We start from the raw sequence: 72,089 nt of genomic DNA on the forward strand, positions 1-72,089 counted from the left end.
TACATACATACATATACATATACATACATACATACATATACATATACATACATACATATATATACATATACATATACATATACATATATATATATATATATATATATATATATATATATATATTAGCCAAAAGACTAATGGCAAAAGGCAGTTTCATGTAAGAGTATTTCAACATGGTTTGAGAAAGGTTTTGTAATGAATCTCTAACTGATGGTGGCTACTAGTAGGGCTCGTTGCACCAACTCTTTTGGTCATATCTGTTTGCGAGATTATTGGCAGCACCCAGTAGCAGAAATAAAAACCAAACAAAAAAAATTAAGTAGGAACAGTGGGAAAATGAACACTGATTTAAAATATGTACTATCAGAAACCAAAAGGAGATAACAGGCTTGTTCAGGAAACTACACCTTATGCCTATCTAGTTTTGTATTTTAGGAGATTGAGGGGAGTGTGAGGCTCGGTTTTCTGTTTTTTCTGCTCCTCCATTTTCGCTTCATTATCCCAATAGAAAGCTGCCACCTCCAAAAAACTACATCTTCATGTGACTGGCCATTCATGACAAACCGAATACCAAAGAGAGCCTTATAAAGAAGGGTTAAAATGTCACTGGCAACTGTTGCCTTTGAGATAGTCATATAGATAATAGCTTCACCTTTTTGTGAGCTGCCTTTTTTTGCTTCCTTATGGCTCAAGATTCTGATTGTCTCAAATATACCAAGTTTCCTTGGAGAATTTGCTCTGATTAAGCCGGAGGAAAAAAAAAGTACCAAATGTTCAGAGCCTAGATTGGGATCGGATTATAATCGCAATTTCTTGTAACATCTGGAAGGAAAGGAATTGCAACATTTTTTTAAACAAAAAATGCACTGACTCTGATGATATTCCCGTCGCAGAAAGAATCAGCAAATTTCTGGCTTCTATGGAGCTCTTTGCAACCTCTCTACACTCCAAATATCGTGGTTCCTTCCATACCCTTTTTGTTGTTTTACTCACAATCTGGATAATATGCAGTAATTGGTTCTTAAGAAATTGGTAGGTCTCCCACCACCGTGGCATGAAACCTTCCTTTCCCTCAGAAGGAAAAAAGGAATCTGGTTACACACTTCATGCCTAATCCTTCCTCCAAAAAAAAAACAAAGCAAAAAAAAAAAAAGATTCATAAGGAGGATGCTGTAAAACCTGAAAAAGAAGAGAGAAAATGTTTTGCATTCTTCAATTAGACTTTTATATGAACGTAGGTTTGCCCCTTCAGAAGCAAGAGAAAGCAGAATGGGTTGAGGGTTTATGGGGTTAGGTCAGTTTTAAAAAGACTCCCCTCTTTTCTCTGTAGACAGCCTCCTGGTAGTCCCCCACAACTTGAAAATTTGCTTATATGAACCCAAATTACCCAACTTACGAACTATTTTTAACCTTTCAAACTGATACTTAGTCAAGATTTGATGTACCAGTCGGTACCACACCATACCAGGTGTACTGTATTATACCAGTACCGAGTCAATACATGGTACCATACCATACCGATACTTGATATGGCGAACCTTGTATACAATTAACTTTTAATCTCTGTCACTAGATATTAAACTTTTCTACCTCTATAGCTAAAGATCATAGCACTAGCAAAATCTCCGGCGTAAATGCGAGGAAAAGTACTGATATAAGATTTTGGGGAACAAGATTTGATTTTGCAAAGAGTTCAGTATGAGAACCATAGACAAATCAATATCCTAGAACTATAAATCACAATTAACTTATAAATCAGCAGTTAAATTTTCTACTAACCTCCATGCATCACTTTCTTAGTAATCATGATCCAACATAAAAGACAATCACATCTAATCCCTTAAATCCTTCTTTACAACTTCTATTTATCAATTTGTTGGCAATTACTTTGTTTCTTTTTTCGGTATCTGTCAATAATATTTAAATTGACTCCAGAATATTTTGTTTCCAAGAAGATCAAATCGTAAGCATCCTTCTTTTCTTATATCTACATTTATTCTAGATAGTTTCACTACAGCTTTCTCTCTCTCCCATTTTAAGGGTATGCACCCTCATGATGGCCAAGTATTCATGATCATATCCATGCAGCACCTTCAACTTTATTTCTGTCTGGAAGAATTCAACATAACTATGTGGCAATCACACAACACTTTTGATATATGTCTTCAACTTATCTCCATTTTAATTTATTAGCAGTATGTGACCTTCCTTTTCTTACGAACGCAGAGTACATGCTCTATGTTATCTAACTCTCATTTCGACCAAGAAACTCATTTCCATGTTCACCTCCCTGTTTAAATTATTGAAAATACGATACCTTTCTCAAACTTCGAAACATTAAATTTTTTAATTTTTCAAGCATTTGTTCATGTTGTTAATTGCAGATAAAATGGGTGTTGGTGCTTTGGAATTCTACGGTCACTGAACGCTTCACATGAGTGGGAAATAATGGGAAAACAAAAAAACAGTATAAATACAACAACAGAAATACCAAAAAGTTAGTTAGAAGATGACTGCCATTAAATAGAATTAAAAACAAAGTTTTGAATTAAGCAATTCTCAGCCGATTATTCTGAAAAATTTTGCGACTCCAAGCAAGAATTCACCCATTACATGAACAACAAATCACATACACCAAGGAGCATTCTTGCAAGTGACAAGAATGATTTTGACTACGAGAAATGTACAGAAAGAAATGGTGCTGGTCCCTGGTATATGCACACTATAACCACAACTGACAAGCCATATGCCAATTAGGCATATGCATCATTCCTGCATCTGCAACCACTATGAACAGACATTTTAAAAAAAACACATCTTCAAAGTTGTCTTTCTTTTGGAAAAAAATGGAAAATGGAGAAGAAAGCAGTTCTGCTTAAATGTATGGCAATACAAATTCTAATCTCTGTTCTACATGTAAGGCTGATAAAAGGAAATGCGTCACATAAGGTAAAGCTCTCTGCAAGGTAAAATTTCTGATCGCTTATCTATATATTCAAAAACATCCAAACCAAAACAATATATATATATATCTACCCTTTTCGCCTCCACGCACCTCTGCCAAAGGAATGACCACCTCCTCTCACATTAAGCTTTCTTCCACGAACAGATGAACTCCCAAAATTATATTGCAGTGGAGGCAGCATCCCAGCATGAAGAATAGTTGGTGAATGTTGTTGGTGACTCTGTCCATTACTTAGCCCTGCACCTCCTTGTGCAGATATATTGCCTTGCCCAGATGATGCTTGACTAATGCCAACTGGCCCCGCCAGCAAAGGAGCCACAGGACCAGCTAAGACATTTAGTGGCCTGAATGGCCATGGCATGTTGGTAGGAGCTCCAAATAGAGGAACAAACTGCTGCTGCTGAGATGGCATCATATTCATATTACTATTAGAAACCTGATTTTGATGCTGCTGATGATGAACATGGTTTCCCAACTGCTGGCTAGGTGAGGCATTCATCTGAAATCCTCGGATAGCAGCATCCAGCTGCTGCTGTGGTGGCATTCCAGAAGCCTGAACAGCATTTGGCTGCTGTTGCAGTGGAAGTGGCTTTCCATAGGGCCAGAAAGCATTTGGCTGCTGCTGAGGTGGCAAACTATGAGCCCAAATAGAATTTGGTTGCTGCTGTAAAAACTGGTGAGATACATTAGGAGGACAACCACCTGAATTCATTGCTTGTGGAACTGCTGGTACCATTGGAGGAGCACTTCCACATGCACTCCCAGCTCCCAAATAATATGTACCCCTTCCATAAGCAGAATTGTTTGCACCTAAAGATGCCAGAGGGCCTGAAACTCCAGGTGGCACCTGGTTCATGGCCACTGGACCACGAGGGAGTAGAGGTCTCAAGCCTTTCCGAGGCTCAGTGCCCTTAGATTTGGTCTTTTTCCTTCTGGATGCATTCTGACAATTCCCCTCTCTCTTATCATCAGCTCCTCTCTTTTCTTGGTGCAGATATCTCTTATATTCAGCTTCCTTCTCATCATCTGAGAATTCCACCTGCTCAGTGATCTCCTCATCATTCTCACCTGATGCATCATAACCTTTCTTATACAGATCCTTCACACTCAGAATGTTATTGGCAAATTCCATGACGAACGAGACAGCAGTTCCTTCGCTGATTCCAACTGGGACATCTTTGTCAGAATTATATCTGACAACATAGTAAGGGCATTTTACAGGTCCAAATATTTCATCCACGAGCCCTAATGGAGACCTAGTATCTGTTTTCCATATAATAGAACCCTCATTAAGAGGGTTGTGATTCACTGAACCCTCAACAATAACTTTGGTGCCCAAAATCTGAAAAACAACGGAAAACAAAAACTTTAAATCAGAATGGGTGTCAAGAATTCAGTGGAGTGCCAAGACTAAGTAGAATTAACTTTCACTGACTTGAAAGTCAATCAACATCAAGAACAAAGAAAATAATAATAACAAAAGCATAAGCTAAGTTATACAGAAACCAAAAAGTGCAAAAGAGTGATGAATATTTGGAACAGAAAAAGAAACAAGATGCTTAAAACCAATGACTCCAGGTACCCATTCTGCCATGCCATGCCAACAGGGTGCCAGCAATATGCATACCTATGACACAATACCCTGTGTATTGCAAAGTATCAATACAGCTTGATACCACTCTTGATATGTTGCTTTTTTCTCTAACGTCCAATATGTGGTGGCACAGCATGGCGTATCAGGCACACCCATTGGCACCTGCACTTGATACTTGAACTAAGCCAAAATTTCCATTAAATTCTTAGACAAGTGAAGATTGGTCACAGTTTTCAGCAAGGAAACTGCTCTGACATATTTGATCTACTTATCCAATAAGTGCAGGGCCTAAAAGATATTTGCACTTCATAAATTCTTAGATCAGTGAAGATATGGTTCTGAAAAAAAGTTTTTCCAGATTGAAAGTAAGACAAGGCATTACAATTTTCGCATTATCTTACAGATGAAATTGTCCCCAATGGCGACAATTGATGGTGCGGTTCCAAGGTTACTTCAACTGGAGGAACTGGAGGTAGCACCTGCAAAGGTGGAATTTCATAACTTATTAAACTCAAAACAAACGTAAATTACAATTGCATAATTGTACCAAAATAAACTCAGTAGGCGATGAGCCAGTACCAAAATTCAAACATGGAAGTGAAATTAGCAAAGCAGATAACATCTCGACATCACAACTCACCTCGGGCTCGTGTTTTGACCTGATTGCTCTCTTCGCAGCCTCTTCTTCACCATCACTACCAGCAACAAGTTCTTCCTCTTGATCTTCTTTATCTTCACTATGCAGACTATCACCATCCTCATCCTCCTCCTCGCTGCTTGAAGAAGAGGATTCTTCACTTGAAGAATCATCACCCCCCGACTCCTCCGATTTTGTCTCACTACTATCCGCACCATCCTCACTGCTATCAGCACCATCGTCTTCTCCCTCCAATCTCGAGTCAGTAGCCAAAGAAACCCCACTGCTTCCTTCCCCCTTCGATGTTTGGGCACTTCCATCGACAGGGGGTTCCACAGGAACGCCATTGACGGCCATGGGGACTCCACTACGATCCTCTTTCGAATCCGCAGGATCAGAAGGACCTATCAAGCTAACCTTTTCCATCTTCCGATCGATGGGAGAGCCCAACTCGAGACTTTTCGACCCCGACCCATCTGGATTCACGGCGCTGGCGCCGAATCCTTCTCTGGCCAGCTCCAAATCGGCACTTTTTCGATCGGAGCCATCTTGGTTGGACCCATTGGCTTCATCCCCCAGCATTGGAGCGCGATCGGGCTCGACGGCGAGGGATTCAGGGGAAGGGTCGGGTTCTCCGGCGCCGGCGCCAGCATCATCGCCGATCGAGCTAGGGTTTCTACTCGGTTCGGGATTGGAAAAGGAGTCCATTTGAGAGAGAGAGAGAGTGAGGGGGGAGGGTTTGGTGTTTTAGCTGTGGAGACCACACGTGAAGGAATCCACGTGGAGCCACTGGGGCCTTGCGTGGCGGCATCCTGCGAAGCCACGTACGTGTGGCAGGATATTGCGGGAACGCACGCACCTAGGTGGGTTGGGCCAGGCTGAAGCTCAATTTGGTCCCACATGTGGTCCAGAGTCAGCTTTGGCTGTCCTCAACTCAAACAGACGTATCCCCAGCTTAACCCAATAGGCATCCAGTTAGGCTGAACCGTGGTGGTCCAAAGTTAAATTTTGATCCTATTTTTTCTTAGGACTCCTTTGGTTTGTGGGACAATAAGGGAAGCTTAATTCATTAGTTTTGCTTGCGAGGTCTCAAACTAACAGAGGCACAGATGCAAAGGCCGCAGGAAAACGTCCAATAGGGATCCGCTCTACCATAAAGTTTTCACTTCACTTTCTCACCATCAGAATCAACGGTTTTAGTTCCGTAAATGCTTTCGTATGAAGCTTGAGTCAAGTCTAGTCTCATGCAGTGAAGATCGTCAAGCAATCATTGCTCGTCTCTCCGAAACCTATTGATAAGGAACGCGTTGAAGTGTATTGAATACAAAAGTGTGGTCAACGAAAAAAAATAAAGAAAGACTTCTTATTTAGTTGGAGTTTTTAAAAAAGAGAGATGTGAAAATAGTATTTCTATGGAAATAAGATTTCCATGATTCATAAAAAAAAAAAATCGATAAGTGATATGGAAAAGCTACTATCCCACCGGTTGGAAATTGGAATCTTTTTTTTCCAAAACTACCATTAGGCTATCAAATCCTGAATAAGGTATTTCTCTTTATTAAGGGTATAATAGATATTCCATATACTTTTCCAAAAAAGTAGATGCTTAACCAAGCATAAACCACTCTAAATTGCATCATTTTTTTCATTGTCAACCAAACATGCTAAAATCATTTTTTTAGACATTATTTTTCAAAAAATAACTTTTCAGAAAAAATATTTCGGTGATGAAAAAAAAATTTGTGAACCAAACAAGTCCTAAATTTTTGTAACAAATCAATGCTAAGAAGTTTGCCTTTTTGTTTGCATAAATATGCAATGTTTATGTTTACAAGTTAAATTTTATTTTTTCATCATTATATATACATATATTTTTGGCAAGTGCATGTTTTATGTTTTCAAGAGAACCATGTAAAGGGATCATTCGCAATAACTTTCATGATATTCTTAGAATATTTTTTATATACAACGCCACTATTGTGGTTTGAAACATCAATCTCTCCTTTCTGATGCTTGCTTGCATGGTATCACTCTTGGCCATTTGGGTCGGGGGTAGGAATTAGATTGCTGTCGAAGTCGGTCCTCGATGGTTGGGGTGGGTATCAGGTTGAAGGGTGAGATTAGCCCTTCTAATTGGGAGCCAAATCTTCTATAAGGAGGGATGTGCTAACTAAACGATTAAATGTTTGTTGTTAGATTTTTTTTCCTTTTAGATTACATTAATTGAAATATCAATCATAATAATATCAAAATATAATTATTATTTGATAAAAGCTTCCTATTATATATAATAGATGAAAGGTTTCTATATTGTAAAATGAACCATATTCGGACATTTTTCATTTGCAAATTATTATACAAAATTATCTTTTTAAAATATATAATGCGAATGCCATCATCAAGGTTTGAAATATCAAACTCTTATATCCCGTGTGAAGAGATACGCCAACTAATGGAGCCATGCTAGATGGTTAAATTCTTTTGATTATTGTGAATATATGAATTATGATAGATATAAAAATAATTTAAGAACAAATTTCTTATTCAATAAAAGCTTCCTATTACAATAGATGGAAGGTTCATTCATTGTGGAATGAATACTGCTTGACTATTTCATTAGCAAATAAGTAATTCTAGCGAAAAATTATGAAAGTAACAAGTTATCCTGTTTAATTATCAATTTTTCTTTAAAATTCTTCTATCATGCTTTATAGCAAGAATTTAGATTCCCCATCACCTTCAAACTAGTGCTTGAATCTTGGATTATATGGCATAAGATCCTTATGCTCATTTTTGAATATTTTACACACAATTCAGGTTTTTTCAACTATACTCTAGTTAAATATTTCTTTAGAATTTTATTGATTACATGTATTGTAAGTACTATGATAGACATGTGATTCATATGAGTAAAAGTATGGATGGCTGTGATCAAGTAAGAGAAAGTATCGAAGGTTGTGATCCCTACTTAATTGATGCATCTTATCTTCAACTATTGCTCATCCTTTAATTTCACTTCCTTGATTAAAAGCTAAACTCACATATATTTCTTTTATCGTACACATACACACACACATGGATGCATGTATGTATGTAGATATGAATGTACATACACACATACATAAATAGATATGGCAATTCTTCAGCATCACAAAGTCTTGACAATTACAAGCATATAGTTAAATAATTTGTATTATAATAAGAAATGAAGATATAATGTATAGTATCATGTCCAATGAACACGAGAGAAGCCATGAATCGTTAAGATCTATTAGATTAAGAATCTCTCATCGCAATTTGTACAGTCCATTTTTTTCTTTTAAGATATTAATGAATTACAATATATGTTTTTATTAGAAGTGGGTATTAATAAAATAGATGGATTGCTAGCAATATTTGCAACTATATTTGTCTCAAAGGCCAATATGAAGGATAAATCTATTTGTATTTGCAATTTAACAAATCAAACAAATAAGATGCATTTAATTGAGCAAAAAAAGAAGATGTGGGGATTTTATTTTAAAAAATAAAATCAGTTGTCATATATGGAGTGTCAAGATGAAAGTGCTTTAAAATTTAAAAAGTTAGAACTATAATATGAGTCCTACCACATAAAGGCAAGTAATAGCATTTTTGGTATTGCTTCTGATCTAGAAAAAGAAAAATAGAAGATAGAAGCTAGATTTTGTAGCTTCTTCTAAATGTGTTATTTTAGCTTTTTCTTCTTGTATAAGCAATTTTTTAGATAATAATACAAAACTCTTATTTTTAAGTATTTTTGCTTTTAGTTTACAAAAGTACTTATTTTAGGCAACATCCACACATTAAAAAAGTTCATGTAGGATTCAAGATGGTGAAAATTAACTTGACTTAAAAACACAACTTGAATAAATCTTGTTCGGCCTAGGTTTAGGTTAGTTTTTATTTTTTTTTTCTTTTGCAAGCTGGATTAGATAGAGGAAGTGAAAGTAGGTTTTTTTTTTTTATTTGGAAAAGCTAGGGAGCATTTTTTGTCCTTGATTTTAAGTAAATTAAATATGGGTCAAAATTCTGACCCAAACTTGGGTCATATAAACTAGAATTCTATCTGGATCAAGATAATTTAGATCAAGTTAATTCATGACCTCGACTAAGTATTTCAAGAGAAATTAGTCTATTTTTCTAAAACTAAATGTTCAATTTATTTTACAAATGAGTTATGAAAAGTTATTTGATCATATTGATCGGGTTAGATCGATCAAAGATTAAGCCTTAAAAATTAGATTAGATTATCGGACAAATAGGTTAGATCGGGTTACAAAGTTCAACTTGTTTATATAGTTCAACAAGACTTGATCTAATATTAGTAACTTGGTCCAACTTGAATTGAACCTTGCCTAACTACGGTAAAAAAAAAAGTAATGATAATGGTAATAATAAAGATTTGTATTATGTATTCTACTATATAACGTCAACTCCATCTAATATGATCATGAATGAGATGAATCTGACCATCCATGTTTCACATTTTGCTTTTTCCCATCCCAGGCATTTTGTCACTCTGCTCCTCCCTATCTCACATTGTACTCATACATTTTCCCTCACTATCAAGCACAAGATCAAGATCGAAATCCTTCTTGTGCCGTTTATTATTTATTTGCATATATTTTATTTTATCAAAAATAGAATAATATGCGCATCGCATGCGCCACATTTCAATGCATCAAAATGAATAGCCTACATGTAAACTGAAGCCTAGTCTCTTCTCTCCGGCTAATTTATAATTTGCCTCATAAACCGGCTCGGTTGGGCCACGAGCAATAAAACCGACGGACCATGCATGTGCTCGCATCTTAAAGCAGCCACAGGTCCACACTTCAACACAGGAATGGGAGCAGGGGAGGGAGGTGAAGGGACCGGCTGGTGATGAAACCCGACGAGGAGTGTTGAATGTGGTAACTGTGCAACGGAGTGAATCCATGAAGGAGAATTTTGTGGGGGCGAGTTTGCTTTCCGCCGGTCTGCCCCATAGACCCGGGCTCATTTTGTTTAAACAAAAAGATAAAGAAAAATTAATATAAAAAAGATTAACAAATGAATAAAAAGTAAACAAAAAATATATCCTCTTTTAATCTTCTCTAAAATATATTGTCTTATCTTACAAAAACCAGTTTCAGTTTCAGAAAAGAAGTTTGAGAGTTTTTTTTTCTCTGTCATAAAATTCTTTTGTTGCCACCAACCTCTTCTTCTGAAAAAAAAAAGTTCTTCCTCTTTTGTATGTGGGAAGTGTAGAAATTGGGAATCACAAGCGAGACTCCCTCTTTCTGCATCTCATCATTCTGTTCTCCATTTTTATATTGCTAACAGGAGTATTAGGACTCTCTAAAGGACACACACACAGACACACACAGAGAGAGAGAGAGAGATGGCAACCATGGAGCTGGGATCCAAAGCAGATTCTTTCCAACTTGAAGGCCAAACATGGTATGCTACATAATTTCATGTACCTAAATTTTCCTCATAGAATTTGACGTCTTTCATGATCACTAATGGTTTTTTCTTTCTGCCTCTGCTTGTTTGTAATTCAATGCTAAAACAGAAATCTATTTTTTTGGCCACTAGATGTGCTTTTATATGGATTTATGTATGCATGCTTTTCTTCTTTTTTTTGCCTAATAATATGTCCTGCTATTTATTTTTATTCTTTGCTGGTGATCTCACAATGTATATCCATGTGGGCAATGAAAATGAAAATTTGATGTTTCTTTTTGAGCAAAATTTGATGTTTTATATCCTCGCCTTAAGGGTTTATGGCCATGTTGCCAACATGAATTATGTGCTTCCATACGTGTCTTATTGTTGACCTCTATGTGGGCATCTGAATTATAATGCACTGACTTTTCCCCCTCAAGAATAAAAAGAAAGAATGTACCAATATTTTGGCATACCCTTAAAGTGTGTATTTATTTATTTGAAATTAGCTAGCGAAATGAGGCAAGGATTAATCTTAGTTATTATATTTACATACGACCAGTCAGATTGATGTGTCTATGGCTCCATGAATGCTGAAAGTGAGTTAGTCATTGATCTGCTTCGTTTAGGAGTTCTCTTGGTGCACTCGAAACTGATTATTTGCGACAATTGTTATAAGAAACAATATTTTTGGTGAGATTAATTACTAGTTCTACTGATATATTTTGCAAGATTAGAGTGTGCCAATTAGTATAGTCCGTAAAGCTATTGGGAGTTGTTACCGATGACCTAGGTTCGAGTCCTAGTGCACCTTGCCTTCGCCATTGCGGGGTATGAGAAGGGCCAGTTATATACAACCTTATCTCTATGTGCGAAGAGGCTAGCTCCCATTCTAGTTCTAAAAAAAATATTTTAAAAATTAAAAGATACTTAGAGAGAATGATGCATACCACTTCTATTGTGTAATTAGGGAGCAATTTTTTCAGATATCATGTTCATGCGAAAGCCAAGACCGATAAAAGCTGCTTTACTAGGACATTGCGGACTGAAAATTTCAGTCAGGTCATTACATTTTGGTGACGAAGAGTCAACTTATCATTCAACTCAGAACAACTGTATTGACAGCATAAGTTTAACATGATCTATAAAAAAAACAATTCTTAGCACACCACCTTGCTCTAAGAACCATCAAATATATCTTGTGGGGTTGGAAGGATTGAATGGCCTTGTGCAGTTACATCAGTAGTTTTAACTTCTGAAATTTAATTCTCCTGCATCTCTGTGCTATAGAGTCTATGGTAGAAGAGAAAGGTCCAATCTGATACACTGTAACTTATCAATACTGTGCTCAGTGAGGATCCTTGCGGGCATGTGTTTAGTCCAACATCGGTTATTTGCTGGATCGATCTTAGGTACCTATACAGGATCAAGAAATCCGAATAATATCTTCTGGCTAGCCTTTTTCGATGAGGTCTTGGATTGTTACAAATGGTATCAGAGTGGACTCAACCCACGACCTATGTGGACTAGGGGACATTGCAACATGGGTATATTTAAGTTGACCACAAGTTGATCCTGATGTCTGTGATTGAATTTTAATAGATTTGGATCCTTAGCCTCGCGAGGATGCCAGGGTTTAAACAGGAAGAGTATGTGAGGATCCGTGCGGACATTTGTTTAGTTTCACATTGATTATTCGCTGGACAGATCTTGGCTACTTATATAGGATCAAGAAAACCAAATAATATCTTTCAGCTAGTCTTTTGAGGTGAGGTCCTAGGCTGTAGGTTGGCTCATCCTCAACCTATTTATTGTCTATACCATGTATTGCAATTGCCAACTGCATAGTTGCAAAATTGGTCATTCTTTCGAACCCTCATTTCTTCTTAATTATACAAATCATAGGATAATCTTAAAGAATGCTGGAGAGAAAATTTCTATTTAATGAACTCTCCACTGGATAATATTGCTAGCATAATTTGCTTGATAATTGGTAGATCCAATCTCACCTCCAGTCCAAGAAGCATAGCATCCAAGCCATCTTGATTTCATGAGTAACAGCACCATCAATCTGGTCTAATCATGTACAGTGTTCCATAGATAGGGTCATCTTCACACAGTTGGCCTGCTAGGATGCAGTTCCCTCTTTTTGAGACGAAAGCTATGGTGCTGTTGTACTGAAAGATATTCCTTATCACATTTTTCAGGCATGTTGCTTCTTGTATTTGCCACCAAATTAAAGATCCTTTACATTAAAATGATCGTCCAACTTCCTTGATTAAGCTATCAAGCAATCATAAAGAGAGTTTGTATTCTGCTCAAGTTAAAAAGAGAGGAAAAAAAGAGGAGCAAAGAATAGATTTTGCAACTATTAGAACTGAGTCTCCTTGTGCCAACCTCAGGAGCTTTTGGAAACAAAAGAATGAAACAAGGTGGACCAATCTGAAGATCGTAAGTCAGTAAATCAATGTTTTTGACAGAAGTAGAAACTATAGTTTTTCCATGACAGGCTTTTACGAACATGGTGTCCTCTTCATCTTTTTTTGATTGTATGCATCCTCTTGATCTGGGATTTTAAGTTTGTTACTTTTGTGAGATTCAACTCTGATCACCTACATATCTGTTTTGGATTCATAGAAGTAATCATTGATGGGTTCATATGCTTGAATGCGGTTTCATGTTTTCAAAAATTTCCACAACCTACAAAGTTGGGTTGGGGGCCTTAGGCAAATGTTAAGTCCTTCCCAACAAAGTATGGAATCTTTGTAATCCATTTAGACAAGTACCTTTTGTTAATTTATATTTTATTTAACAGATTCCGGTGATATTAGATGCAAGTTTTTTATGGAAATTGAAATTGTCCGTGCATGGATTCACTTTTATATATATGCCTCTTGCACCTCCCAGATAATAATTCATATCTGTAGATGTACTTATTTTCCTTTGTTCTCAAATTAATACATGATCTTCTAATGGTCTCCAATTATGTTAATTATAAGCTCCTATGGTGCTAGACTGACTGACTACTGGAAATGAAGATTGTCATGAGACTATCATGATGGTATTCACAGCCAACGAGCATCTGACTCTTTGTTTCATAAAAATTTTCTCAATTTCTCGAAAAAAATAAAAAAGCTTTTTATACTTCGTAGAAAAATTCGAATGTGAGGTTCAATTGACATGTTCAAACACCTTCTTTCAGGATTTGTAAGAGTGAACTTGCAAGTGATGTTATCATAGAGATAAGAGAAGTCTCCTTTCACCTCCACAAGGTATGTTTATCCTTCTGCTTTATATTTTTGATTGCTGTATATCTCCTTCCTTCCATTGTATATATATGAGCATGATTCTGTAGATAATACATATGGCTGGAAACAACAAGATTTAAGGTGAAAAAATCACAAGCCTGTGCAAGTAAAACCAGAAAATTTGCATATTTACACTTAAAAACAACATTTGTTTGGCCGCCTATATTGAGAATGTCATAGAATCATTACTGCACGGCTGTGCTAAAAAAAAAAATTCCAATAAGCAAATGATATAGACTTTTCATTATGTAAGAAAAGAAAGAAAAAGAAAGAATATTTTACTAGTGTGACTAGGTTTTGATTACCTGAATAAGTAGGATTCATATTGCAGTAGTAGTCATGGTTAGTTGGTTACCATTTAATCCAGTCTTCTACTGATAGATCAGCAAATTAGATTCAATGACCACAAAACATTTAGTTTGACTGCATAAACACTAGCAACAATATATAATTAGATCTTCTTCAAACAAATAGTTACATCGATCACCTTTTTCTATACAAGTACTTGGAACTTCCGATGATGTTTGAGGCCATTGGTCAAAATTTTATAAGACACGCTACTGAGTAAATCATCTTGCTAAGATTTCCTTTCAAAAAGTTTTAAAAATGATGACTGGTTTCTAAAACAAAGCATATGAAATACCATTATGGCCAAAAGTGATCAGATTAAGTATACATATGAAAGTTGCACAATGAAGCTGCTAAAATTTTGGTTCATCTTCTGCATCACCTTCTTTATCTTTTGTTTCTCCCCCTTTATCTTTTGTATGTTTTGCTTAATAGGATGGGGGCTTTTTAACTTGATTTGTTACTCTTATTTTGTTTAAACCTGCATTCGTATTGTGTCATCTAATGTAAAGCCTTCTTCCTTGTAGAATATAGTAAGCATCTTTCTATAAGCCTTATGGCATAATAGGTTCATAACATGGCCTATCAACCAATTCAACATCTTCTAGAAGAACATATTTGTGTACATCAAGATATCATTGCAACTACATGAGATTCTTACATGATTAAGCTGCTTATAAGATCCTTCTGGGTTTTTGAGGGTAAATTATTCATAATCCAATCTGTTCGCTCAAGTTGAGAACCTTGGTATTGGAGGGTTCTTTAAAATTTAAAAATATCTGAGCTGGAGGTACTTATTGTCTATAGAACTCAAACTGTTACTCTAAAGATCAATGCTTTTGACTTAATAATGGTTTGTGAATACTTGCTATACATTTCATGTAAGTACAAAAAATAAGGTTATTTGTTATCTTTACTCAAAACAAGAGTAATTGTTATCTGCAATTTCATGCCTGTTTTGCTTATCTATCCTACAGGACTTGTGATTGAGCTTGCGATGAAACGATTAATTCAATAATTTTCTCTCTATAAATGCAAAACTCAAACAGCATGAAGCTCACAAGCTTAATAATACCTTTCATCAATTCCTGCAGTTCCCATTAATTAATAGGAGCGGCCTGCTGCAAAAGATGATTAGCGAATTCCATAGTGAGGATGGAAAAGATTGTGTTCTTCAGCTACATGACATTCCTGGTGGTGCTAAAGCTTTCGATCTGGCTGCAAAATTCTGTTACGATGTAAAGCTCGAGTTGAATGCTCTCAACATCGTCACTCTGCGATGTGCTGCTGAGCATCTCTGCATGACTGAAGAATATGGAGAAGGAAATCTGATTGTACAAACTGAAAACTTCCTTGATGAAGTCTTTGTTAACTGGAGCGATTCGATGAAAGCTCTTCAGACATGTGAGGATGTTCTTCCCCATGCAGAAGAGCTTCAGATTGTCGCGAGATGCATCGATTCACTCGCAACGAAGGCTTGTGCTGATCCAACTCTGTTTGGTTGGCCCATGTCTGGCCAACCTACATTGAAGAGTCTGGGAAGCACTGTTCTGTGGAATGGAATCAGTACAGGGGCAAAGCCAAGATCCCCAGGAACAGATTGGTGGTATAGGGATGTTTCTCACATCAAGTGGCCTTTATATAAGAGGCTGATATTGGCAATGGAATCAAAGGGAATGAAGCCAGAAAACATCTCTGGATCTCTCATGCATTATGCAAAGAGGTACCTGCCAGGACTGAGTAGGCACTCAAATTTCCATGATAGCATCAATCATGCCACCTCCACCGGATCTGGTTCGGCACTGTCGGAAAGCGGCCAGAAGGCTCTCCTTGAAGAGATAGTTGAAGTGCTCCCAATAGAAAAGGGAGCCACCTCAAGCAAGTTTCTGCTTAGCCTGCTCCGAACAGCCATGATCTTGCATGCTAGCCCATCTTGCAGGGAGAATTTGGAGAGAAGAGTAGGAGCCCAGTTCGATGATGCTGCTCTAGAAGATCTTCTGATACCAAACTTGGGCTACTCTGTTGAGACTCTCTATGACATAGATTGTGTACAGCGAATTCTTGATCACTTTGTGTCGATGAATCGATCGGTGTTTGATGCTTCTCCTTGTATTGTAGACGAGGGGCAGCTGATAGCCTCTTCTGTGACATTGACACCCATCAGCATGGCGGCGAAGCTCGTGGATGGGTACCTTGCAGAAGTTGCACCCGATGTCAATCTGAAGTTCTCTAAGTTCCAGTCGCTGGCTGCTATGGTCCCTGATTATGCTAGAGTTTCATATGATGGGCTCTACCGTGCTGTCGATATCTATCTAAAGGTAACATGACGACCTGATTTTCTGAACATGCAATAGTGTTCTAAATTGTTTTTGCATAAAACTGCATTTAAACATAGCAGAAACACAATTATAAGTGACTATCATCTCCTAGAATATACAAATCACCATTTGGCATCCTTCATGCAAATGAGACTTTGTGCTAAACCAGATTATGGCATCTTGTGCATTTTAATTATGCCAAAATGAATTAAGATTGTTTGTAGGAGTAGATCTTCGCATACCATCAATTTAGATCTTTACGTGACATTTCTTCTTCTTCTTTTTTTTTGGCAATATGCAAAGTTGGCATACTTAAGGTTGTTTAGAGAGAATGATTGCTCCTGATAGATGATTGAGGTCTGTTTGTTGGACCTTATCATCATCATTCCTTGTCAAGTTTCAAACCCACCTCCCCTGCCGTCTTTTTCCTGTGTGTGAGTGCATGCAGTTAGTGGAATCTTTTTCCTCGGTGTACGAGTTTATGGACATCAAGTAGATTTACTTTATCTTACCATGTCACAACCTAGGATCTCACCTAAAAAGGCTAGCCAGCTCTAACGTCTTAATCAGGTTAAGAATTCAAATCCATTCAAATCTAATCACAAGTACTACGATCGACCCGTGGTCAGCCCCAATAGATTCATGTTGCAGTATCCCCTAGTCTACATAAATTATAGGGATCCGCTCTGATACTATTTATCACAACTCAGGACCTCACTCAAAAAGACTAGCCGGAAGATATTTTTTGAATTTTTTGGTCCTGTATAAGTACCCAAGATCTCTTCGACGAATAACTGATGTGAGACTAAATATATGCTTGCACGGGTATCGGGTAATGTAGTTCATATATTTACCTGTGCTTCATCAAGTTATACCTGCTATTCTAAAATCGAACACGATCATCTCAAGCGCACAAGCACATGCATGCAGAGTGTAATTCTTCTAATTTATCTGCGATCGTTATATTGTTTATGATCGTCCATTTCAGTAATGCTGTTTTTTTTCTTCTAGCCAGTAGTTCTTCTGAACAAGTTAATGATCATCACCTATAATCTCCATTTCAGTCCCACCCATGGCTCACTGACTCCGAGCGAGAGCAGCTTTGTCGACTCATGAACTGCCAGAAGCTCTCTCTGGAGGCCTGCATGCATGCTGCCCATAATGAGAGGTTGCCCATCCGAGTAATCGTCCAAGTTCTTTTCTTTGAGCAGCTCCGTCTGAGAAATACAATTGCCGGTTGGTTCTTTGCCCCTGACAGCATGGGCGATTCTCATGCTTCTCATGCACTCCAAAAGAGCACTGATGGATTCATCGAAACAGAGATCATTCAGGAAAACGAGCAGCAGTCTATGAGCACTGATGAGATGAGAATGAGGGTCTCTGAACTTGAAAAGGAGTGTTCAACCATGAGGCAAGAGATGGAGAAGCTTGGGAGGTCAAAGAGTGCATGGAACTTCTTCTCTAGGAAGCTTGGATTTGGGACGAAGTGGCAACATCATTCTGATGTAAAACAATTTCCTATTCATCGTTATTGCTGAAAACAATATTTATCTTGTTCTTGTTTTCTTACTTATTGATATAAATAACGGTCTTTTTCTTCTTTCCTCCAAGGGGATTGGTAGGAGTATTTAGTAGTCAACAAGATGATCATAGTTTTCATAATTATGCAGATTGTAATTCCACAAATGGCATTTCAAGTTTTATTGATTAAAAAGAGAAACTTGAGCCTGTCTCCGCACTCTTTAACCAAATTATTAAAAATTTCACATGTTGGGCTCACCGATTAAAGGAAAAGAAAAGTTTGGCCCATATGTGAGGGGGAGTGTAAGAAAATATAAAATACATAAATAGATCTATCTCATCCTATAAGCTTAACCTTTTGGGACAAGTGATGATTTTAATATGGTATCAGGACAAGTGATGATTTTATGCAAATATGGGAGGCGGGGTGCATTTTGGTGAGATTTTCTCCCGTTTTCCAAGGAAACCATGCTGCAGGCCTATTTGGTATTGTTGTTAATTTTTTTTTCCTCCTCTACAAATTAGTAAAATAACACATGAAGATTGGTGTTGAGCTTAGCAATTGCACAAAACTTCTCTAATTTTGTGGTTTTATTTTCACCTTTAGCAAAAGTTTTGCAAATAAATTATAAAAAACAAAAAGGTTACATTATATATATTGTTCAGTCTAGTTCATTTTTCATCTTGAGATTTTGAAAACAAAACATAAAACAAAAGCGATATCAAATGGGCCATTAGTTTCCTGTTTCGACAGAAGGAAACTTGGCTAATGATAGATTGCCGATCAAAGAAAGAAAATCTTTAAATGGATTTCAAACTAGCAAAATTTCCCAATATGATTCCACCACATAAATGTTACATAAAATTGCATGACATATATTGGACGGAAGGTTTGATCTGGAAAGGAAGAAAGCAATGGTTATTCACAACCACTCAGATTCGAACATAGGACAGCTATTGGTTAAAGCAGTATTGCTATTTTAAGATTTTAAGATTTCTCAACTAGCAAGGAAAACAGGAAGTCTTCAATTATTCAATATAAGTTCATGATAATAGAAAGATTGAAAAATTTAAATATCATTTTAGCAAACAGCTTATTCACTCACGTAAAATAGCTTCTAGCATACACATTAACTAATTAAGCAAACATAGGGAAGTATCAACAAATCTTACATGAATTAGAGTTGATGAAGCTTGAGATGGGAGGCAAAAGAGGTCGGCAGTGAATGTCAAATGGCGAAGAGGATCAAAAAGATGAAGGTTGTAGAGCTTTGGTCTTTCTACCATCGAGGTTTTAGTGTCATCATGTTCTAATCTTATATAAACTACATATGTTTACTTCATGATAGTACCATGGCTTGCAATTATGAATAGAGCTGATAATAGGCCTGGTGGCTTGCCCAACCTGCCCACTCTAGCCTGAAATTTACTGGTTGGGCTTGCAATTATGAAAAATAAACCCATCACCCGAGCTTGGGCAAAAAAGTAGGCCCGATCTAGAAATCAGCCCGGATCTATATCTATAGATATAGATAATTAGATATATAGCGCGAGATTGGCTTTTCAAGATTGGGTCAGGCTTAGGCAAAAATGTAAGCCTGATATTTGGGCTGGGCCTGGCGGATCTGAGCATAGGCATCAGAATTACATTCTACTATAGGGCCTGGCCGAGCCCAGTGTTTGATTAACTCATAAATAAGGACCATCAAGTTGTGTTATATCATCATGGATCAATGTCTACAGGCATGTTAAATTTTATTGGGCAGAGAAGTTGACAAACGTACGGTTGCTTGATTCCAACTCTTGCATTAGTGTTAGGTGAGAGGCAGACTTTAAAGTAAGGCGGTTATGTGAAAAAAAAGGCATGCTATATATTTATTCAAATTCTTACTAATGAATAATATTAATGATATTGTGCTTGAGCCACCCTTGGTTGAATCTTGTCACCAATTTCCGATACCAAGATTTAGGGAATCAAATAGCTAAAACATGATTCAGGCTTGTCCAAACTAGACTATAATGCTAACAATGTTTAGCTTTTTTTTATATCGCAACAAATTGTTGTAAAATAAAAGGTAAAGAGATTGGAGACAAGAAAATAAATAAGACACAGAAATTATAGAAAATTAGTTCTTCATGAACTAATAGTATTTTCCATTTCTTTCTAATGCCTTTCTTTCTCTTTTTACTTGTGTACATTTCATCCTCCTCAAGGTACCCTTTTATAGGCCTAGGGTTATAATGAGGAGATATAATAGTCATAATCACAAGACAATTAAAGGACAAGAGAAGGTGAAAAGGTGGATGAATGTAGCATCCCCAAGGGATAAGGGGCACATCTAGGAGTTACAAAAGATGGAAAACCCAAGAGGTGGGGAAACTCAAGAGGTGAAGGTTAAGTGGTCATCCACCCAAATACGGTGGATTCATAACACTCCCCCTTGGATGACCACACACAAAGAATATGCCTCGTTAAAACCTTGCCAAGGAAAAACCCAGTGGGAAAAAAACCAATGGCGAAGGAAAAAGAGTACAGTATTCTTGTGTACCACCAAGTGCTTTAGGATTGCCTCATTAAAACCTTGCAAAGGTAAACCCAATGGGACAAAACCTTAGCGAAGGAAAAAGAGTATAATCGGCACAAAATCTTCAAGGTCCTTGACTCCCCCTGAAAAATGCATGATCAAAGGTCTTTAAGTTGTCGCATTCCAATGTTATACACAATCTTCTTAAATGTTGCGGTTGGTAATGCCTTGGTGAATAAATCTGCCAAATTTTTACTTGACCGTATCTGTTTGACGTCAATATCACCTTTCTCCTGGAGTTCATGAGTATAAAAGAACTTAGGTGAAATATGCTTCGTTCTGTCACCTTTAATATAGCCTCCTCTAATCTGGGTGATGCAAGCAGTATTATCTTCATATAAGATTGTTGGGCTATCATTGATTGTGGATAGACCACACCTTTTTCGAATATGGTGAATTAGTGATCTCAACCAAACACATTCCCGACTTGCCTCATGGATAGCAATAATCTCTGAGTGATTCGAAGAAGTAGCAGATAATGTTTGCTTCACAGATTTCCATGATATAGCAGTACCTCCACAAGTAAACAAATATTCTGTTTGAGATCGACCCCTGTGTGGATCAGATAGATAGCCAGCATCTGCATATCCAATCAACTGTGAGTTTGATCCATTAGGATAAAACAATCCCATATCAGTTGTTCCACGGAGGTAACGAAGAATATGCTTGACCCCATTCCAATGTCTTCGGGTTGGAGTAGAACTGAATCTTGCTAATAAGTTAACTGCAAAGGCTATATCAGGTCAAGTGCAATTTGCAAGATACATTAGTGCACCAATAGCACTCAAATATGGTACTTCGGGATCCAGAATTTCTTCATCCTCCTCAGGAGGACGAAATGGGTCTTTCTTCACGTCAAGTGATCGAACAACCATTGGGGTACTCAAAGGATGAGCTTTATCCATATAAAAGTGCTTCAGAACTTTTTCTGTATATGTTGACTGATGAACAAAGATTCCATTTGGAAAATGCTCGAGTTGCAGACCGAGACAAAATTTTGTTTTTCCAAGATCTTTCATTTCAAACTCATTTTTCAAATAAGTAGCGGTTCTTGTGAGCTCTTCAGGAGTTCCAACAAGATTAAGATCATCAACATAAACTGCAACAATAGCAAATCCGGATTCTGACTTCTTAATGAAAACACATGGGCATATAGGGTTATTCTCAAATCCCTCCTTCAATAAATATTCGTTGAGGCGATTATACCACATGCGCCCGGATTGCTTCAACCCATATAAAGATCTTTGAAGCTTGATAGAATACATGCTTCGGGATGTACTTGAATTACATGCTTCAGGCATTTTATATCCTTCAGGGATTTTCATATATATATCATGATCCAATGATCCATATAAATATGCAGTGACCACATCCATCAGTCGCATATCTAATTTTTCTGTAACTACCAAGCTAATCAAAAATCTGAATGTAATTGCATCCATAACGGGGGAATAAGTTTCTTCATAATCAACCCCAGGTTTCTGCAGGAAACCTTGTGCAACAAGTCGTGCTTTATATCGCACAATTTCATTATTTTCATTACGCTTCCGTACAAATACCCACTTATATCCAACGGGCATTATACCTTCAGGTGTTTGGACTACATGTCCAAAAACTTTTCTTTTTGCTAATGAGCTTAATTCAGCCTCAATAGCTTCTTTCCATTTTGGCCAATTATTTCTACGTCGGCATTCTTCGATGGTTTTTGGCTCACTTTCCTCATTACTTTGGTAATGCCAACATTACTTCTGGTAATGTCAAGAGCCACTTTAAATGAAAATATGTTGTCGACAACAGTTTTATTTCTATCCCATATTTCTCCTGTACTTATATAATGTATTGAGATCTCATTATTTTCAAGTATATGTTCCTCTTCAGGGGATAACTCTTCAGGAGGTTCCTTTTCAGGAAGTTGTATTCCTAGAGATTGTAGAATGGGAGTAATGGTCTCTTCAGAAGCACCAAATTTTATGGTCTGTTTTGTGGGTATGGCCTCTTCAGGAGCTCCAGTTTCTTTTCTTTGTACTTTTCTCTTTCGAGGATTCTTATCTTTCGATCCAATAGGTCTTCCACGCTTCAGGCGTGCGTCAGACTCATTCGCTGCTTTATTAGCAAGTTGTCCTTCAGGGACCTCAATCCTTGCTGGAGCATTAACAGCAGGAATATGAGATTTTACTACACTTCTGGTGTCAGTAAATACATCCGGTAATTGATTTGCAACATTTTGCAAGTGTATAATCCTCTGAACTTCCAGTTCACATTGATTTGTACGAGGATCAAATTGAGATAAGGGCAAATTATTCCAAGTGATTTCACGTCGTGCTTCAGGCATCGACTTTTCTCCCCCTAATGATGGGAAGACTGTTTCATCAAAATGACAATCCTCAAAACGTGCCTTGAACAAATCCCCTGTAAGGGGCTCAACGTATCTAATAATAGATGGAGAATCAAAACCAACATATATACCAAGTCTACGTTGAGGACCCATCTTAGTGCGTTGTGGGGGTGCAATTGGAACATATACAGCACAACCAAAAGTGCGAAGATGAGCAATATTTGGTGGTTGACCAAATGCAAGTTGCGAGGGAGAATATTTATGATAAGCAGACGGTCTAACTCGAACTAATGATGCTGCATGCAATATAGCATGTCCCCAAGCAGAAACAGGTAATTTTGATTTCATAAGCAAAGGTCTAGCAATCAACTGAAGTCTTTTGATGAATGATTCAGCTAAACCATTTTGAGTATGTGTATGAGCAACAGGATGTTCAATATCAATTCCAATTGACATGTAATAGCTATTGAAAGCTTGAGATGTAAATTCACCTGCATTATCCAATCGGATTGTCTTAATTGGATAATCAGGGAATTGTGCTCTCAATCTGATTATTTGAGCAAGAAGTCTAGCAAATGCAACATTTCTAGTAGAAAGAAGACAAACATGTGACCATCTAGTTGATGCATCAATCAAAATCATGAAATATCTAAATGGTCCACATGATGGATGTATAGGCCCACAAATATCTCCATGAATTCTTTGTAAAAATGAAGGAGATTCAACAACAAGTTTTGAGGGGGATGGCCTAACAATCAATTTACCTTGAGAACAAGCAGAGCATAGATAATCACTTGGTAAAAGAATCTTCTGGTTCTTTAATGGATGCCCAAGTGAATTCTCAATAATCCTCCTCATCATTATAGAACCTGGATGTCCAAGGCGATTATGCCAAATCATAAAGATCTTTGGATCAGTGCACTTTTGGTGCATTACAACATTTGATTCAATCATTTTCATCGGTGTATAATACAACCCAGATGAGAAAGCAGGCAACTTTTCCAAAACAAGCTTCTGGCCCGAATTCATTTGAGTAATAAGAAGAAGTTCTTTGTTGCCTTCGTCGGTGGTTTCAATATGATAACCATTACGACGTATATCTTTAAAACTCAATAAATTTCTTCTAGACTTTGAAGAAAATAGAGCATCGTTAATACAAAATGTTGTGCCTTTTGGCAACATAATATATGCTCTTCCAGAACCTTCAATTAAATTTGATGAACCCGATATGGTATTGACATTGGCATTGCTTAATTTCAAGCATTGAAAATACTTTTCATTTGTAAGAATTGTGTGAGTTGTAGCACTGTCTACCAGACAAACATCATCACCATTCAATTCATCAGTAAGATCCATGTCTCTACAAATATGCAAAACATATATAAAATTTTATTACTTAAAACATAACATAAAGTCTTACAACATGATAAAGAAAAATGCACTAATTAAAGGAAACACTTCCATCACCAATCAAATGATCAATTCTACCACTAGGATCTTCAAAGAAATCAGAAACATCAAGATGAGTAATATCAACCCCATCAGAGGTTTTGAAATGTGTTGATGGTTCAGCAAAATTTGTTTCAATTCCCTTTTCTTTTTCTTTCAAAGAGGCTTGGTAGAGGTCTGCCAAATGCTTAGGCGTACGACAGGTACGCGACCAATGTCCATTCATACCACATCTATAACACACATCTTCAAATTTCTTTTTACTCTGAGAGCCTTCTCTTTTATCTGAGTTATTCCACTTTTGGTGGTTCCACTTCTGGTGGTACGGTGCATCCCGCTTGTTATTTCCCCTTTTGGTGGTTTCACTTCTGGTGCCACCATGATAATTTTTTCTACCACGTCCTCTCCCATATCTACGATTCTTTTGGAATGATTTATCGTTCGCTTCAGGGAATGATGTGCCATTCGCTTTAGGGAATGGTATGGAACTAGTGGGACGAGATTGGTGATTTTTCAACAAAAGCTCATTATTTTGCTCAGCCACTAGAAGACAAGATATAAGTTCAGAATACTTTGTAAACTTCCTCTCTCGATATTGCTGCTGCAGGAGCACATTCGAGGCATGAAAAGTAGTAAATGTCTTCTCTAACATATCCTCATCGGTGACTTTCTCACCACATAATTTCAAAAGTGAGCTGATTTTAAAGAGTGCAGAATTATATTCACTAACACTCTTAAAATCTTGCAACCTCAGGTGCATCCAATCATATCGAGCTTTTGGGAGGATTACGCACTTCTGGTGCTCATATCTCTCCTTTAAATTATTCCACAGAATGAGGGGATCTTTTACCGTTAGATACTCAGTTTTCAATTCCTCATGAAGATGGTGCCGAAGAAAAATCATTGCTTTAGCACGGTCCTGCAGGGACGCTTGATTTTCTTCCTTTATAGTATTTCCAAGGTTCATTGCATCAAGATGGATCTCAACATCAAGGATCCAAGACAAGTAATTCTTGCCAGAAATATCAAGAGCAACGAATTCAAGTTTGGTAAGATTCGACATTCTCTACAAACAAGAATCATAGGATTATGAATTTGTATCATACAAATTGCAAGTGAACAATTTGACCATTCTATGTCAATCATAAAAAAACATAAATTAGATATTGAGAACACTAATTTGAAAAAGAAACTTACAGATTGGAGAATGGCACATAAAATATTTTTCTTGTAGAAAGAACACCATGTACTTCCACAATTGGTAGAGCCTTCGTGCTGATAACGTGTTGTAAAATAAAAGGTAAAGAGATTGGAGACAAGAAAATAAATAAGACACAGAAATTATAGAAAATTAGTTCTTCATGAACTAATAGTATTTTCCATTTCTTTCTAATGCCTTTCTTTCTCTTTTTACTTGTATACATTTCATCCTCCTCAAGGTACCCTTTTATAGGCCTAGGGTTATAATGAGGAGATATAATAGTCATAATCACAAGACAATTAAAGGACAAGAGAAGGTGAAAAGGTGGATGAATGTAGACATCCCCAAGGGATAAGGGGCACATCTAGGAGTTACAAAAGATGAAAAACCCAAGAGGTGGGGAAACTCAAGAGGTGAAGGTTAAGTGGTCATCCACCCAAATACGGTGGATTCATAACACAAATTATATTTTTGAAATAGAAACCAATATTTATGACTCGATTATGAAAGATTTAAAATATAAAAATAGGCTTTTAATATGGATGGGTCCCACCCTGCATTTGACACCTATATTTATTATGCCATACATTATAAAGAAGGCTGCATTCAGTTACAGCACGTGCATCTACACGTGTCTAGATGCTTTACAAGGGCCCGTCCAGTATCAAGCAACCCCGTGCCATGCACACGGGCAAGGGGCACGTGCCATCACCCAGCCATTCCATCAGCCGTTCCGCGCTAGTGTACAGTGTACTATCCACTCGACCTGCCTCCATGTTTGCGACGCCTTGGTGCGACGCCAAAAACGGAAGAAGACCAAATAAATAGACGTATTTTGAAACAAACAACTAACAAAAAGCGACTTCGAGAATGGAAAAATTTTTTTTTTTTTTTTTTGTGCTAGATCGGATGATTCATACAATACGTGTACGGGTGCACTCAATAAAATCAGAAAACAAAATATCACGGAGCTCTTGAGGCAGCTCCCCATCCCCCGCCCACAGGGTGCTATTGGCATGGTTAGTCACGTACGTAGCCACCCAATCCGCAGCCCCGTTGGCTTCTCTAAACACATTCTTTGCCTGGACAACTCCTCCGTCCCTCATCATCATCCAGATATCGCGAATCAAGGGATGGTCAGCAGCAACGACCCTCAGACCTTCCTGGATCCAGCTGATGACCGTAGCCGAGTCACCCTCCAAGATGACTGAACTAGCTGAGAGCACACGCTGAGCATGTCGAAGATCCGCCCGGCAGCTCTCAACTCCATATCAGGAATCGTGCAGTCAAATAACTGACAGCCTCCTGCTGCCATGATCCTAGAGTTCGGATCCCTAATGACGAAACCCGCTCCACCCTTTGTGCCACCATCCGAATGGAAGAAATTATTGCGCACAGCAAAAAACCACTGGATTCAACGATCAGGATCTAACAGTGTAACGATCCTGATCCAGATCAATCAAAACTAGGAAGAAGCTCTTGGTCGTTGATCAAATGGCTCAGAAGGATCAAGGAACGGGACCAGCTACATGCCGGCGAGAGAGAGGAAGTCGTGCACCAATCTGACCACAATGGCCGCCTTCACCTGCCCTCCCCTTGGGATGAGACAGCTCAAAATCATTCTCTCTCCCCCCCTCCCACCATTCTCTCTCCAATGCCTCTCGCTGTGAAGTAGAGCTGATCATGAGCCGAGCCTCGGGCTTAAAACTCTATGCATTTGTAATTGAACTTTGAGCTAGACTAATTTAAAATTTGACCTTTTTCTTTCCCAAACTTGGCCTGTGATCAGCTCTATTGCAGGGAAGATGCCGGTTAAACCTTTTAAAAATCTAGATTACAAAAATACCCTATATTTTTCATAAAACTATGACATTGCCACTGTTGCAACTACTAAAGTAGTGCAAAATATATGATCAAATGGTTCTCATGGTTCGTTTGGTTTATGCAAAAAGGAGGAGAAAGAATATGGTCAATAGAAAAATTGACAAATGTCTCATAATTGGTTGGAGTTTTCAAAAAAACAAAAATGAAAAAGTAGCTTTTTCATGAGAATAAGATTATCATATTTTATGAAAAAGAAAAAATCATATGAATTATGAGAAAGTCCAATTCTTACGAGCCAAAAATTGAGATACTTTATTTTCCAAATATACCCTTAGGCTTTTAGATAAAATGAGATAAAATCATTCCTTTTATTAAGGCTGTAGCATATATTTTATATAACTTCATAGGAAAATAAATGCTCAACCAAATATAAGCTACTCTAGAATGTGAGACTTTCCTATGACAATCAAATATGTAAAAACCATTTTTTCAGGTATCATACACCCAGGCATCAGCTTCCCAAAACAAATATTCTATTAAAAAAAAACTCTTTTTGAGAACCAAAGAAGTTCCTAGATGAAGCCAGGGATATGATAATTTAGAGGATTTGATCCCCATGCTTTTCTTAGTGCCCTACTCTAGATGAAGGCAGGGATCTCTCCTCCAACCCACTATCTCCAGCCAAATAATTACAGTGTGAAAGAAAAGGTTTGCGGGAGTAAATTTACATAGAGAATGAATTTGGGCAGCATCTACTTTGTTGATGAGGTTAAAGTTAAGCTAACTAATTAATAAATTAAGGTCAAGAAGATTATGTTGTCTCCACATACGGGTGCAAACGGAATTGAATAACATCAAAATTGTGAGGTGGGAGTGAAAGATTGAATTCCTTGTTTGCATTAGCTTGCTCCCATGATGCCATTTGTGTCTACATCAAAGTGGAGAAGTGTCATAAGTGCACTGGATAGGCTGCCTTGCCTTCAATTTCTAGTTTGAGCAGCGTTTATGTAATTAAAATCTGATACGAGAGAGCATGATTCCAGGTTCACTGTACAATGACTTAGCTTCTAGCCTAAATTGAAGTCTTTAACAATTTTAGTACTAGCATACAATCAAAGGTCGCATTAAATAATGTTTCAAGAGAACATTCAAGATAACAAACAAAACTTTTCCACCATCATGCATATGCACTCAAAAAAAAAAAAAAAAAATCAAGCACGCTAGCGCTCTCACTCTCTTGCATGCGCACACATGCATGCATGCACACACGCACGCACACGTGTACACTCGCCCGACAAATTGGTTGGCCTTTGTCTTTCATGAGCACCACACATTCGATACTGATAAAGCATATTACTTGTAATTTTCAAACAAGAAGTTCCATACATACATAGATCATCCTTTTTATACTGCATTACCACTCTTCAAAAGTCAAATGTGTTGTAGATCTAGATTTTTATGCATATCTTGAGAAGTCATGATTCTAGCTGTAAATAATAGCATGCACCAACTTCAACCATGCAGAAGTCAATTGTTCAATATGGTTAATTAAAAGAAAAACTGGAAAATTTACTAGTTAAAATTTAATTTTAGGTGATTTTGCTCTACTAAAAAACATAAGAAAGTTTTCCAACCTTATCAACATTATCAACCCCTGCAGATCCACCTAGCACAGAAAAAGCAAGAATATTAGATTGGAGTAAAGGGTAAATGATTTCAGGGACTGCTGCATCAATGTTATTTTTTTTACCACATCTAGACACGATTAGAAACATTACGCATGATCCAGCTTAATATGCAACATTTTCACATCCTATTTTGATGAGTTCAAGACATACTCCATGCATATGAATGAAAGATATGTGGTTGTGATTAAGTGAGAAGAAGAATTTATAATTGCGATTCTCATTCGGAAAATATAATATTTCATCTTTTAGTTAGTGCACTTCTCCTTTTTTTTTTCCCCTCCCTCAAATAATAATTAAATTGATAAAAATCAATAAATTAAAAAGTATGGGCAGAATATGTTACCAAAAGACAGCATATTCTCAACATGAACAGAGAATCAATAATATAATAGCAAAAATATGGCAAAGTAATGGATGCTCATGAGCATAAACAAGACACTGATCTCCTTTCTATTTGGTGTATGCCTCCCATTCTACTTGGTCTATCAGACATGCGCCACCAAGTGATTTTGTAATAACACTTCTAACTTGCACATCCATATAAATTAGAGATTGGCCTAATCTTCTGGGAGGTTGTCAAGTACTAATTATTGGTTAGATCAGGCCTGCAGTTAGGGCTAATAGACCACTTCAACCACAAAGTAACATGCACAGTTAGAAATATTATATAGATTGTAATATGATGGTAATTTAATTTATTGGTTTGAATAGATAGGTGTACAATAATATAGTGAGTAAGTTGTATTGGATTAAAAGTCCTCAAAGCAGTTATAAATTTATATGGTTACAATTATAGATAGATAACCATCTATTTGAATTTAAATCAAACACCCCTTCAGAAATATTACAGTTAGAAAAGACAGTTATTTACAACCATTCAAAGTCTATAAATAGGAGTACAGACTTAAGAATAAAAATATAATTTTGTTATCTTTTACGGCTCTCAGTTTTAATATATGGTTTGGTGAGAGATCTATAGAAAATCTTCAGAATTGCTATCTGCAGATTTGTTCTATCCTCGAGGTGTTTTGCCAATAACTCAATAGCAAACTCTTTGAGTGGGGGCAAATATCACCTTAAAGAAAGTGTCTTAGATGTGCCTCAAAGTCATTTTGTTTTCTTTCTTCATTGTTTCTGCTATTATAATTTAACATGCACAAGTTGCATGTTTTCTCATTTTTCATGCAGCTTCATAGTTGAATTAGTCTATCAGCTGGCGGTGCATTTGGTCCAACCAATAATTACTCGTGCAAATGGGGGAAGAATCTAGACAAGATTTCAGCAATAAGCCAGCGACCGACCCCATTTAAAGTCAAAGCAAAGAAAAAAAAGACAGCAACACGTGATTCTTGCGAAAGAAAACGATCTTTTTTAAGTCTCATTGCACGAAAAAGCAAAGCAATTCTCCTCCATAAAACGAGCTCTCATTCCACCGTCTAAACCCAGAGTCCCAAACAGAGAAAGGGATGGACGAGAGGAGATGTACGATGAAGATGGCCTTGCAGAGGACCGGAAACGTCCGATCCCGATGAAGATCTATTTTTCTCACCTTGTTCTTATTAATTAATTGAACTGGGCCGCTTGGTCCGATCAATCTGTTTGTATTAATTGTCAATTAAAAAAAAGTAAAAATAGTTTTTTTTTCTTATAATAATTTTCATCCTCTCTTTCGCCTTTCTCCCTTCATTGTTTTGGAATATATGGAAACTATCAAAGTGTGAATCTAGGCCGGTCGGGTTTGGCACTAGGTGAACCCGACCGGACCGCAGTGCTCTAATTGGTGGTGGCAATCGGGTCGAGCTGAATAAATCATAGGTTGGATCAGATACAAAATAGATCAAAAATTTGTCAGCCCGAATCTGACCTGCATGTTAAATGAGTCAAGAATTCAAATCCAAATCTGATCATTTTATTAAACAAATAATTGAGCATGCTTTACAACCGGTGGTTGATGGAACCAATGAACAAATGGACTACCCTTGGACAGGCCTGGGCCCATTAGTATGAAAACAAAGCCCAACAAACCGAGATTAGCAGGCAGCAAGAAAAAGGATCAGGGAAGGGTCTAATGGCTTCCCCTTGCTGTTCAAAGAAAAGAGGAGGTTATAAAGTCTAGAATTGGTAGGATACAAAGGGAACTAGGCTCAAGCAAAGTTCCTGTCCTACTTATTTTCACAAGCAAAAGGTGTTCAACCTTGACTGTTTTGAAAAAAAATAAAAACGCATAAGAATGTTCCAGCTCAAGTTCTTCCTGCCCAAATGGAGCTCTAATGTTTGTTTGCAGCTCTAAGATTGGCCCCATTGGTAGGCTACAAGTTTAATTGCTCTAGTTCTCCTTCCAAGTATATCCCTGTGCTTTTGGCTAGCAGTGGCATTTCCATTCAGGTCTCCTTACAAGATAATGAGAAAGGGGGAGAAAAAAACAAAAAAAATGCTCTGGGGCTCCCATTATGTGAAAGCTTATTGGCCAATCCCATTAACTGCATCAATCCTTTTATGCCACATGGAAAGAAACCCCCATAGCATCACTTATGAGAAAACTAAAGCATTTTTTCAGATAGATACATAGAATCAGCAGTATGGAGTAAATATATTGAGGGCCCTAACAACTCACAAGCCTAAGATTCAACAAAATAACTTTTAAAAATATCAAGTTGGAATTCTTGCTTATTTTGCAACTACTATTCTGATTTTAGCTATCAACTAGAATAAAACAGTTCTAAGAAAGATCTATATTTAACCTGTGAATGACCAAGCTTTGGTGCCTTTCTTTTTAGTGAACAAGCTTTGGTCAGCAACAATATGTCCTCATTAAAATCAAAATGCATGCAGATGATAGAGTAATTGTCACGTCTCAAATCCGGGACATAACATGGCTATGCTACCGAGGGATACAACCCACGATAATATGAAGCCAAATATTTCATTTAACAAAATATAATAATTAGGAATACAAATTCATCATCTTATTCAAAGTCAATATCAGTTCAGAGCATCTACATAATTAACCAACCCATAATCACAATATTTATGAAGCTACAAATCCATGACCAACTAAAAATCTAAAGCTCCGCTACATAATCGCCAACCTTGTGAGTGCGTATTCCAAGCCTGGACCATCCTGATCCTACTCATATGAAAAGTGAAAAATATAGATATGTGAACGACACAACTTAGTAAGTAAAACTTACACTACCTTATCAACTCAAGCATAAGTTTTTCAATGTCCTTGCATTATTCAAAGAATATAACAGCTATTGCAAAAGTAAAGCATTTCATAGTACAATATATTAAAATAAGTTATAAAACCAAACATGCATGCATAAATCTTTAATCCTTCATAAACATGGTTATAAGATCAAATATATCCTTAAACCATTCTTTTGCTATTTAGCCATATCATACTTTGCAAAATTACTCTCAAATATTTATGCTACAATCACTTTATACCTCTGACAGGGCCATGTTTCGTAATTAACAAAAATTCTTGTTTTATATGCAATTCTAGGGATCATACATAGCTATCTGAGAGTATTCCAAATACTTATATCTTTTTTCTTAAAACATGCACATAAATAGATTAAAAGTATTAAATGGCATGATCAGATTCATATTTCATAATAAAGCTATTTTCTTTAGAACATTCATGAAACTATTCATGATAAAGCATAATTTTTATAACATATATGCTGATCCATAATTTTAAGAAAAATATGATATTTTCATAGAAAAATCTTATGTAGAAAAAATATGATAATTTAAAAAATAATAAGGTGTATAAAATTTACTTATCTCTTTTGTCTTAGATTGTCAGATTTCGCGAGGCGACTCTGTCAGATCTATTTGAAATATTAACAGCAAAATTAATTTCTATTTGATGACTTTAATGAAATAAAAAATATATATGAGAAGATTTGACCAAGCATAATGTGGTTTCGGGTGGATCAGGTCTAGATGATTTGCTCAATAAAATGGACTTAATCAAGGACAAGATTAGTCAACAGGTTCATCAATGGGGGTTTTGAAAATATTCAACAAAGCTAAGGTGATCGGTCTGATAGGCAGCCCGGGCACTAGGGCGATTTAAGGTCTCTTTGCAGGGTCAACCCGGGATCCATAGAATAGGTTGTTGGGACCCTCTTATTAGGGTTCATCGGTTTTTCAGAGAGAGCAGGAGAAAGATGAGAGAGAGAAGAGTAGAAATGAGAGAAGGAAGAGAAGGATGGGTTCTCTCTCTCCTCCTTTTTTTTTCTTTCTTTCTTTCTTGGTAAACAGGGGAGGAAGGAAGTGGACAGTGGATGTCCATGGTGTTTGAGCGAGGCGGTAGCCAGTGGTGGCGGCGGCAGCGGAGAGCAGCCAGCGGGAATGGCCGTGCTCGGCCCAAAATGAAGAGGAGGAGAGAAAAGGGGCAGCGCCCCTAGCTGCCTTGGTGGCAGCCCTCTTGGCCCAAGGGAGCAACGACGAGGGTGGGGGAACTGGCCGATGGGGGCTGGTGATGATGACCCTCGGTCGGCAGTGGCAATTTTCAGTGAATCCCAACTAGAAGAGAGGAGGTGGCTCATGGAATAGGACACTCGGAAAAGGGGTGATTCGGATAGTGGCGCTTGGTCGAGGTGGCATGCCAACCACCGGAGAAGGAGGAAGAAGAAGGAAGAAGCTGGAGAGTTGAGTGGTGAGTGATCAATCAAAGAGGAAGAGAGTTTAAATAGATGTTGCGGGAGAGGGGGTTAAGCTCGGGCGAACGGCGACACCGGTCCGCCATTCGCTGGTTATAACTACCCTTAACAACCGCCGACCGTTGGCACTAGCCCCGGGGAGTTCGCGCCGGCCACAGCTCTCCCGGCTGCGCCTGAACGGCGACCATTCAGGCTGATCGAGTTGGGGATTGTGATCCCCTATTTCGTTTTTTTTTTTTTTTAATTTGAATCAAAGCCGGCTGGACCTGCCGAGTTTGGTCTAGTGCAGGCCCAGTTGGCCTGATTCTTACAGTAATAGTAACTTGAGATGCATCTTAAGAACAAAAAGAGAAATAGGTTTCTTTCCTAAATCAAGTTCTCAATGGCTTCTCTAGCAATGCCCATGTCTAGAGATGAGAAACAAAAGGCTCCAGAACAGACTCCAGCATCACTATAATATGAGTAGTGGTGTCACTGCCAACAACATGGCCCTCCATTGGCCCAGAAAGAGCAGGACTGCCGCTTGAGGATTTCATATCATTATCCAGAATTATCGACATTGCGGCAGTTCTAGGATCAGAGAATTTAGATCCTGGAACTCATCTAATTTACTCCTGTTAACAAGGAAGACATTGAAACAACATTAAATGAAAAAGCAACAGAATTGAGAAAACTTCTTGCACTCTTGCACTTGGGCAGTCCATCCTTCTAAATTATCTCGTAGAATAAATAATTCCCACCTCACCAATTGATCCAATTCTTGTACATATATGCTCTATTATCAATGTGCAGCTTATCAGATAAGCCTCACCTGTACCATGCCCAATGAAAGCCCCTTTTTTCCCCTTTTAGATCTTTTTGTTTCGTACCTTCCTTATGCCAACAGTTCTACCTTCCAATAGAATTGAAGTTAGTTAAACTAAAACCAACTTGGCCGTGATACATACGTACAGAACACGAGTTGTTATAACAGCTCAGAAGCTAATATAGCAGATTAGGAGTTGATATAACAACTCAAAAGATGATATGACAGACTGATGTGTCAAGTTGATATGACAATATAGAATTTGATATGGCAGAACAAAAGCTGGCATAGCAGCTTAGAAACTGATATGGCAGATCATGAAGCTAACACATCAAACTGGTATTTTTGGCAATACTAACGTAGCTAACTGATGTAGTAGACTAAGGCCTCGTTTGGGGGAGTTGTCGGCAGTAGAGCTTTTAGAAGTAGAGCTTTGGAAAGTAAAACTTTTGGAAGTAGAGCTTTTATAAAAAATTGTTTACTGTTTGGTAACTATATTTCTAAAGTATTGTGGAACTTCAATATGTGTTTGGTAACAAACTAAGATAGTACTTTTGGTATGACAAAATGACCATAAATTACATTACATAGTACTTTTGGAAGTAGAACTCTCTCTGTAACAAAAAGAGATCCACTGTGGAACACGAGATCAATCGGGTGGGAGGACCGCGAGTTGTGGTCCATGCTCAAAGGAGGACCGTGATGTCGCGGTCCTCTATGGCCCATCTCTATCCCCCATAAGCCTCTATGATTTGTGGACCGCTCGCGGTCCATGCTCAGAGGAGGACCGCGATGTCGCGATCATCTATCTCCCTCTCTGTCCCTCTCATCTCTTTAATGAGGAGAAAGAGGGAAAGAAAATGAAAGGAGAAATTAATGGAAGCGAGGATGACTCCACAGATTGTTTGGAAGAAATGAAGAAAAAAGCTACAAATTTTATTATGGGTATTTTAGTCCAAAATAGAAAAATATTATAACTCAAAACAACTTTTCGACAATTTCTAAAAGTGCTTTTTCGGAGAAGCTCCAAATGGAGCTTCTTCCAAAAAGTTATTTTAGCTTTCTGAAAAAACTAAAATAACTTTCCAAAAATTTTACCAAACACTCCTATTTTATCTAAAAGTGCTTTTGGAGGGCCAGAAAGTACTTTTTGGCCCTCTAAAAGCTCTCCTAACTAGGGCTTAATGCGTCCACTAACATGACCGGCCAATATAGCAAATTGGTGTATCAATCGACGTGTTTGACTGACATAACAGACTGACGTGTCTGCCAATATGGTTGATTGACTTGCCTAATGATGTGGCAGCGAGAAGACACAGAAGATGACAGTTGCAGTTAGAACAAAGCTCAGAAAGAAGGCAACCTTAAGTCGACGATCCTCGTAGATGAAGGCCCCATGGAAGAGGAGCAAGAGACCTCGAACTTGATGGTAAAGGAGCCGGAGGCAGCAATGGTTAGGAGAGACCAAAGATCTGAAGCTGAGAAAAAAAGTGGTAGAGAGAAGCTCTGGATCTATTAGAGAACAAATAATCTTCAAATATTTATCTCCCAAAATTAGAGGAAATGCAGTTCTACTAATGTGATCGATGTTGATTTACTAAAAAATAGAGTATCTACGAGAAAATCGAGGATCTGCGGATCCACAAAAAATAGAAAAATTTTGGATGTTGATCATCTGGAAACAAAGATCGATAAATCGGTAATGGAGGTTTTTAAAACTTCTAGACATGACAACGACAGCTACAACAAAGGCGGAAGAGAAGGTAACGGCAGATTAGGTGATCGGTAGTTTTGATATCATATTAGGTTATTTGTAGAAGGAGAGAAAAGCAAGAAAAAAAGAGAGAAAGAAACATGATTTATTTTCTTGTTTTATCATATTCGGTACATCTCAAGAGTATATATACTTGTGTACATACTCCATATAAAAAAAATAGTATAGGTTGATATAAGATTATACTAATAAAAAAAATATTACTCGCTGATATTGTGAGATACGGGGCTGAAGTCGGCAGCCCCAGCCGACTTCAGCCCCGATCCTGATATGGGAGGAACCGGAGAGGATCGCCATCCTCTCCGGCTCCTCCGGGGGACCAAAAGGGGCAAGGACGCCGCGGGTATTCCGCGGCGCCCCCTAGCCAATCCGCGGCCAATTCACGGCTGCGGATCTCGCCCGACCGCCGCGATTTTCGCGGCGGAGGGCCGTTATGGTGGGGACGATAAAAACCCCACCCTTTCTTCCCTAGGGCACCACCGAACCCCCATCCTCTCCTCCTTCTCCTCCCTCTTCTTTCTCTGCTCTTGCCTCCCAAGTGGCTGGCGGGCCGCCGGATCCACCACCATCACCACCCGTGCCCTCCCCTGTTTTGGGACCCACTTCCCTTTCGAAAAGCGTCGCCGTCGCCACCGCTTGATCGCCGGATTGAGCAGCCTCGACCAAGATCTCACTGCCTCTGCCACCGCCGGTAAGCCCTCCTCTTTTGCCCTTGATTCCATGCCAAATAGAAAGCTTCCCTTCCTTTGTTTTGGCCTCATGAACTGAGACCATCTCGGTTGAATCTTGACCCCGGCCACCGCAACGGCCGCCAGCCGCCACTGCGGCCGGCTGGCCGTCGACCGAGGGGTGGCCTCTGGCCACCCCGCCGCCCCCTTCCTCTTCCGCTCTCCCTCTCGGTCTTCCCATGCCGTGGGGGGATTGGGGGAGGAAGATGGCCCTACGGGCCGAACAGGGCCCAACATGGCCCGGTTCACTGTGGGCCCGGTTCACTGTGGGCCCAACATAGGCCCGGTTAAAAAAAAAAAATCCGAAACTGAAACCCAGTTCAGATCTGAGCCCGGAACCCGAATCCGAACCCAAACCCGAAACCCGAAACCCGAACCCATTTGGCCACTAAATGAAATTTTGCAGATAAGCCCTTGACAGTATATTATTTCACAAAAAGGATCTTCTGTATTTTGTATTTGATCCCTATAGAAAAGACTTATTACGTAAAAGTCCCCAACAATATTTATTTAGTCCCCTCACTCAAGTTTTATTATAGAACAGTACCCTATAATTAAGTATTAGTCCCTGCAATAAATTTTATTGTATACAGGTACAATTAGAAGCCAACATTGGGGGCCCTATTTAGCCGAGTCTATACGGGCCCATTGGGCCGTGTACGATATGGGCCCTATCGGGCCATGCCCATTATGGGCCAACTCTGGACCCTATTGGGCCGTGACCAATAGTATTATTTTTGGATTTTGCTTAGCTCTGAAATTAACAAGGAATTAATTAAATTTAAACAGGTGAACCTGATCCGTCTATCTAAAGTAGGAATCAAGCGAGAAGAGGTAAGTAACTTAATACTTCAAGTGTGATTTCTAAATTATTTGATAAACTGATTATGTTTTGACATATATTTTGTATTCAGTAAAATGGGTCAGGCATGTTAAATTTTATTTGAAAATTTTGTTATATGCTCTGAATCCCGCAAAATATAACTGGATAATTTATGAAATCTATTTTTCTGTATATATGCATTCTCAGCATGGCTATGATATGTTATGTCCTGTTCTGGCCCCGCCAATGGGGATTATATGTTGGCCCTGTCGACTTGTAATCTGTGAGGAACCGGTTTCGACACCGTACCACCGGTGATTAGAATAGTGGTATTTGGACACCGTACCACCGGTGCTTAATAATAGTGGTGTTTGGCACCTTGTGTAACCCATGCCACTGGGTTACGTGGTCGTAGCCCATTATGTTGAGATTCTGATATTATGTTTTCCGAAAAATGATAATAAGTTTTGAAAACAACAAATGATGTTACTTATGATTTATTCCAGATATTATCCTGCATTTGATCTGATATGTTCTGACTCCACTTTGGGGTATTTTGTTGCTTACTGGGCTAGTATAGCTCATTATTTTATTTTCTTTAATTTTCAGATCCAGAAGCTTGATCGCACGGGATTGGGGAGTGCGTTAGATTTCCAATGAATTTTCAGTTTTTGGCATTTTAATTAATTTAGTTTGGACATTTGAATTTTATTGGCAAATGTTATTTTAAACTCTGTAAGACTGCTTTTGAACAATTTAAATAATTATGTCAGTTTTGAATATTTGTATCTGCTTTGATATGATCCGATGCCTAGCACGCCTGTGCGGCCCGCCGTGCGGGCGTGCGGCGTCTGCCGCGCCTCGGGCTCGGGGCGTGACAGATATAAGTTGTTATGTGATCCCTAAATCATTCTAACAAAGCAGGCTAACAAAAAAAAATAATAGTGAACAAAAAATTCATTTGATAATATATTTATAAAATCTGTAAGCAATGGTTGTAATTGAAATTTTCTCTAGCGGCACCTTTATAATGAGTTTAAGGGTATGACTCTATTCTAACATACCATCTTTGAATTTTTGTTTTGAAGTTTAGATATTTTAGTTTTAAAACTCACTGATGCGACAGAAGCTGGTGTATAAAGATCCACGACCCTGGATCATGTGAGAGAAGCTATGCTCGAAGTGGGAAGGATTGAGAATTTTTTTGATTTTTCTTTGATTTTTAGATTTTTCAGTTTTAAAACTCGATTCAAGAGAAGATGGCATATTAAGGTCCCTCGACATGCTGGAATCTGGATGCGCGACAAGCTACGCCGGAAGTTCAAAGGATGGAGAAGGGGGCAGGCCTATGAGTTTTTTTTTATTTTTATTTTAATCCATAAACCTTTTTTTACCCTTGAACGTAAAAAAAGATAATGGAGTGAGTAATAATAAATTACTTTCTTTTTTCCTTAATGAAATTTATGGCTGTCATTAGGGCGAGAGAGAGAGAGAGAGAGAGAGAGAGAGGAGAGAGAGATAGCATGAGCAACTTTTTTATGCACAGCAAAAGGAAAACTCTTTTTCTTATCATGATTTCAGCTGTTTTGGATCATGCTGAATATATTTTATTGGTCCCTGTAGACAGCCCAAGTTGATCTCAGAAATGGTGGTAATTCTGCTCTGCCGAATGCCCACGAGATCGATAACTTCTACAAGCGGCCAAGCGAGACATTTCTCTCTATCAATTATAAGATATGTCTGACGAGTTACAAGAATTGGATTGATTCCTTTCACCATCTAAATAATTAGATTGACGTACAATATCCATCGATCCTTCCTCATACTCCACACACGCGTCGGTGCATCATAAGGCTTTTTGTTCCTTTCACTCGATATCCAGAACTCAATAATTGTTCCTGTATGTAGCCAGGATTCTGAGTCAGGTTCTGAATTAGTCTGATCGGATTTTAGTTTTGTTTCATTATTGTCACGCAGTACCATGTACTTTTATCTTTTGCATATTTCCCTTTAGAAAAAAAAAAAGAAGTTCTCTAAAACTCTGGCCTACTCTTGCTGTTATTGCATCTTCACTCAAAATGTAACCTAAAGATGAGAAAAATTTATTAGTATATAAACACCACCATGTCTACTTATAAGGTCCCTGAGGTATTCTTATAACAAAATTATACCATCTGTATACATCCCATGGCTTGGAACATCAATTTTAGACCTGCGAACAGCTCGGCCTTGGCTCGTTAGGATGCTCCTTCTAACTATAGTTCAACTATGAAGGGAGCCAAGCACAAATAAAAGTTCAACTCAGTTGCTGACAAGCTCATTGATCAAGTTTTATTTAGAATGAGTTTGAACACATATTATCAAACTTGGCTCAAGCTGAAATGACCTTTTTGTATGAAGAGCTAACCTTGAGCACCATGCTACTTGATCTGGCTCATGCACTTTGGCACTGCTAATGGCTATGGGAGGAAAGAAAACGGGATGAGAAGAGTACTAGACTGCTCAATATTGGCTTACTATATATAAAAGTTGCTCAATCTTACGTTGAGCTTGAGCCGGGTCAAGTGTAGCTAAAATTGTTCAAACTCAGCTTGTATGTGTTGGGGTGCACGGCACATTGGATCTAGCTCATGTAGGATCCATACAGTCAAAAAAATAATAAATAAAAGAAGGAAAAGAAGGGAAGGAATCCCGGTTGGGAAGGAAGTCATTTTTGACCATGTAAGAGCCGCCCTACTCTTTTAGGATTCTTATTTCTTTTCCGTTTGTATGGGAGTTATATTCTTTTGGGATTCTTCTTCCTCTTCTCTTTATAGTTCTAGGGTGTGGGAGGAATTTAGAATCATCCTTATCTGATTTCACCATTGTTGTTTGCCCTGAGAAGTGGATAGATGATTTCGAGACATCTAGTGAGGTAACTTTTGCATTTATCTCTAATCAATATATATCTCAAGTTCTTGGGTATAGTACTTCAGAGAATCCAATTGTAATTACTATTTTATTTATAGTGAATTCTATTTGGAGTTGCCTTATGGTTTTTTCCCTCCACATAGTGAGGATTTTTTACATAAATTTTGGTTTTTGCTCTCTTTTACCCAATTTTATTTTGTTTATATTTAGGAATTTGGGCCCTTCAATATGATATCTAAGTTGAGATTCCTACCATGTCATTATATTTGCAAGAATATAATGTCCAAGCCTGGCTTGTTTGAGCTCAACTCATTTTTGTAATTTAGTCAAGATTAGACAAACTCGTTACCAAGCTGGTCTGGACTTGCTCATGAATAATTCATGTCACTTTGCAGCAGCGCCATCACCTTTTTCCTTCTTCTTTTTCTTAAAATTAATAAAGCTCGATTCCAAAACAGTTCCCCATCTTTAATTTGCTGAAGCACCCAACATGCATGAAAACCCTTGAGGAAGAAAGAAGCTCAAACTAAGTAGAAGTGTGGGATTGCACCAAAAGTCCTTTTCTTTATAATCAAAACCACCATCCGACTTCCAACTTGGAAGGGAAGATCCCAAAGACCTCCAACACACTTGGTACTCCTTCCAAAGCTCGCATGCTGGCGAGGCACTCTCACGTCGTCATTCTCTCACACTATCGTCATCCTTATCTTTTCCAGGGCTTCTCACTCAAGCTCGCTGGTACCTTTAAAGGTGAACCAAAAGCATGGACATATGTTTCTCTCTCGCGTGCGACCTATGTGCCAAGTATCGTCACGTCTGACGCCAATCTTTTGACATGGGTTCCACGGATTGCCATGGGTGATGTTGGACTTGCTCCAATAAATTACCTTTCCTCCTCATTTCACAACTTTAGTGATGCATACACCCAACTTTTTTTTGAAGACACCAGAATATATGTTTAACAAGTTAGTTCATAATGGGTTGATAGTGTTCCTCTAAACATCCCATTGATTAGATTTAAATTGACAATATCCATATCCTTGCTACCTCTCATCATATGCCGTCTGGCATTGGTGAAACAAAATGGCTATTGTCTCTTTCCAGTTTCCATCCATGTCTAACCATGGCATCAATAATATTTTTGTATGTACATAGCCGGGATTCCAGTCGGGTTGTGAATGAATTTGTCCATATTTCGGTTTTGTTTTGTAGCTTTTATTAAATAGTATGATATTTCTATGAAAAAAATCAAATGGTATGGTATATAGTGCCTCCATTGTCATTTAAAAGGAAAAAATTCTTCGAAACCCTAGCCTGACAAGGAAAAAAAACAGGTTATTATGAAAGGGAGTAGGAAGAATGCTATTCATTCCCATGAAAAGAAGATAAGAAAAGGAGAAAGAAAAGCTGCTCTATACACTATAGGAATAATTAGAATTGCCGATGCTAGATAGAAGTGCGGTAATTTGGCTACCATGCTAAAATTTGCCGACGCTTCTAAGTAGTGTCGGCAAATTACGACGCTTTTAGGTAAGCATCGTTAGGAGCCAGTTTTCGACAACACTTATAAGTATCGTCAAAAATCAAGATTAATACGATGCTTATAAGCATTGTTGGGATCCATCTATACCCAAACCATCGATCTCTTTCAGCCCCTTTTAGCCCTAAATCCCTAAATCCTTCGAAAGACCTTGCTTCACCTCCACCTCGCCGCACCGATCGTCTTCTCCTCCTCTCCATCTCTGCCGGCCTCCTTCTCCCCCTCCCCCTCTTCCTTCTCCTCTTTCTTTCTACCTGTATATACCCATCGTGAATCCATGTTATTCTTCACTGCAGATCCGACTGACCGCCCTCCTCCGGCCGACCCCATTACGGATCTCAGCCGGCCTACCACCATGCTGGTGATTTTCAAACTCCAAATTATTCCCCTATTGAGCTATTGCTCGATGCCCTAATATTATACTTACATACTTGCTATAATTTGTGAGTTGTGTGCTTAATATTCTGTTTGTCGTCCGACATGTATTTAAATTGTAGCTCTTTGTAATGCTATTGATGATTCAGTTTGATAGCCCTACATGGAACTGCAATTAGTAACAATGCTTATACAGATTTTTTGTTGATGAATTAGGAAGGCCAAATAGAAATTTTAGATTAATAAAAATAACATTAGACAAACACATCCAGTAGAGCTAAGAGATAAAAATAAATTTTAAATAGAATTAAATTTGAATCTTTGTGAGGATTATCTTTCCTCCACTTTCTCACTTAGTGTGTAATTTGATTTATCTTTTTTAGGTAAGTTGCAGTTCAATCAGTATTCTAATAGAATAAAAAAAAGTTGGATAAATAAGTCGAGATCCAGCAAAGAATATTGGATGAGGTTCAAAATTTTATTAAATTTATTTTTTAGAAATCTAATATGAATGGAAAGATTTTATGTCCATGTCTAAAATGTGTAAATTGTTTGTCTCTTGCTCTAAAAATAATTGAAGAACATTTAGTGTGTAATGGTTTTCTAAAGGATTATAATGAATGAATATTTCATGGAGAGTCCATATTGTCATCTCCATGTAATTTCCAACCCTCCTATTTAGAACACACTTCTAGTTTTGGATCCAGTAATATAGAAAAAAATTATAGGAGAAGATGATATAGGAGGCTTACTCAGAGATGCTCTTAGAAATAATATTGAAAATTTAAAAGATTTTAATGGAGAACAAGAAGCAACTGCAATAGGTGATGAGCATACATTTACTGATTTTATGTATGTTGAGGAACCTATACATTCATCTAATGACGACATAGCTTGGTATCATAACTTGGTGAAAGATTGTGATTAAGAACTATATCCGAGTTGTAAGAATTTTACGAATTTTTTTTCTTGTGCATTTATTTCATTTGAAATATTTGAATAAGTGGCCTAGCAAGTTTTTCACTATACTGTTTCAATTATTAAGGCCCTGTTTGGGGGAGCTTTTGGAGGGCCAGAAAGCACTTTCTGGCCCTCCAAAAGTACTTTTAGATGAAAAACTGTGTTTGGTAAATTTTTCAAAAAGCTGTTTCAGCTTTTGCGGGAAGCTAAAAACAGCTTTTGGAAGGAAGCTCCAATTTGAAGCTTTCGGGAGGAAGCTGTTTCAGCTTTTTCGGAAAGCTGTATTTTTGACAAAAATGCCCATATTAAAATAACATAATTACATAGTTTGTCTCTTTATAAACCTAAAAATCTGCTGGAGCCAAGAACCCTAGCCGTCAGACTCCCTTCCATAAGAAAAGGTATTTTTCTTTTCAATTTTTGTATGCATCTCTTGAACCACATTTTAGAAGAAAAAAATTTTAATCCTTTTCCATACCTTCCAAAATCAATCTATTATTTTTTTTTATCATCAACCTCGCGGCCCACGCTGAGGTCCTCCTCGAGCATGGACCACGAAGAAGAGCCCCTGGACCGCGGAAAATTATTTTATGGAAAATTATAGGAAATTATTTTATACTAATAATTATAATATTTTATACCTTTATTTTTGTGTTATACTATAAATATAATATCATATTATATTATATCATAATATATTAATATGTTATGTTAAATAATTTAATATTATGTTATATTATGGAAAATTAATTTATATTAATAATTATAATATTTTATACCTTTATTTTTGTATTATACTATAAATATAATATCATATTATATTATATCATAATACATTAATATGTTATGTTAAATAATTTAATATTATGTTATATTATGAAAAATTAATTTATACTAATAATTATCATATTTTATAACTTTATTATTGTATTATACTATAAATATTATATTATATTACATTACATTATAATACATTAATATGTTATTTTAAATAATTTAATATTATGTTATATTATGGAAAATTAATTTATAATAATAATTATAATATTTTATACCTTTATTATTGTATTATACTATAAAAATTGTAATATATTACATTGCATTATAATACATTAATATGTTATTTTAAATAATTTAATATTATGTTATATTATGAGAAATTAATTTATACTAATAATTATAATATTTTATACTTTTATTATTGTATTATACTATAAATATAATATATATTACATTATATCATAATACATTATATGTTATGTTAAATAATTTAATATTATGTTATATTACCAAATATTAATTTACTCTAATAATTATATTACTATTATGCTATATCAACATTATATTATTTTATATTACAATAATATTATACTATATCGTATATTTATGTATTAATTTATGTTATGTTTTATTATGTTCTGTTGTATAATACTATGCAATGTCCTTTATGGTAATTTTGTCATACAAAAGTACTTTCTCAGTTTGTTTACCAAACACAAAACAAAGTACCACAGCACTTTACGAATGTAGTTACCAAACAGCAAACAGCTTTTTATAACAGCTCTACTTCAGACAGCTCTACTTCCAACAGCTCTACTTCTAACAGCTCTACTGCCAACAGCTCCCCCAAACAGGGCCTAAGGGATGCATTTTCAAAAGTTGTTACTTTGACATCTTTTTATGAAGCTAAAAAACTAGTAATAAAATTGGATTTTGGATACGAGAAGATACAAAGTTGTCTGGATGATTGTATTTTATACTATGGTGAAAATGTTAACTAAGAGTTGTACCGAATATTTATATCTTTACGATGAAAAAAATATAAAAAAGATGAGCATGATTTATTGAATGAAATGGATGTTGCATGGACTAAAAAAGAAAGGGCTAATGTTTTGAGCTATTTTCTCTCATACCTAGATTGAAAAGGACGTATGCGTCATCGAAGACAGCTTCCTCGATGAGATGACATGATGAAGGTTGTACAAAAGATGGAATGTTGAGACAACGGATAGTTTAACATAGAAAGCATTTAATGATAGGCATTATAAATTGACTTCTGACGTTCGCAGTGTTAGGCTGGGTTTAGTTACTGATGGATTCAATCCATTTCGAACGACGAATTCTATATACAGTATTTAGCCGGTTGTTTTGATTCTATATAATTTGCCACTATGGTTGTATATAGAATAGTCTTCACTAATTTTGTCAATAGTTATTCTAGATGATAAAGGTCTAGGTAATGATATTGATGTTTTTTTGCAGCATTTAATAGAGGAATTGAAACAGTTATGGGAGCATTTGATGCTTTCGTTGGCCAAATATTCAAATTGCATGCAGCTCTTATCTCGACTATCAATGATTTTTCTACATATGCTAATTTATCTGGTTGGAGTACTAAGGGGCGTAGCGCATGTCCTTCTTGTGGAGATTCAACCCATTCATATTAGTTAAAACTTAGAGAAAAGTTTGTTATATAGGCCATCATCGATGATTAGAAACAAACTGTCTATTTTGATTTCAGAATGATCTATTTGATGGTACTATAAAGTTGCGATCTGCCCCTATTCCACGAACTAGAATTGAAGTTCTTAGACAAATAATACTTTAAATTGAGTACAAACGGTTCCATTTCTCTGAATAATAATTCAATTGTTGGATAGAATATTGGTTCCATTTTTTCTTGATCATACTTTAAATTTTCCATTGTTATTATTACATTACACAAATTTAGTAACTTTTATCTACGCATACAAGCTTAACTTGTTGCATTGATAAATTGTGGAACATATTGCATGTTATGGAATATTTTGTCTCCTAGGTACTACCTAAATAGCAGGAATCACTTCTACTATATAACTTTTAAGAAAAGCTAGGGGCATGTTTCATATTATATTTTTTTTTCTATTTTAATTTTTAGAAATTCAAAGAAAAAAATCGATTGGACCAAAATATATGTGATGAATGTTTTTCTTTTAATTGTTTGAAAAATCTTTAGAGCTTTTGAAAGTAAAGATTTATTATTTCAAAAAAGAGAAAATAAAAGCAAATATGGCTGGAGCTCCATACAAATGGTATCTCCAATACTAATCTCTGTGGTATTTCACTTATGCTTACAGAAGCAAAAATACAAAAATAATATTCACTGTAGAGGAATATTTTCTAAATTAATATTCACTGTAGAGGAATATTTTCATGACCAAACCAAATTAGAGCTTTTCTTTTGTGCAGAACATGAGTAAATGCTAATTAATACAAGAAAGAAAGATTCTAAAATAGAGTTGGTAATCAGGTCGGATTAGATTAGATACTGGTTGGGTCAGATTGGATATAGAAAAAATCAAAAAATTTGTCGATGCGAATTGACCTTTTTATTAAGTGAGTCAAAAATCCAAACCTAAACCTATCTATTTTTTAAACATGTAATGTGACATGATTTACAATTGGTTGAATCAAGCTAAACAGGTTAATCAAGTTAAGCATTGCTACCCCTATCCCAAAATATCTGCCAACTTGAGTTTGAGACCTTTATTTACTGTTCCTGATGGATCTTAAACAGACATTGTCCTTGAATCGCAAACTTAACATGCAAAACACTATTCCTTGACCTCTCAGTCTCTCACATATATTGCATATCTAACTCCAATCCTTAGATATCGCCTGCAAAAAAACCAATGGTAATGTGGTACTTGCTACTCTATGTGTCTCCATTCTTCGTGCCTTACAACTCGAACTCGAGAGATGCTCTTGATATTCATAAATATAGAGGCTTAATTTTTTTGGAGTAAATTACGCTAACCCTCCTCAAGGTTCGAGGTAACCGTAGATTTCCGCTCAACGTTTCAGAAATACAGATTTCACTATTTATCTTTAGAGGTTAAATAGTGGAACGTGTACTTTGTTGGATGGGACTCTCTAATTATCCTAAACCTCAAAAAGAGTCAGTGTAATCTACTCTCTTTTTTTTAATGCTCTCTTTGCGAGAGAAGTCTAAGATTCCAAAGCGAGATAGACATACGACAAGTCACAATAAATGATACATGTACATAAAATAAAGCAAAACTGACGAAGTATCGCATTTACGTGTCCTATCGCCATTGCGCTAAATTGATTCTCTCATGTTGATTGCATGGGTCCAACCCGGCGTACATACCATCAGTTATTTTTATTCATGTCCAGTATCTGTATCATAAATAATGTCTTCTTGTATGTAACCAGAATTATAGGTCAGGTTCTAAGTTAGCTAGGATCTCAATTAATCTTATCACATTTTAGTTCTTCTTTTTTATCATCAAATGATTTGATATACTACCATCATTTTCATTAACTTAAAGAATCTTGAAAAAGTGGAGCCTCATAAGATAAACTCTTGCTATTATTGCTTCTTCAAACAAGTGTTATGAACACCAGAAGACCCAAAAAAAAATTAATAATACTTGATCGCCCAGAGGTCTACGGGAATCTTACAAAGTATTCTTAAAACAAAAATATACTAATAAGAGTTGCTCCATTTGACTTGTGATAGGATATCATGGCTTGAAACGTAACCTTATGGCATTATCAAAATAAAATAAAGTTGCAAACAAGCAAAGCAGTCTGTGTACAGCTCAACCTTGACTCCATTAGAGACTCTTCCAAGCTGGTTCAGGAGTTAGCTAGTAGAGAAGCAAAGTTAAAACTCTTTGATTCTAATAAAAGATAAAAAAAATCCTTCAAAACTCAGGTTGAAAACAAGCCAACTTTGTTGAGTGTGATAGCGTGAACTTCCGAGCTTTACATTCCTTATCAAGCTTGGTTTAAGCTGAACAATCCTTTTTCATATAACGAACGAAGCTCAAGTAGCTTATAATTTAGTTCAACTTGATTTGAGCTGAACTATCATCCCTTCTACATAACAAATCAAGCTTAAAACAGAGGATGCCATGCTTAAACCGAGCTAACCCTTTTATCATATAACAAGCATAGCTCGAGGAACCTCAAATAGCTTAAACATTCATTATGAAGCTTGGCTTGGAGCTGAACATTCTCTTTCGTATAACAAGTTGGGCTTAAATAGCTTATGACTAGGTTCTCTTACCTCGAGCTAAACTATTCCTTCCATACAAGCATAGCTCGAGCTGTCTTCGACGCGGTTCGATTCGGTCCATTTTGACTGCTAACAAAAAATCACTTTCATACCTCCACCCATTCCTCAATTTTTAATTTATAAATAAATCTTGATTTCATCTTCTTAATCTAGTAGTCTCCCATGTTTGGCTAAACATTAAACAAGAAAATCCAACTCGTGAAGAAAAAGTGAGTGTGGGACTCCACCAAATAGTCTTTTTTTTTTCACTCCTTTTTTTTTTTTCTTTTTCAAAAGCTTATTTATAATGAAGCCATACTCGCCAACCACCCAACCATCCATCCGCATACTTTCGAGGGAACATCCATCCCAAAACCTCTCCGCACTAAATAACACTCCCTTTCCTTTCCTTCAAAAAGCCCGCATAAAAATGGCCTGGCTCTCTCACGCTATTTATCTTCCCCCGGCCGGAGGAAATTTCCAGGTTCACATCTTTCCCACCCGCGACCGTGCCCGCTACGGCGGCGGATTCCTTCTCCGCTCTTCCTCATCCACCCGATTCGCCGCCGCTTCTGCCGCCTGCGGCCGGATTCTCAGCCTCTCGGAGGAGGACGGGTCTCCCATTCCTTCCGTTGGATTCCACCGCAGCGCCCGAATGGAGGTGGAGACGTACTCGAAGGAGCTCGACGTGGCGGTGAGGGTGGTGCAGATGGCGTGCTCGCTCTGCCAGAGGGTGCAGAACGAGCTGGTGGGGTGGAAGCGGGATGAGATCAAGTCCAAGGACGACGATTCCCCGGTTACCATCGCAGGTTTGCTCTTCTGGTCTCTTTCTTCTCCTGTTCTTAGGGTTGGATGTGCTTGTTTCTGATTTTGTTCCTATTTATGATGGTTGCGCCTCTTTGAATTAAGGTTTCTTGCATGAAAGGAGTGATTTTGCTGATGGTTCGTTCTTAAGAGGCTATTACAGGAAGAAAGCTTTGATCTTTTTTTCCCCTACTTGTGCTTGTTTAGGATGTATTGATTGAATGCTGTTTACTAGTTTCTTTGTTGGAGTTTTGGAATGGTACTTCTTCTTGTTGTTGTTGTTGTTGTTGTTTCATTTGGGGTTGTTATCGTTATTGTCTGTTAGATCTTTTATAATGCTTGGGGTCATTTTATTTTCTAGGTCATATCATCGGCATAGACTTTGCTATCTAGAGTAGTGTTTGCAGTTGATATTGAGCAATCAAGGCGACTGGTCAGCTCCAAATAAGTCAGCATTACTGTAATGCACAGAGTTTTGGGCTGATATGTTGGCTTCATTGTGTTTTACCCCTTTATCATAATCTGCATGGCGATTCTCATTGCTGAATTGTGGAATGTTGGAAAATAAGGCGCCTTTATTTCTATCCTGCCTAAGGGAGCCTGATAATCTGATAGTGTATCAAAAACCAAAAATCTTCTTCTGTTAATCTTTGCTCAAATTAAGAGGAATATTGAAATTCTATCCTTTCAGTTTTAGAACATCATGTTGATAGGCTGACTATTCCACTCTCATGCCACAAAGGGTCACTTGACTCTTGAGTTTTTCCGTCATTTAAATCCATGAGACTGGGGACATTCTTGGCCTTTTGCTTTGTTTTCTGGGTTATAAGCTTGTCAGTTAGCATATTTTGATCTGTAAGCCACTACACTTCTCTAGTTATGGAAATTGGAAAATATATCCTGCTTTTGATCTTGTTTGTACTGTTAGTAATGGATATTATCCTATTTCTGGCTTATGATTATGTTAGACTTTACTATCTCAATGCTGCGTTAGTTACAGTTATTGAATTTGGTCTTATGCATTGATATGTCAGTTTCATCAACAGGAATGTAATATGTACCTTATTATGAAATTGTCTCATTCATGCATCTTTGCCTTTCTGTCTTAACGAAGATTTTCTAGTCTATCTTTTATCTCTCGGATCTTTTCCAGTCTTGATTTATACTTAAAGAGTTGGTTTTTGAAGTCCTGGTAAAATATTTTAAGAAGATGCCCTTCATCTCAGCTATGATGCCATAATCATCTTGCATATGTAGATCTGTTATTTGGAGGAAATAAGAGGCCGATGAAGACATATTATAGGATTGGGGATTGGTGGATGAAAAGGAAATGCTTTTCTAGGATGTTGACTATAGCTATGTATCTTTGTGAGACTTGAAGAAAATCTTGTGTAAGAAAATAAGAACTCTCCCAGCATCTTAGAAGTTAGGGTCGGGCAATATGGAGGGTCCAAGCACCTAGTATGCCTGTAACATGCGAATTTGCATAAGTGCAGTGTTGTGATAGCAAGGATAGGGATTGAAATAAGTACATAGTGGATCAAAAGATCTGACTAACTACAAATAAAACTGTACATGAAGGAGTTGTTTCTGATGCATCCTCCCCTATGAATATGGTTTAAAAATATTTATGATGTAGCCTGTAGGGACAATATAAAAATTAGTCCTTGGACTTGCTAAGGTGCTTTTTAGCACCTTGGGATATTATTTGTTTGGGTCCTGGATACCACTTATGTTTACGTTCATTTTATATTAGTGCCTATGGAAGTACTAAGTAGATCAATTTCTTGACATGGGTACTGTTATGACTTTTATGTGGACCCTATTAAATTCAGATATGCCTTGTGCATTTCCTTTCTGAATGTTAAATCCCAGTTGTTCTACCTAATTTTTCTCATGTTTGATGCCCCTACTTGCTGCAAAGCTTAAATAATTTGGCTTCTTTATGCTAGTTGCTGAGGTACTGTACAGCGCTTTGGGAGTATGAGCCAACAAGCCATGTGCTTTTCTCTTCTTAACTAAAAAATACAACAAAAATAAGTAAAACCAATAAAAATATAAGAGAAAATACAACTAGAAAAATTTTTGGCTAATATTTAGAAATATAAGAAGATGATATGGAGGAGCAGACTGCGGGGAGGGAAGACAATGGGGGAGGCTGAGGATAGGCATAGAGGAGAGGAAAGAAAGGTGGAGCAGACTCTTCTGCCCCTTGAATAGTGTGACATTTCTTCCCATTTCCAGTATCTGTTGACTCACACCACTCGTCTACTGTTGTTGTCATTTATCTCAGTCTCAAACGAAAGTTAGGTCAGAATTCATCAGCTTGCAACACAAAATAGGGTGGGTTCTATATCCCACCCCTAATCTGCATGTTACCTGACCTGCATACGAAATGCGTTGCTTATCCTGCATTTTTCTGGGTTGTGTACATGGGAACCTAGGCTTATATGTTTTCTTGGCCCCTAGAAGGGCATCAGGGGGCTTCTGCATGCATGCATTCATATATGGTTGTATTCATGACTGCATTTACTGCCTTCTAGAAAATTGCTTGCAGCAGTACATGTAAAATTCATGGGAACATATTTTTTTGTGATGCGCAATTTGCACCTATACCCAAAATAGTATCAAAACATCTTGGTATTTCCTTTTGTTCTAATTTTTAGCATGTTTTATTCTATTGGTTATCCTTGACAAGCACGAGTTTGTGGGTTTATGTTTTCTGGAATAGTTATTAGTAGGAGTCATAATTCCAACTTCCAACATGTGAAATAACATGAATATATTAGGAGGATGATGACTAACCTTCATATGTAGAACCTACAACTGTACAAACTACCAACAAGCACTATAAAGTGATAGAACATTAATCTTACCTCAAGCAAAAGACTATCGAACTAGTAGTTGATGATTGCTTTTAATTTTATTTTAAGAAAATTAGTTGATCTTTTAGAAGTTTGGTAACCTTTACAATCTATGTCGTAACGTTATTAAGTTGAAGGTAGATTTTCCTACCTATAGCAAATGAAGTTGTATGTTCAAAAGGATACACCAATCCAAGAGCATAATGCTATCACATTTCAAGTTTACTCGGAAGTTTGTTCTTTTCTTTTCTCTGTTCATCAGGTTAAGCAAAAATGCTTAGAAATATTGATGGTTGATGGCAAATCTATTATAGTTTTTTTGGTGACAATTTATATCTATTTTGTTTCATGCATAACGATAAATTCAAAATCAGGGTCAGCGGAACCAGTATTGGACATCGTACCCGTTGTCCGGCGGGACAAGTCTGTATGGGCCTGCGCCGTGCCGTGCTGGGCTCGTACCAACACATTAGAAGAGGTGGGGGAGAGAAAAAACGAGAGAGAAAAAGAGAGAGAAGGGGGAGGCCGGCGGAGAGCCAGCGGAGGGCCAAAGAGCTGCCGTGCGGAGGAGGCGGAGGCCGAAGAGCCACCGCGCGGAGGAGGTGGAGGCAGAGAGCCACCAGAAAGCCACGGAAGAGGGGCTCGCTCCAATCCTCTATTTTGATCGAAATAGGGGCTGGAGCAGCCTCTTTTATTTTTGAAAGGGGACGCTCTATCCCCTGTTTTGAACGAAATAGGGAATCATAGCGAGCCCCTCTTCTGCGGCTCCCTCCTCCGCGTGACGGCTCCCTCTTTTGCGCGGCAGCTCTCTGGTCTCTGCCGGCTGGCCTCGACCTTCCTCTTCCTCTCTTTCCCTCCTCCGCTCTCTCTTTCTTTTTCTCGTTTTTCTTTGTCTTCTCCCCCTCCAACGTCGGTCCTGTTTTCGTCGTCGGAACTGTCTCGGTCCGCAGTATGGCTCGGGATGCCTCGAACTGGATGGTTTGGGACGGTTCTGCCAACCTTGTTCAAAATACTCTAAATCAAGATGTTTAGTCTTGGTTGAGTAGCTTACTTTTATGGGTTGGGTTAGTATGGTATACCCACGTATTATTGATATATGGTATGTTCCTAGGGTTGAGACATTAGCTGTACCATGTGTCAATACAGCACTGTAACAAGCTCTTGTACCTCATTGGTACTTTACTGGGTCTATACAGTGTGTTTGGTAAGAGGTGGTATAGGTTGGTACAGAAAGCCTTTCATTATATACAACCTTTCTCTAGGAATTATGATACTTTAAATTGCATGCAATGTCCATATTTGATAATATCTAATATATATCAGATATCAATACTTGTTGTCTATCCTTCTTTATAGTATGTGTTAGATACATACTTCAAGTGGACTTTTGATATTTCTCAAATGCATTAGAGATACTTGCTATCTAGCTTTGTTTTTTCTGACTGAAGGTTAACCATCGAATGATCAATGGTTAATTCTAGAGTTTGTGTTAATGATATTGTTGTATGGAATGTAGATTGTGGTCTATGTTTCTTATATCAGCATATTTGTCTTATGTTGCATTTGTCTTCTGTATGCATGTCCAATGCTTTAAAGCAAGGTTCATAGTACCAGTGCATTTCATCATGTTGGTACCGAATTGATGATTGGTATATGAGGTGTTCTAAATCTTGGTTTGCTGTACTAATCACCATATAGGCCATATTGACATTGTAACAACATGGTATTAGTATGGAGTCTGGTACGAAGATTGCGAGCCTTGCTTTAAAAGATCTTTGTAGAAGCTCTTGAATAATGCTATATAGCACGTAGATGATTAATGATTGATGAAAGATACATGTGCATGAAATTATGGTGTATACTCGAAAAGAATGCTTAAGTTTTGAGGATTACCTTAGTGCCATACCGTATATAGAAAGACTGGAAGGGCAGATTATAGAGGTAAGTGAGGTTCAAACATGGGTCCTCCCTTGAGACGAGTAATGTAATGAGAATGTTAAGGATAGAAATAAATTCTTCCTATACTATCTCCAATTGAGGTCTACTATACTTTTCTTTCTTTCTTTCTTTCTTTCTTTATTTATTTATTTTGGGAGCACATGTGTATTATTGAATTGATGTAACCATCTCCCCTCTTTGTAAAGCCAATCAAAAGCATTTCATCATTCAAGGCAACCCTTAAGCCTTGTAGTTGGTTTGGGAATAATTATATTTAGGTTAGGTGGGATAACTTGAGGTTAACATGGGGGAGTAAACTAGAATAAATCTATTATATTATTATTTTGTCAGAATAATTTTATCGGGCTATGTGAAAAGTGAGCAAAAGTTCTTCTAGAATCCCCCTTTTGCCCTTTGAATATTCTGCTTTATTCTTGAACTCATTTGGCAGAATATGATAGAATAACTAGTGACATTCTATAAGGAACCATATGGGCATGTGTCCAGTCTCACATCGGTTGTGCATTGGGAAGATCTTGGATGCATACAGGGCCAAGTTGGCCAAATAATATCTTCTTGGCTAGCATTTTTTTGGTGTTATCTTTGGTTGTTACATATTCTACACCATCCCTCAACCAAACAAGGTTATTTTATTCAGATAAATGCAATTAAACAAGGAGCCGTTTTCTTGTAGGTTGCATTGAATACAGACTTTGTCCCTCTGTTAAAGCTCAGCAAGCTGTACTATAATGAGAATGAATATATCCTTTTTTCTTCCACTTTTTGGCAGAAATGTAAACAACAATATCATTTGCTAAATTTGCATATCTGTCTAATTCTTCCCAGCTCATAGTTTCTGTTCTATTGCCAAGAATGGCTATGTTTCAGTTTTTGCTCTCCCTAAACCATCAGCATAAACAGGTCTGGACGTGGTCTTCCAATTTTTGAGATGATGTGTCATAGCACATTTCTCCTATTTAGCTTGCAACCTGACCACCATTTGAAATGAACAAGAATATTTGACTTTGTGGGAGCAAGCTCAGATCCTCCATTTTTACCTAGATACTAGGCTCAGGTCCACAGTGTCAAGGTTCTCAAAGGTTCAGTTCTTTGATCTTTGAAAAGCTTGACATGAGAATAAATCAATTAGCTTGATTTGAGAATGGTTCCATACCATTTTATGCGTACTTCACAATTCGGGTCGATGTAAGGAGGCTCCATTTTTGGTGTGCCAAAGATTCCGTTGTGTCATTGCATGTCTAAGTGCCAAAAGTTTTCATGCTTTACAATTTCATAATTCTTGGTAGTCTACATAACACAGCTGCCCACCAATAAACATTACGTGACTATTAATGAAAAACCTAGAGACCAATAAGCAAATTAATGAAATGTCATGATGATTTTAAGGGAGGCAAAGTCATCTTTTTATTTTATCCTCTACTCTTCTTTCTCTCTCTTTATAGAAGACAGGTTCGTCACAGCTTTTGCTATTGGAGAATGATATTTTTTGTTGGTCATTTCGGATGCAATTAATGAGAATAGCCCTTTGATAGCGATGGATTATTAATGTCAGATTACTAAGTGTGGAAAACTTTTCTCGAACCACCAATTGCTTGCTCAATTGGTATCACACATTGCCACTTAGTTAAGGTGCAGTGGGGGTTTAATTCTGGCTGGATCCACCACCCCAGGGTGGGGTAAATATAGTGTAGAACAGGTGGGGATTAGCCTCTCCTAATCTCAAAAGAAAAAAAAAAAAAGTCTTGAACAGTTATTGCTAATTTATCAACAAAGCCATGTTCTTTTAATTAGCAGCTACTTTAGTCAATTTTATGAGCGAAAAAAGAAATAATTGATTACGCATCTATTAGCAAGGTATATCTAGTCATAATATATCAAACTCTCATAAAACAACCTTCCAAATAAACACGAATTACTGGGATCCAGTAGACCACTGGCTAAAATTTAATACACTCAAGCAGTTTCAAATTTAATACGCCCAAGCAGCTTCTCGTCTTGAAGTTGAATGAACTAGGTATCTTTCCCTTAAATGGTTAAGAGGCATGTGGCACTTCTTTGATCAACTGGAATCTCTGCATTGCCTAGAAGCTAGTAGCATTCGAAACATCTCTATTGCAAAAGAACTTGAAACCATCTCCCAGATCTCAAGATTTCATTTTAAAATGTGAAAGAACTGACAACCTAGTTTCTTAGGCTACCATTAAGCTGATGTAAATTTTTTTTTTTTTGTGTGGATGAAACCCAATCTTAGCTCAAGTAGTTCAAGTAATTTGATCAGGACAAAAGATCCAAATACAATACTCTACACAGTACATACACAGAGAGAAAGAGAGAGAAAATGAGTAATGACTATGAAGTTGAGAAAAAATCTTGAAACTCCTAACATAAAAGACAAGGACAGTCAGCTTAAAAACCATATCCATGAAACTTCTCTCGAGTAAAAAATTCTTCCAAGGAGCTTTCTGAGGAATTGGAAATACAAAGGGCTGGATATCGGAACTTCTTTATAAACTAGTCTAGAAGCTCCAGTTGAGAAGCCTACCGTTGACATCGAAAAAGGGATGTATACAGCTGCACAGGTAACTAGAATGAAGACAAAGTCTTGTTGAGTCAGAAGCAGTTGATCAACAAACGAACTCTTCTATCATTTGACTAATATATATCAGTAGAATGAGACTCAATATTCTGCATATGGTCCAAAATCATTTGATAGTGAAACGATCTTGTTGTATCCAAATTTGGGGACTGGTTTAGATTTAGTCTTGCATATTAGTTTCTTTATATGATGGTTTCCAATTTGTAAAACATAATCAATTCGTGCTATATATTTATCATTAATTGTTGAAGTTCCATTGACTTGTAGATTGGGGCGTTCAAGCAACTGTCAGTTGGGTCCTTTCGCAGTGCTTTGGCATTGAAAACGTATCAATTGTTGCAGAAGAAGATGTTCAAACCTTGTCCAAAAAGGATAACACAGCCTTGCTAGAATCTGTTGTCGGTACCGTGAATGTGTGCCTGGCTGAAGCTCCCACATTTGGCCTGAAAGGCCCTGAAAGGGCACTTGGAACTAAGGAAGTTCTGGAAGCTATAAGCAGATGTAACTCTAATGGAGGCCCCAAGGGAAGGTTTTGGGTCCTTGATCCTGTGGATGGGACACTGGGCTTTGTGCGTGGAGATCAGTATGCTGTTGCTCTTGCTTTGATGGAGGATGGAGAAGTTATCCTTGGTGTTCTTGGTTGCCCTAATTATCCAATGAATAAAGCATGGCTCAACTATCACCAACATTATTACAGGCTCATGTCAAAGTTGTCCCCTCCCACATCTGGATGCTGGCATAAAGGTTGTGTAATGTATGCTCAAAAAGGTAGTGGTGAAGCTTGGATGCAACCACTGATTCATGACTATGGTAAATTTGATTGGCAAAACTGTGCACGAAAAATTCAAGTATCCTCTGTCAGTGATCCTGCTTTTGCAACATTCTGTGAACCTGTTGAGAAGACCAACTCAAGCCACTCCTTCACTGCTGGATTGGCACACAGTGTTGGCGTCAGGTAAATTTGCTGCCCTTGTCTTCTTTGTTCTTAGGCCAACTTTATACTGTGCATGTCGTAGTCATTTAGATCTTGGTGCATTTGAGAGTTGGCTACTAATTTGTTTGCCTTAGCCATTATCTTGTGAGTTGAAAAGTTTTTTTTTTTAAAAAAATAAATGAGGAATATTTTTTTTTAAAAAAATAAATGAGGACTATGTACCCTTAATTGTACAGCAAGCTGTTAAAGGTGGTGCAAAGTTTCTATACATTTTTTCGTGTTTTTCTATAGTCATGGATCTTCTATTGAAACATATATATTTTATTTCCTCATTTGCAGAAAGCAGCCATTGCGTGTGTACAGCATGGTGAAGTATGCTGCCATAGCCCGAGGGGATGCTGAGATTTTTATGAAGTTTGCTAGAGCTGGATACAAAGAAAAGATATGGGACCATGCTGCTGGGGTTGTGATCATTCAGGAAGCTGGAGGAGTGGTGACAGATGCTGGAGGCCGCCCATTGGACTTCTCTAGAGGTATATATTTGGAAGGCCTTGATCGAGGCATAATTGCATGCTCTGGAGCATTACTGCATGAGAAGATCATCAAGGCAGTTGACGCAAGCTGGGACTCATCCAACCTTTGAAGCTTGCCTATAATGTTGTCTTGAATGGAATAAATGATGCCAGTCACATTTGTAAGGATTACTTTGGCTCTCTAGATCCTTTCAGTTTACAGTCTGCAGTCCAACATTTTATCGACCGATGCCTTTCTGACAACAAATTTGCAGGAGCTCCTGAAACACTATAGGGAAATATTAATGGAGTGGTTTCTTTTTTCCTTAACGTGGAGGTTACTGGTTCTGGTTTCATCTCCAGTATGGCCATACTATAAATAAAACCTAGAATGGTTATTTTGGTACAGAACATTATACAGGAAATAGATAGAAAGTATGCTGGTGAATGTGAATGGTGTAGCCACCCAATATTTAGTTCGAGAGGCTAGCCTGCTTGATGTATTGCTCTCCTTTGAGCACTTTATTTCCTTGTAAAGTCATTAATTTCTCAGTTAAGGGTATTTAATATTTTGAGCACTTGATCCTGGTCGCTAGTGGATTGCCATCGTGTTGCCACGCTTTTCTTCATGCATGCGTCACCATTTCAGAAGGAAGAAAGAAAACAATGAAATATGAGTGCAAGTGGCATGGACCACTGGAGACATACGTCGAAGTTGAAAGCATTGCTGTTCTAGTGCGCATCTAATAATGTCTTTATAGATAATTCAATTGTTTGCTTCAGCTTGACTGTTCCTATCTTGCCTCATTTAGTTGTAGAAAATGAAATTTATGTCATTTGTAGAATTTACCGTCTGATTGAGGCTGCATGCTCAAACAACCAGACTTGCCGACGGCACCTCGTGCTGTTGGGTTCGGGCCGAAAAGAGCTCACCCTTCTCGATTCTTCTTCCCAAGGGATTTGGGCCAAGTCTGTTGCCGTGGACACTTTCTTCGTACTACAATTCAGGAGGCATGGCCGTCTGGTTTTCAAGCTAGGCTGGTCCTAGTTCTTGCTTGCCTTTATTAAGGCAATCTTTATAAATTTCTTCACCTTCTCTTATTGATATGCTTAAGCCCGGCAGGTGGCCTCACCTGATTTGGGGTCGCAATCCGAGGGGTGGGGGCGAGACGACCACTAGGTGTAACCAAGCTTGTTTATCCACTGCAATGCAAGGTTGTTTATCCACTGCAATGCAAGGTAGGCCCCCAACTTATCGGGGAAGCTGATAAACGATCAGGTAGACATCATTCATTCACGAGACATTTACTCGTGTGATTGGGACAGTAGTTTCCCTCGAGAAAAAACTCACACATCATTAAAGCCTTAAAAACCAGATAGATAAATTGTAACGAGAAGGTGACATGATAATGTTGTCATCAGCTAATCTACTCAGTAAAAAACAGAGACTATGTCACATCGTTAGAGCCTTTTAGACCAGATGGATAAATTAAAGAGAATGACGAAAAGGTGACATGATAGTGTTGTCAGCTATTCTTCACGATAAATACAAACCCAAACCCAAACCCAATAAATGTCTGCGGTTTAAACTTAAAAATTGAATTGCACCCAGTAAGTAATGCTTTGAGCCTCTCCTTGTTTGGTCCCAAGCCTAGATTTTGGATTGGGTTAGTGGTCTGTAGGCTCTAATGACACCCCTAGCCATGCAGCAACTCTTTCTCTCTCTCTTGGTTACAAGGAGTGATATATCAATCATTCGCGAGATACTCAAAAGCAATTTCTCTTCATCATGAAGGTAGCAAAAGACGTTCGATACCGAAGACCTTTAGTTGCAGAACATAATCACTGCTAATGTAAACCAACCCAACACCAACCCCCCAAAAGTCACTGAATCGGATTTCAATATATGAGAACTAGGGGTGTCTAGCATGCTTCTTGGACTTAGAAATTAGTGTTTGATCGACGCTAGTGGTATTTCAATAGTCACTCAGATGAAGGCAGGCTCCCCTCCTTTTATACAGCATAGGTGGAAAATGATGCAGACTCCTCGCATACGTGCCAATGGGTAAGGTCTGTAGGATGGCTCAAATGACTTGACCTCAAAGTAGCTTCCATCCCCCCATCCCTTGGTCATCTCAAAGTGAACTTTGATGGCAGTATGTCGGCGGACGGGGTGTCAGAAGGAGTTGGCTTTGTTATCAGGGACCATCTCGGCAGTTTGATAGTAGCCGGTGGTTGCCGTGCGCCGGGATTTACTGTAGTCGGTGCGGAGCTGCGGGCAGCCTGGGAGGGGATATCCTATACGAGGCGGGTACTCCATGCTGAGCACATATGCCTTGAGGGAGACTCCTCTATGGTGATAGAGTGGATTCGGGGAGTGGACAGATATAGAGATGATCATCCTCTCATCCGTGAGATTCGGAGATTTGCTCAGGAGCCGAGCGTTTTTCAGGCTTCACATGTTTTTCGGAAGGCGAACAGTGCAGCAGACTGGGTCGCCTCATTTGCCGCTCGGCACTCCGGAGAGATCATTTGGACATCGTTAGGAGATATTCCTCCCACCCTGCTGGTGCGGACACGAGTACTGGACTGATTATTTTGCCGGATCATGGTTGTCGCAGGAAGACGGTCCAGCCACTCTCGTTGTGGCTGGATTGATTGATGTCATTTTTATTATTTATTTTATGTGGGTAGGATTAGTTTGCATATTGTCTTTTGAGGGCCTCTTCTGAGTTGTTTTCTTCATAGGGACTTATTTGATATTTGGTGGCCCTACATATATAGGGCAAGCATTTGCTTAATTTTTTTTTAATTAATTAATGAATGAAAATTGGTCTTCTTCTTCCTCCTCCTCTTCTCCTCTTTCCCTTCTTCTTCCCCTCTTCCTCTCCTCTTTCTCTCTGTATTTCAATCCGTACTTCCGTCCTGCATCAGCTTTGGTATCAGAGCAGGGCTGACTTTGCCTCTGTTGCTGAAGTCGAAGGATCCGGTTTATGGACGGACCCCCGCCGATTCCCTTTCGGCCTTTTCCTCATCTGTATTTTGCTAGATCATTTGCACCGCAAACGCCGGAACGCACGGAAGGTCGTCACACGGCACGTACTCCGAAGAAGAAGGGTCGCTCCCTTTCCTCCTTATTTTCTTCCCTGTTCATCACCTCACCCACTGTGAAGAAAGAAAAAGCAAAACCCTCCCGTCGGTCGACTGCTACCCGGCATCAATCCACAGATCGCCTTCGCAAGACGCCGTCGCCGCCCTCACTTCCCACCGCCGCTGCCTCCGACGCTCTCGCCCTTTCTTTCCCTCCTTCTCTCGGATCTCACGCAGGGAAGAAAGGCACTGTCGCCGGAAAACCCCAAGGCAGCCCGGGAGGCAAATAAGCCGGCTTCCTCGTCAATTTCTCCTCCGATTGTCACTGTGCAAGCATCATCCACCGCATCCGTTTCGCCGCTCCGCCGATTCGCCTTCGGTCGCCGCCGTGCTTTCCCGGGGTTTCGGCAGCATCTTGCTGCCACCGACCGTGGCCGGAACCAAGTGAAGGACGTCGCCGCCCCGTTCACTGACGCACCAGCACCCCGCTCCACCGGCGCAACGTCACCCCGCACCCACCGCCGCAAAACCAGGCGAGATCCGGCGGAAGCGGACGGGCGGTCGAAGGTGGAAGAAGATCCACAGTACAGGTAAGATCTAGACCCGTTAACCCATCACCCGTTAGCCCGAACCAATTCAAAAAAAAAAAAAAAAAATCAAAATTCAAAATTCAAAATTGCGGATCGGATTGTCTTAACGGGTTGGGTCTGTTAACCCGATAACCCGAGTCCATTTGGGTTTAAAAAATAAAAATAAAAAAAAAATAAAAAAATAAAAAAATTGCCGCACGTGACGCATAAGTCACGCACGTGCGGGAGCTTCTTCTTTCCCTTCTTATTTTTCCGATTTCTTCTTGGGTTTTCCGACCACCGTTTCTGCCATCCCACGCCGCTCCTTCTCAGCCGTCACCACTTACGCCCACCTCCTCCGCCACCCACTCTGCCGTCCACTGCTATCTGCGCTCCCGCCCGTTTCCACAGCCGCTGCTATCTCTGCTGCGTGCACCACCGCGCCGCGCGCCGCCCCCGCTCTTCCGTGCCGCCGCTCGCCGCTGTTAGTCGCCGCCGCGCCGCCGCCTGCTAGTTGCTGCCGCACTGCCGCGCCGCCGGGTTGCTCTCACCGCCGCGCCGCCGCGTTGCCGCCGCTGTTAGTCGCCGCCGCGCCGCCGCCTGCTAGTTGCTGCCGCACTGCCGCGCCGCAGGGTTGCTCTCACCGCCGCGCCGCCGCGTTGCCGTCGCCGCCGTCGACTACTGCACCACCACTGCCGGCTCTGACAGCCATCACCACAGACCGCTCCACCGTCCCTGCCATCAGTTGCTCCGACCACCACCACCGGGCCCTGTAACGCTGTGACCTTCTTCCCAGCATCATCTCAGCTTGGACGTCTTCTGCAAGCACAGGCCACTATCTGGTTTGGGTCAACTCTGTTTCCCCTCCCCGCAGGTTACATCTGTTCATTTAAGTTGGCATTAATTATCAAATTTTGTGCTTGGTGATTCGTTCCACATATTCCGATACATGCAACCACATACATCCATAAAACAACCAGACACCCTAGTGGTCACATTTCTTTAATATTAACTGTGGAGCTAGATCAAATCGAGGAGACATATGTGGCTCCGTGACACCTTGCATAGTCCGAGAACTTGGTACTACTTGTTTGCAGCTACTTGTTGGCCTGCGTATTATATTAATTTTCAGTTTGCAATAACTATTTGCTAGGGAGTAGTTTTAGTTTATATTGAGCATTTACTTTGCAATTGTGAATTCATTTCATGCATTAGGTCTACTTAGGCACCTTTATAGTTGGTCGGCTCATACATTTGGTCATTCATTTTATGCATCTACGTAGTGGTCGTGTCGCATCTCATCTTGAGTTTCCCCTAGACATGGATTCCAAAATTGAAGCCCTATTAAAAGCTATCCACGACACTAATGATCAAGTCCAAAACACTAATGCCCAAGTTCAAAAAACTAATATTCAAGTCCAAAATACGAATGCCCAAGTCCAAGCAAACAACGCCCAAATTCATGACCTAACCACAATGTCCACCCAGGTTAATGCTCGACTCGATTCAATTGAGGTTTCACTTCAAAGGGTTATTGAATCCCAAAAGGTTAGTACTCCCCATTTATCGGATCTTGATGAGGTCGATACCCTAGAACAAATCCTAGAACAACAAGGTTCGGTTCGGCAGGGCAACTTTGATCATAGGTCTGTTCCAGGTCACCATTATGCCTACCCTCGCCCTAGAGGACCTGGTCCCATTCCTCCTGTTGATAGAGGTCACCGACATACCGTAGAATCTAGAGAGCCTCGTGACCCTGATGAAGATGTAATGCGAGGCATTAGGATTGAAGCCCCCACTTTCGATGGTCGTCTTGACCCAAAGGTCTTTTCCGATTGGCTACACGAAATGGATCACTTCTTTGAGTGGTACAATCTGTCGGAAGAGAAAAAGGTCCGATTCGCTAGAATGAAACTCCTTGGTCGAGCTAAGTTGTTTTGGCAAAATACTGAACAACTGTTAGCCAGGAGACATCAGCCTGCTATTACAGATTGGGTAGAAATGAAAGAAAAATTGAAAGAAAAATACCTACCACTAAGTTATCAAGCTGACCTCCTAGATCGATGGAACAATTTACGACAAGGTAGCCGCACAGCTACTGATTACATCGCCCAATTTGATGAATTTATGATGCGAAGTAATATAGCTGAAGATGAACGTATGATCTTAAGCCGGTTTCGACGAGGCCTAAATGATGAGCTTAGGAAAGAACTTGTCCTTCGTGAAGTGGCCACCTTAGACCAAGCATATACATTTGTGCAAAACTACGAACAATTCTCCAAATCTATGTTTGCTAGGCGCCCTGACACCAGGCGAGTTCCCACTAGTGCCCAACCATCTGGACCCAAACCCCCAGTCGGTTCTGTCCCACCTAAACCCTTTTCTTCTCCACCTATCCAAAATTGAGATATTAAAGGCAAAGGAATTTTAGGTGAACCGCCAAAAACAAGCTCAAGAATTCAGTGCTTTAAATGCCAAGGGTTTGGTCATGTTGCCTCCCAATGTGCAAATCAGACCCTTGTTATTGATGCACATGAACAGAAGGATGACATAGATAACTTGGAGGAACAAATTTATGAGCCTAATTTAGATGATATTCAAGATGTCGAAGATGAACCCGAGGAAGAATCACACACTTTAGGTTGTATCCGACCTACTCCCCAGATAATTGCCCACGAACCTGACCGATCCACTATGAATGTAGTAAGGTGTGCAATTACCCAGCCTAAAGAGACTGATGACTGGAGACGAACCTCAATTTTCCACACTTACATTAAATGCGGCGAAAAAGATTGTAAAGTTATCATTGATAGCGGAAGCTGCATTAATGCGATATCTTCCAGCATTGTCGCCCGCTTGGGCCTGACTCCTGTGTCCCAACCTCAACCTTATAAGGTCTCCTGGATCGACACGTCGTCCATTCACATTAAGGAACGGTGTCTTGTACCTATTCAAATCCTCTCTTATAAAGACACTGTCTGGTGTGACGTACTCCCAATGGACGTAGGTCATCTGATATTAGGTAGGCCTTGGTTGTTCGATCTCGATGTCACCATCTACGGTCGAACTAACTCTTGCTCTTTTGTATTCCAGGGTAAAAAGATTAAGCTTAATCCTTTACGGCCCAAAACGCTAAATAAGAGTACGGACAAGAGTAAATCAAAGGGGAAGGAACTGCATATCCTTAACCCCACAGAATTTGAGAGGAACGTCCTTAAGGACTCTCCGGTGTTTGCCTTGCTAGTTAAAGAACTTCAGCCACATCTTACAAACACATTATCGGCTGAATCCCTCGCTATTCTCGAGGAGTTCAAAGAAGTTTTTTCTGAAGACCTTCTAGATCATTTACCCCCTTTGCGTGATATTCAGCACGCCATTGATCTAGTCCCGGGAGCTACCCTTCCTAACTTGCCCCATTATCGGATGAACCCTTTTGATCATGCAGAGCTTCTAAAGCAAATTAACGAGCTTCTACAAAAGGGATTTATTCGAGAGAGTCTAAGTCCTTGTGCCGTACCTGCCCTTCTTACTCCAAAAAAGGATGGGACTTGGCGAATGTGTGTAGACAGTCGGGCTATTAATAGAATCACGGTCAAATACCGTTTTCCTATTCTCCGGCTCGACGATATGCTGGATATGATGGCAGGTGCCACGATTTTCTCCAAAATTGACTTAAAAAGTGGCTACCATCAAATCCGGATTCGTCCAGGAGATGAATGGAAGACAGCCTTCAAGACAAAAGATGGCCTCTATGAATGGCTGGTAATGCCTTTCGGCCTCTCAAACGCTCCAAGTACATTTATGCGAGTGATGACTCAAGTACTCCGGCCTTTTATGGGCAAATTTTTAGTCGTGTACTTTGACGATATCCTTATTTATAGTCAAACTAAGGAGCAACATTTAGGCCATTTAAGGCAAGTTTGTACGACTTTACGCAACGAGAGCCTCTATGCTAACCTTAAGAAGTGTTCATTTTTCACTACTCACGTAAACTTCTTAGGGTATATAGTCTCCTCTGAGGGTTTATCTGCTGATCCTGCAAAAATCACCGCAATTGTTGAATGGCCTGAACCTAAGAATATTACTGACATCCGTAGTTTTCACGGCCTGGCCACATTTTACCGTCGTTTCATTAAGGGCTTCAGTACACTTATGTCACCTATCACTGATTGTCTTAAACGAGGTGATTTTCAGTGGACACGCGCAGCCGCTAAAGCATTTAATGACATTAAGAAAAAAATGACGGAAGCGCCAGTTATGCGACTCCCTGATTTTAACAAAGTTTTTGAGGTGGAATGTGATGCATCTGGCTTAGGAATAGGTGGTGTGCTTAGTCAAGAACGTCATCCTATAGCCTATTTTAGTGAAAAGCTGAATGAGGCTAGACAAAGATATTCCACCTATGACAAAGAATTTTATGCCATAGTCCAGGCCCTACGGTATTGGCGACATTATCTCCTTCCTAATGAATTTGTTCTCTATTCTGACCATGAAGCACTTCGTTTTCTTAATTCCCAGAAAAAACTTAATCATCGACATGCCAAGTGGGTTCAGTTCCTCCAAGATTACACTTTTGTCCTCAAGCATATGTCAGGTGCTGCGAACAAAGCTGCTGATGCGTTAAGTCGTCGAGTAACTCTGTTGTTCGCCATGTCTGTTTCCATCACCGGTTTTGATAGACTTAAGCTCGATTACTTGTCTTGCCCAGATTTTGGCCAACTCTATAATGCCCTTGCTGATGGACAAGGACCTTTGATTGATGGTGTTTATCTACAAGACGGGTACTTGTTCAAAGCTTCCAAGCTCTGCATTCCGCGCACTTCCGTGCGCGATTTCTTGATATGGGAAGTACATGCCGGTGGTCTCTCTGGACATTTTGGCCGTGATAAGACCATAGAAGAAGTTGAACGTCAATTTTTTTGGCCAAGTTTGAAACGGGATGTTGCTAAAATTGTGGAACAGTGTCGCACGTGTCAACTAGCTAAGCACAAAAAACAAAATACTGGCCTATACACTCCGTTACCTGTCCCAGATCGCCCTTGGCTTGACCTTAGTATCGACTTCGTACTCGGCCTTCCTCGCACATTTCGGAAACATGACTCCATTTTTGTGGTTGTGGATCGTTTTTCTAAAATGGCCCACTTCCTCCCTTGTTCCAAAACTTCTGATGCCTCTCGAGTAGCCAAGCTATTTTTTGATGAGATTGTTAAGTTATACGGTTTACCAAAAACCATTGTCTCCGATAGGGATGTCCGCTTCATGAGCTATTTTTGGAAAACCTTGTGGCATCTGGTTGGCACCAAACTTAAATTTTCTACGGCTTATCATCCTCAAACCGATGGCCAAACCGAAGTCGTCAACCGAAGTCTAGGTAACCTTCTGCGTAGTCTAGTAGGGGATCACAATCGTAACTGGGATTCTATTCTGTGTCGCCCAATTTGCATATAATTCGTCGGTCAATAGATCTATCGGGATGAGTCCATTCGAAGTGGTCCATGGTTATAAAGCTCGCAAACCTGTAGATCTCTTACCTATGTCCCCCCATATTCGCATTTCTGAGTCTGCACATGCATTTGCACAACACATTCATAATCTGCATCAGGAAATTAGCAAGCGCATTCATATGAGTAATGCTCAATATAAGCTACAAGCTGATTCTCATAAGCGAGATAAAACATTTCAAACTGGGGATTATGTTATGATACGTATTCGGCCTGAGCGGTTTCCATCTGGAACCGTCAAGAAACTGCAGGCTCGTAGTGCTGGGCCCTTTCGGGTATTGCAACGAGTGGGTACTAATGCTTACGTTCTTGATCTTCCCTCTGATTTTGGTATTAGCTCCACTTTTAATATTGAGGATTTGGTTGCTTACAAGGGCTCCCTTTCTATTCCTACTGATCCTTTCGCTCCGCCATCACTTGAGCTTGATGATACTCCTATTCTTGATTCCATCCCATCCCCGACCACTCTAGCTTTACCCCCAGCACAAAAAGAATATATTGATGCCATTTTAGATGAGCAGACTGTTTCTACCAGTGATGGAGGTGTTCAGCGTTTTCTGGTTCGTTGGCGAGGACGCCCGGAGTCTGATGCTACATGGATTACACGTGCGGAGTTACAGCGCATTGATCCAGATCTTTTGGAGTACTACCAGAGTCATTCGTCGGGGTCGACTTCTTCTTACCCGAGGGGAGTTGGTGCGGACACGAGTACTGGACTGATTATTTTGCCGGATCATGGTTGTCGCAGGAAGACGGTCCAGCCACTCTCGTTGTGGCTGGATTGATTGATGTCATTTTTATTATTTATTTTATGTGGGTAGGATTAGTTTGCATATTGTCTTTTGAGGGCCTCTTCTGAGTTGTTTTCTTCATAGGGACTTATTTGATATTTGGTGGCCCTACATATATAGGGCAAGCATTTGTTTAATTTTTTTTTAATGAATTAATGAATGAAAATTGGTCTTCTTCTTCCTCCTCCTCTTCTCCTCTTTCCCTTCTTCTTCCCCTCTTCCTCTCCTCTTTCTCTCTGTATTTCAATCCGTACTTCCGTCCTGCATCACCTGCACTCTTTACTTTATTTTGATATGGCTGGATGTACTCAAGTTAGAGCTATATGAATTGCCGTTTTCACAAAAAAAAAAAAAGTAGCTTCCATCATATTATCAACATATGTAACTAATTTTTTTATAGTACATATTATGCGATTTTTTATAATAATTACACAATATTGTGCAATATTAGATTATAGTTTTATTAGTGTTACTATTAATTATATATGATATGATGTTACTATAAGTATATAGATAAACGTTAATAATATTGTATTGTAATAATGCAAGGATCCATACGGATGTATGCTTATTTCCACATTGGTTATGCACTAGACAGATCTTAAGTATTTATACAGGACTAAGAAATCCAAATAACATCTACTGGTTAATTTTTTTTGAATGAGATTCCGAGTTGTTAAAAATAGTATCAAAACCGATTCAGTCTATAGCTTATAGCTTATATGGACTAGGGAATAGTATAGAGCGAGTTTATTGGGGTTAATGGCAATCATGATGCTTATGATTAGACTTGAATAGATTTGGATTGGCTAGTTAGGAGTGCTACCAATGCAGAAGTTTCATATGGGTAGCTTTTCAAATAGCACCATTTCACATTTTTGGGGGAGTATTATTGGAAAAGGCAATTGCAGTAACTTTTACCAGGCTGGTTTTTGACATGGTCTGGACAAAAGGACAATGTCATAGATCCGGATGAACCGGATTTTTGAAAATGGGTCGTATATTTTAGGCCCAGACCCAACCCAAGATCAACTCGGAGCGGGCCAACCGGGTCGACCCGAGATCCGTTTGCAACCGATGCTTACTGGTTAGGGCTGCAATAAAAATTCGCCGGGGGTAAAAAAATGGAAGGGTGGGAGCGTGGGCAGGGAGGTAAAAAGTGAGAGGTATCGGTGGGCGATCATGCATTCCGACCAACCATCCAAGGTCAATTTTTTGATCCTTCTTGCTGTACTGCTGCTTCTTATGTATTCCTCCTCGCTTTTTGAACATGGTTCTTGTCGCCTTTGTCTGGGCCTCTTCACTCTTTATATTTTTCGTACTGATATCTTGCAGATCGTTCCCAGAATATTTTGCTAATGCTATTCTTGTTCTATTAAGATAATGGATAAGTATATCTCTTTTATTTCAAATTTTCCTTTTATTGACAAGATCTAGCTGGTGAATTTGTACATAATGGCATCTTATATGCAGCATTTTCAGTTTACTGCTTACCAAGATTTGGAGTTGAATTTTAGCTGGATATTCTTTTCCAGATGTTTGATGAGAGATCCTCTCGCTATCTCGACGCTCAAATAACATTTTTAGATGATTTAGGGTTATATCCTGTGCTTTAGATGATCCATTCATGTGGACCTTTTTATATCTTTCTATTTGTGTTTGAAGGTTTCAATCATGGGGAATCTTCACCACCTTCACCACTGCTTCCAAATTCTTTATTGCAGTTAATATTAATGTAAGAACTAGTTAGGCACAGGGCATGACATTTGTAAGAATGAACATTTTATCTGAATAGAAGCATATGTGGACACTAACTCATATGCAAGTGCTCTATGGTGATCTAGATGATTCATGAACCTGTCGAATTACACTAAATGCTGGGATCAGCCTGTTATATATGATTTTGAGTTTCAGCTGAAACCAAATGTTGGGGCCAAACTTGTATGCGCAGATTGATATATTGCTCTATATTGATATGTTAATTAGTCTAATTTTTATGTTTCCTCTTCATTTCAGTTCCTTGAGTTTAAAATGGAGGAAGCTTGCTCATTGGTTGTAAAGGCAGCCTCGAGGAAACATTTTTCTGGAGGGATGGCAAATAGAGAAATAATATTTTTTGGAAGTTCAGATACCAGGAACCTATTATTTTTCAGTTACCTTGTCTTTGTTTAGAAGCAGAAGCTATGATACTTAAAACCATGTCATTTGGTGCTAGTTTTTGTAAAAGTTCAATCCCAACAACCCTAGAAACAAAACCCCACCACCACCCCATAAGGAATTATTAGTTTGCTCCTCCCTTGGAACAGAAGTGATCCCTGTAAGTTTCACTAGGGATCAATGGGAACAATTCCAATCACTTGTTGCCATTAAAGTAACAAGTATCTCTGCCTTTATTGTGAAAGCTGGGTCACTACTTGGTGGATTATCAGTGGGTTAGTTTGAATCACTGCAACCATTTGTCCAATGAAGAAGGCTGAAATGCCCTTGACTTTAATAGGAAATAACTGGACAAAAGCACTGCTGTTTCTTAGGTAGTTTATAGCTGGTGTTAAAAGATTTGTAGCATCATTTGGCAAGAGGATGTGCAACCTACATTCCATGAAAACATCTTCTGAGTTATGTTCCATGAAGATGAAATGGTATACCTCAAGTTTGTGGATGAACTTTTAATGTGTAAAACCTGCAGGCTTTATGCGCAATGCAAAATTCTTTAGACGAAGGCTAAGAAATAAAATGGAATGAACTTTGAAGGATATAATATTTTGTATTTGCTTCTTTGATTACTAGAGGATCTCTTGCAAAGACATATTCTCCGTCTTTTTTCCTTATATTCGTATATTCAAATGGGAATACTAGCATTCTTGGGTTGAAATCAATCATAACCTTGACCTTACATAAATTCCAACCTATCAATCTAGAACTTCATCATGGTTGCATACATGTATGTAGGGCTAAGTATTAGGAGTATAGAGGTGAAGACTCTCAGCCTCTCGTACGCTGAGATATTCAAGAATTTTCTTGTCCAATCATAATAGACATGTGACCTATCAATGCATTGTTGGTCGAAATCCATGAAAATGGTTTGACATAGCCTAAAATGTTTAGGTGTACTAGAATTATACATGCACAATGCACATGGAAAGCATAGATGGTCATGATCTATCGGTTAAGTCAAGAGATAATTGTTCTTAATTATTCTTTCTATTCTTTTTATTATGTGAGAATTATTTTCAAGATAGCCATGAGATCTCCTTTCTCATGTCATCCCTATCCCTTTTAAGTAGAACTTCTATAAGAACCTTGGGCTTTTTTTCCTTTTCCTCTTGGAAATCTGCAATTAATTACATTGATTATTTTGGACTTTCTTGATCACCCCATGAATCACTATCCTTTCTAATGTGACATCAAGTGAGACCATTAAATGAATAACTGATGGACAATAATTGTTCAAGAGATTCTGTTACATATAGTATATGGATATGAATATTAATATGGTGACCCTATAAATCTTATTCATGAGTTAATAGTGCTAGTAAATGCATACAAGGCAAGAAAAGTATAGAAGAGGTGCTTATCACTATCAATGAACACC

General features: G+C 38.5%; 5 protein-coding genes across 6 annotated transcripts in view; 3 read left to right on the forward strand and 2 right to left on the reverse strand.

Annotated features, from left to right (window-relative positions):
• Positions 1 to 2,524: 2,524 nt before the first annotated feature.
• Positions 2,525 to 5,920, reverse strand: LOC103696803 (H/ACA ribonucleoprotein complex non-core subunit NAF1-like). The gene is made up of 3 exons (XM_008778522.4): positions 5,200 to 5,920; positions 4,961 to 5,038; positions 2,525 to 4,307 (listed from the first exon to the last, which is right to left on the reverse strand). Exons 1-3 carry the CDS (start codon positions 5,902 to 5,904, stop codon positions 3,033 to 3,035), a joined length of 2,058 nt encoding a protein of 685 aa, XP_008776744.1. The 5' UTR covers positions 5,905 to 5,920; the 3' UTR covers positions 2,525 to 3,032.
• Positions 5,921 to 10,600: 4,680 nt separating this feature from the next.
• On the forward strand, positions 10,601 to 18,225 carry LOC103696802 (BTB/POZ domain-containing protein At5g03250-like). Its single transcript, XM_008778521.1, has 4 exons — positions 10,601 to 10,659; positions 13,850 to 13,919; positions 15,398 to 16,621; positions 17,686 to 18,225. The coding sequence occupies exons 1-4, from the start codon at positions 10,601 to 10,603 to the stop codon at positions 18,157 to 18,159; spliced, it is 1,827 nt and encodes a 608-aa protein (XP_008776743.1). The 3' UTR covers positions 18,160 to 18,225.
• A 6,278-nt stretch (positions 18,226 to 24,503) lies between these two features.
• On the reverse strand, positions 24,504 to 27,027 carry LOC120110003. Its single transcript, XM_039123962.1, has 2 exons — positions 26,872 to 27,027; positions 24,504 to 25,577 (listed from the first exon to the last, which is right to left on the reverse strand). The coding sequence occupies exons 1-2, from the start codon at positions 27,025 to 27,027 to the stop codon at positions 24,504 to 24,506; spliced, it is 1,230 nt and encodes a 409-aa protein (XP_038979890.1).
• Positions 27,028 to 49,222: 22,195 nt separating this feature from the next.
• LOC103698562 (PAP-specific phosphatase HAL2-like) lies at positions 49,223 to 59,124 on the forward strand. Of its 2 annotated transcripts, XR_003383804.2 has the most exons (4): positions 49,223 to 49,686; positions 57,368 to 58,055; positions 58,374 to 58,728; positions 58,822 to 59,124. XR_003383804.2 is itself a non-coding variant. In XM_008780597.4 (3 exons), exons 1-3 carry the CDS (start codon positions 49,308 to 49,310, stop codon positions 58,675 to 58,677), a joined length of 1,371 nt encoding a protein of 456 aa, XP_008778819.2. In that variant the 5' UTR covers positions 49,224 to 49,307; the 3' UTR covers positions 58,678 to 59,124. The 2 variants fall into 2 exon arrangements, 1 of the variants encoding a protein (XP_008778819.2); XM_008780597.4 differs by having other exon boundaries at positions 49,224 to 49,686; positions 58,374 to 59,124.
• Positions 59,125 to 69,627: 10,503 nt separating this feature from the next.
• The window catches only part of LOC120110004 (polyubiquitin 3-like), a 6,598-nt gene continuing 4,136 nt past the window's right edge, over positions 69,628 to 72,089 (forward strand). Inside the window, exon 1 of the mRNA XM_039123963.1 lies at positions 69,628 to 69,703. Within this exon, the coding sequence (XP_038979891.1) occupies positions 69,680 to 69,703 (24 nt within the window). The 5' untranslated portion in view covers positions 69,628 to 69,679. The remainder of the gene's footprint in view (positions 69,704 to 72,089) is intronic.

This window comes from Phoenix dactylifera, chromosome 2 (assembly GCF_009389715.1).
Source record: "Phoenix dactylifera cultivar Barhee BC4 chromosome 2, palm_55x_up_171113_PBpolish2nd_filt_p, whole genome shotgun sequence".
NCBI lineage: Eukaryota > Viridiplantae > Streptophyta > Magnoliopsida > Arecales > Arecaceae > Phoenix > Phoenix dactylifera.

What these genes read in the sequence shown, in the direction of transcription:
- LOC103696803 (XM_008778522.4), bottom strand. Translation starts at nt 5,904, where the DNA reads ATGGACTCCTTTTCCAATCCCGAACCGAGTAGAAACCCTAGCTCGATC. An exon ending in GGTCAAAACACGAGCCCGAG is followed by an intron (nt 5,039 to 5,199) that starts GTGAGTTGTGAT and finishes CCACCTTTGCAG; the next exon opens with GTGCTACCTCCAGTTCCTCC. An exon ending in CATTGGGGACAATTTCATCT is followed by an intron (nt 4,308 to 4,960) that starts GTAAGATAATGC and finishes GTTGTTTTTCAG; the next exon opens with ATTTTGGGCACCAAAGTTAT.
- LOC103696802 (XM_008778521.1), top strand. Translation starts at nt 10,601, where the DNA reads ATGGCAACCATGGAGCTGGGATCCAAAGCAGATTCTTTCCAACTTGAA. An exon ending in CAACTTGAAGGCCAAACATG is followed by an intron (nt 10,660 to 13,849) that starts GTATGCTACATA and finishes ACCTTCTTTCAG; the next exon opens with GATTTGTAAGAGTGAACTTG. An exon ending in TCTCCTTTCACCTCCACAAG is followed by an intron (nt 13,920 to 15,397) that starts GTATGTTTATCC and finishes CAATTCCTGCAG; the next exon opens with TTCCCATTAATTAATAGGAG.
- LOC120110003 (XM_039123962.1), bottom strand. Translation starts at nt 27,027, where the DNA reads ATGGCAGCAGGAGGCTGTCAGTTATTTGACTGCACGATTCCTGATATG. An exon ending in CATCAGCTGGATCCAGGAAG is followed by an intron (nt 25,578 to 26,871) that starts GTCTGAGGGTCG and finishes TCTTGTTTGTAG; the next exon opens with AGAATGTCGAATCTTACCAA.
- LOC103698562 (XM_008780597.4), top strand. Translation starts at nt 49,308, where the DNA reads ATGGCCTGGCTCTCTCACGCTATTTATCTTCCCCCGGCCGGAGGAAAT. An exon ending in TTCCCCGGTTACCATCGCAG is followed by an intron (nt 49,687 to 57,367) that starts GTTTGCTCTTCT and finishes ATTGACTTGTAG; the next exon opens with ATTGGGGCGTTCAAGCAACT. An exon ending in GCACACAGTGTTGGCGTCAG is followed by an intron (nt 58,056 to 58,373) that starts GTAAATTTGCTG and finishes CCTCATTTGCAG; the next exon opens with AAAGCAGCCATTGCGTGTGT.